The sequence below is a fragment of the Notamacropus eugenii genome, chromosome 4 (genome assembly GCF_028372415.1).
Source record: "Notamacropus eugenii isolate mMacEug1 chromosome 4, mMacEug1.pri_v2, whole genome shotgun sequence".
Classification (NCBI taxonomy): domain Eukaryota; kingdom Metazoa; phylum Chordata; class Mammalia; order Diprotodontia; family Macropodidae; genus Notamacropus; species Notamacropus eugenii.
The window spans coordinates 116,802,891-116,874,979 of NC_092875.1; the positions used below are offsets into that span (position 1 = coordinate 116,802,891).

At 39.9% G+C, this 72,089-nt stretch overlaps 1 protein-coding gene across 2 annotated transcripts; it reads left to right on the forward strand.

Moving 5' to 3' along the window:
* The first annotated feature begins 19,591 nt into the window (after positions 1-19,591).
* On the forward strand, positions 19,592-26,027 carry LRATD2 (LRAT domain containing 2). 2 transcript variants are annotated; one of them, XM_072603085.1, is made up of 2 exons: positions 19,592-19,995; positions 20,646-26,027. In XM_072603085.1, exon 2 carries the CDS (start codon positions 20,650-20,652, stop codon positions 21,598-21,600), a length of 951 nt encoding a protein of 316 aa, XP_072459186.1. In that variant the 5' UTR covers positions 19,592-19,995; positions 20,646-20,649; the 3' UTR covers positions 21,601-26,027. The 2 variants fall into 2 exon arrangements, with proteins under 2 accessions (XP_072459186.1, XP_072459187.1); XM_072603086.1 differs by lacking the exon at positions 19,592-19,995 and adding an exon at positions 20,018-20,152.
* The last annotated feature ends 46,062 nt before the right edge of the window (positions 26,028-72,089 follow it).

A 72,089-nucleotide genomic window follows, 5' to 3' on the forward strand; every position in this document is an offset into this window, starting at 1 on the left:
CTACCAATGCAATATTACCTCAGTGAAGAGGTCTTATACAAGAGATGTAAAGAAGGTAGACTCTACAAGGACTTGGCTACAGATTGGATACGGGGAGTGAGAAAGAGATAATACCTAGATTGTAAACCTAGGTGATTGTGAGGATGTTGGTGCCTTCAAGAGTCATAGTTAAGTTAGGAAGAGGGAAAAGTTGGCGCGGAAGATAATAAATTCAATTTTGGATACATTGATGTCTATGGGATATCCAGCTTAAGATGTCAAATAAACAGTTAGAGATTAGAGTCTGAAGGTCAGAAAAAAGGTTAGGGCTGGATAAACAGATTTAAAACTCATGTACATAGAGAGGATCATTGAATCCATGGGAGATGATTAGCATTCTTTCCATTCTGTCTCTACAAATAAGTAAACAGGATCTTAGAAGTAAAAGATTACATTAAGTCATAGAGTCCAACTCCTTCATTACACAGACGGGAAAACAAAACAAAATAAACCAAAATAAACTGTAAGGTTGAGGCAGGTTATCTGACTTAGCCAAGGCCACATAGTTTATTATCTAGTTTACAGGATTCTTATGAAAAAATGCTCTGTATAAACTTAAAAATGCTACATAAAAAGTAAATTGTATTAGAGATTCATTGATACTGCCCAATCTGATCTACAATTGTGTAACAACATAAGTGATATTCATAATTATCAACCAAAAGTGGAGATTCTGAGAGCTATGTGGTGTAGAAGGAAAAATATAAATAAAAACTTTATCTGGAATAAGAGGATTTAAATTCAAATATCAGTTCTGCTCTCAAGTGACTGAGGAAATCACCTCATTTCTCTTAGCTATCTGTAAAATGAGGCATTTGGACTAGTCTCAGCTCTAACATCATATGATTCCATATTCCCTATACCCTGCCCACTAAGGCAGGAAAGACTTTCAATACTAACAGATGAAGGAAAAGGATATTTTACTTACCACTCAGTTAAGCAATCAAATTAGACAACTCCCTTCTGCTGGTATATCCCAGTTAATAAAATTTTGATGACACCTTTAACTCACCTTCCCACAATCTAATTTTCTTCTTTAAAACAAGAGGATCAGATTATATGATACTTAAGGTCCCTTCCAGTTCTAAATTTTATGGTTTATAATCTATGACTGAAAAAGTGTGAAGATGCATATGAATATATGAATAACAGGACAGAAGGGTAGGAATGGTATTGGCCGAACAGCTAATATATTTTGAATTTTAATACACATACACACATTCTCTACCAATGCAAATCAGCATGAGGTCTACAATATGTAGTACTAGAGAGTTCCCTATGTAGGGGTATCAAGCTCCAATAGAAATGGATCCTTGGGGATAGTTTATTGACTTAAAAAACCACAGATTAACTTTACCTATGTTTTGCATTTTTATTCATTTTGTTAAACAGTTCCCAGTTGCATTTTAATCTGGTTCTGATCACACTTGCACTATTAAGTTTTACTTGCACAACTTTGGCACCTCTTCCCTACAGCTCTAAGAGGGTAAATAATTTGCACAGGTTACATGGCCAAGTTCTGTCAAGGGCAGAACTTGAATTCTAGTGTTGGAGTCTGGTGACTCCAAGGCCACCTGTCTGTCTGTAACACCAAACTGCTTCTCACTGTTCCACACAAGTTTCTAAGGCTGTAAACTGCACAGTAGGTATCCTATAATATATAGTTTAAAATTAACACATATGCATAGGTACACACAGGCATATGTAAATGTGATATTTGGTTGCATAGGCATACACACAGATATGTATATATATATACACATACATACATGCAATACATGTATATTGATGATATGCATGGGTAAAATATATGTGAATATATACATGTATGTGTATGCAGGCATATGCATTACTGAGTGTGTATACAGTGCACATATGAATAAGCAAATGTATGTTTGTATATATACACATACATATGTAATCATATGCCTGTACACATATGTATCTTGTATGTGTACATATTTGTATATTTGGAGACAGAGACAGAGACAGATAGATAGATAGATAGATAGATAGATAGATAGATAGATAGATAGGGAGATAAAGCTTGGCATAGTGAATAGAGAACTGGCCTTGAAACTAAGAAGGAATAAGTTCAAAGGTCTTATTTTTGAGAAGAGGCTGTCCTGCACTCGTAGAGAATTTCCATACATGGGAATTGCCTATAATCAATGAAAGCACAAGTCCAGTCTTTGTTCCTTTATATGATATGATATATTATATATACACACACATATATATGTATATATACATACATACACACACACAAACATATATGTATATGCTGTAGAGGGAGCTGGTATAGTCAGATGAATGCTGGGTTTGGAATGGGGAAGAGGTGGGTTCAAATCCTGCCTCTGACACCATTTAGCCATGTGACCCTGGTCACATCAATCAAACAGCAATGATTTATTAATGACCCCTATGTACCAGGCATTAAGCCAGACATTAGGGATACAAATAGGAAACCCTTTCTATTCAAAAGGGGCTTACATTCTAAGTCACTTAACTTCTATGTGCCTCAGGCTGTTCCCTAGGATTTTTCTACTAAATCCCATAAAAGCTGCAAATGTTCATCTGTCTGGTGGGGGAAATTCTTTCAATTGATAAAATCACAGAGTCTTTAAATATTCTCACATTGAAACATTGGTTCTGAAGCTCCATTTGCAGAGTAAAATAAAGTATGCCACAGGATTTCAAATGTGTTCTTACTAAGGCCACACTACTACATTTAATACCTGATGGAAAAATCATGGTTCCATACATCAGTGTACTAAAATCTGCTTTCCTCTTCTCTTGGTATGTCCCCAAATACCCTACAGGCTGTAGAAATTTGCACAGTAATAAATTAATTTGTTAAATTAGTCTCCTCTATTTTTTTTCTCTCTTGTAGAATAGACTCATTTAAGATATATTTAGTACCTCCTTCTTCCCCAGCATCTTTATTTATTTAATGTCTCATTATTGTAGAATTTGTAACTAGGGGGGATCTTCAGGATCACCTAGTCCAAGGACTTTTTCCTCTACATCATTTAATTATAGCAACACTTTTTGTAGTAGCAAAGATCAGGAAAACAAAGCGAATGTTCCTCCATTGGAGAACGGCTAAACAAGCAGTGGTTCTTGAATATACAATACCATATCACTGGGCTGTAAAACAACAACAACAATAGACAATGGCTGAGATGAATAAAGAGAAGCTGGAGAATGTTTCATGTGAATGTCATGTGAAGTAAGCAGAAGCAGACAAAACAGAATACTCTATGAACTCAACAAATATGGAAAAAACAAATAACAAAAGTGAGACTGAATGATATGAGGGAAAGAGAAAGAAAAAGGAAAGAAGAGAGGAGAGGAAAGAGAAGAGAAGGAAAGGAAACGGGAAGGGACTGAAAGCTGCAAAATTATAATGACCAAGCCTGGTCCCAAAAAGGTGATATAAGAAGGCACCTACCTACTTCTCTCTCTTTTTTTTCAGAAAAGGGCAGTCCAGTAATTTTGAACCTGGAGTTCATGTACGCCTTGGGGTCTATGAACTTGGATGGGAAAAAAAAAAATCATCCTTATTTTCACTTACCTTTAGCTGAAGTGTAGCGTTTCCTCCCATTATGAATGAAGACAATAAACCATGGTAGAATGTATAGGCTTCATCAGACTGATAAAGAAGTTGGTCCATAACACATATAAAGAAGGTTAAGATCCCTCAATCTATTCTGACACCTCACTCCATAAACACCATCAACCAGTCGAGATTGGCACCTGCTCTATAACATAAAACCTTAGAGAGTTGCCTGGGGCATCCACCAAGCCAGTATGTGTCAGAGTCATGTAATGGTAATTTAAATGGGAAGCTCTTTCCCAATTATTAATAGGCCCATGTGACTTGCCTGAGTCACATGGAACCTGCAGTGGGAGGAGTTTGCTGGATAGGAATGGGTGAAGCAGGAAGGGTGAAATAGGAAGAGGCTGAGTTAGAGCAGAGCTGAGGGGAAATTTGGTCAGAGCAGTCATAACTGAGGGAGAGAGAGGAGGCAGACAGTTAGACTTATGAGTGTTTGTTTGTTTGTTTGTGGGAAGGCCCTAGCATGAGGAGGGTTTGGGAAGGGTCTTGTCTTCTGCATTGTTATTGTGTATAGATTTTTGTTACTATGATGGATTTGACTTTCTGAGGTCTGAATAAATATTTTGGTTCTGTCTTTCATGTGGAGAGTCTGTGGTATTTCATTGTTCAGAATTGCGCTGGCATATTCATGGCCATTGTGAATATTGTGTTGGCGCTACTAGTCAGAACTAGAATCCAAATCTTCTTGTTTAGATGCCAGCTCTATTCACTACAAACTGCTGCCTGCCCAAGTTTCACACTCTGATTCCAGTGTTCTTCCCACTAAGGATTTTCCCCTTGCTCATTCTGGCCACCATGTTTTAGATGGAGTCTAAGATTGCCTTTGTTTGTTTTGGCTACCCTATTGTTACTGACTTGTGCTTGGTTTCCCTGTGGCCTACAGATTTACAAATGAATTCTGAATTGGAACAGATTTTGGAAATCATTTGGTAGACCCACTGAAGAAGAGAAGTATTTTCCAAATATTGAGTGGGTTCCCATCTAGCCTTTAGTGTTCAATAACCTCAGACCCTGGCCCAGTAAGGACCATGCTCCTTCCTCCTACAACTGAGGTTACCCTATTTCTTCATTAGAATACACCAAGGAATTGGGGGAAAATATTCCCAGCTTACCTAAGCTCCTATCTTCATTGAAAACCTTTTTCTTCCATAATTGATGTTTCCTTCCTTATGTAAGGTACTGATTTAAAAAAAATGCTTCTAAAGATGTAGATTTTTATAAAGCATCAAATTTATATAAAACTCCCAAACTTGGATTTTTTTTTTATAAGACTCAATACATAGAAGTATTTTAAATCTGATGTTCCCCTGGAATAGTCTGCTGAAATGCATCTTTCATGACTACTGCAGGAGACCAATAATATGCTCACACTCTTGTACACAAATCAAACTCTGGTTCGACATGAACAATACAATGTTGGGTGCCATCTGAAACAGCAGGCCGCAAGGAGAGGGAGAGGCTACAGTTCTTTTAACACTGATGAGTGCTCGTCCAGAAAAGGATTAAAAGCCTCCTAAAACCCAGACAATGCAGCTGTAGGATTTAATGGACATAGAGCTGATTTTCAATTCACTGGACTATAACCCCCAAAGTCTGCCTCCTGGGGTGACAGTCAGTTGGATTCTAACAGGCAGGCTTACATATTGGCCAGCTGTCTCATCAGTTCCAGGAGAAAGTAAATGTAACAAGAAAGCAAACAAGGCAGTGGTTATTTGGTAGCTTTCTGCTACTGCCCCCTTTCAGTGAAGTGCCTGAATCCTTTCACCAAAGGCTACTCTCCTTTTCCTTATTCAGTAAACTAAATTTTTTCCAGTGATACAGAGAGGATACAATGAGCATACTAACATAGGATGATACAATGCTAGAAAGCAGCTCAGATATCATCTAGACCAAAAGTATCAAATTCTCTTCAGCCAAGTAATTAGATTAAAATGTAATTGGGAAATGTTTAACAAAATAAATAAAAGTGTAAAAACGTACATGGTGTTAATTTGTGGTTTTCTAAGTCAGTGCGTTGCTTGCAGGGATCTGTTTCTAACTGAGTTTGACACTGCTGAATTTCAGTCCATTAGTTCTCAAAAGGTATACCCATTTTGCCTAAGTGTGCTGAGACTTGTATGGAACTTATATCTGCAATGAGCAAGCCTCCATACTATCCCATGGAGTGCAGGAGTTCCTTGGGGCAAAGACTAATAGTATGATCTGAGCAAAAGAATTCTAACCCGCTAGGATAAGGGAGCTAAATTTCAGATTACAGAAGGGGCTTACTCAGGGGTCAGGTCGTAGATGAGCGGCTGAGCTGGAACTCAAACCTATTTTTTATGCTTGTAATGTGGCACAATGGCAGGAGCTTTGACTACGGAGTTAGTGGATCTGGGTTCACATTCACTCCCTAAGTGACCTTAGGGAAATCATTTAAAATCCTTATTTGCAAAATGAAGGGATTGGACCAAATGACCTGTAAGGTCTTTTTTTTTCTTTCTTTTTTTTTTTTTAGCTCTGACTCAATGATCCTAAAAGCTTTATCTAAATGCTAACAGAAATACTGTTGGTGTTGCTGTGTTCCTGTACCGCATCCCCCCAAATTTTTAAATCATAATAATTTTATGCTTTGTCATTCAACTAAATCACCAAAAGCTTTACTCCCAGTACCTAGCTCCCCAGGGTAACAGCCAATCCTTTCCTAGAGTACCTTAAGTGCACTTAGGGATGGGCACATTTTGCATGCTTCAGGAAAGGCAGGGGAGGCACTTCATAACTGGTTTTCTAACAAATTCATTTAGATTTCTGACGCTCTATGCCTGAGGCCACACAATGAGAACAAGCAGTTATCTAGGATAGGTGAACTGGTAATTCTGTCCTGTGTCCCTGTTCAGTACATTCTCAGAGCCAGAAATTCTAAACTCAGATCATTATCGTAGGCCCACAGTAAGTTCCATTGCTATGTCAGTTAAATACAACCAATACTCAATCATTCCCAACTGGTGTGTGAAAGTTTGAAGGGAGCGTGGATAATTGAAATGAAATTCAATTCAGGAGTTTGTTTTTACTGGTTGTCTATTATAGGGTGATATAAAGAAATATATGAAAGCCATATCATCTCAGAGTTTGAAGGGACCTTAGAGGTCACCGGTTGCAACTCATACCTGAACCATGAATGCATTTGTTGAATAAATGTTTATTTAAGGTCTACTATGTATCAGGCACTGTGCTCAGCAATGAAGAATCCTTTGTACAATAGCTTCAACAAGTAGTTATCCACACTTCCCATTTTATCTTCAGTCTTTCTATGTCTAATGTCTCCTTCTCTATTACCTACCAACATATCTAGGTCTCTCCATCTTAAAACAAACAAACAAACAAAAAACCTTTCACTTCCATTCCATCCCCACTAGCTACAGTCTATATCTTTTCTCCCTTTCTGAATTAAGCTCTCTGAGAATGCCATCTCCATTCATTGTCTCCACTTCCTCTCCTTTCATTGGATTCTAAACCAATTTTTAATTTTTTCTATGTCATCAACCAACTGAAATTGCCTTTTCCAAAGTTTACAATGATCAAGAAATCATTGCCAAAATTGCCAAATCTCATGTCCTTTTCTCAATCCTCATTCTTATTGGTGTCTTTGCATAATTTGATCCTGTTAATCAATTTTTCTACCTGAATACTCTTTCTTCTTTAGCTTTTTTTCTCTTATTTTTTTTAACACTACATTTTCTACATTCTCCTCCCAACTATCTGACCAGTTTCCTTTGGTGGGTCTTTTTCTATGTCATGATCACTTAATTCTTTATGCTCTAGCCTAAGCTCTCTTCACATTTCCCTCTACAGTATTTCACTTAGTGATTTCATCAGGTCCCATGGGTTCAGTTATCACCTTTAAGCAGATTCCCAGATCTTCATATGAAGGTCTAGCCTCTATTCTGAGCTCTAATCATGTATCATCAATTGCTTGTTGGACATTTCAAACTCAGTGTTTCCCTAGGCATCTTTAACTCAATATGTACAAAACAGCATTGCATTTTAAAAAAAAAATGTTATTTATTTTTCAGTTCTCAGCATTCACTTGCACAAGAATTTGAATTCAAAATTTTCTCCCCATCTCTCCCCATCCCCACTCCAGGGCAGCATGCATCCCATCCACCCCTTCTTCCAGTCTATCCTCCCTTCTATTAACCATCCTTCTTCCATCCCCTTCCCCTCTATTTTCCAGTAGGGCAAAATAGATTCTATGCTCCATTTCCTGTATAGCTTAATTTCCAGTTGCATATTAAAATAATTTTTAACATTCATTATTATAGCTTTGAGTTCCATATTCTCTCCCTCCCTCCCCACCCACCCTCATTGAGAAAACAGGAAATTCAATATAGGTCATACATGTGTAACAACACAAAGCCCTTCCATAATAGCTATGTTGTAAGAGACTAACCACATTTCCCTCTGTCCTATCCTGCCCTTCATTCATTCCATTCTCTCCCTTGACCTGTCCTCCCACAATAGTGTTTGCTTCTGATTATTCCGTTCCCCAATTTGCTATCCCTTCTATTACCTTCCCTCTCCTATCCCCTTCCTCTTTGCCTTCCTGCAGGGTAAAATAGATTTCCATATCCAACTGAGTATGTGTTATTCTTCCTTAAGCCAAATCCCATGAAAGTAAGGCTCATTTATTTCCTTTCATCTCCCCTCTCTTCCCTTCCATTGTAAAACCTCTTTCTTCTCTCTTTTATGTGAGATGATTTGTTACATTCTATCTCTTCCTTTCTCTTACTCCTAGTACATTCTATTCAACAGTAAATTTTATTTTTTTAGGTATTTTCCCTTCATATTAAGCTCACCCTGTGTCCTCTATGTGTATACATAAACACATACATACACACACATATATACATACACACTTACACCCATATACATATCTATCTACACATATATAATATGCACATACATACATATCCATACATACCTACATTTTATACATATATATGTGTATGTGTGTATATATATATATATATATATATATATATATATATATATATATATATATATATATATATTCCCTTTAACTACCCTAATACTGAAAAAGGTCTCATGAGTTACAAATAACATCCTTCCATGTAGAAATATAAATAGTTCAAGTTTAATGAGTTCCTTAAGGCTTCTCTTTCCTGTTTACCTTTTCATGTTTCTCTTGATTCTTGTATTTGAAAGTCAAATTTTCTATTTAGCTCTGGTCTTTTCAATAAGAATGCTTGGGAGTCCTCTATTTCATTTAAATTCCATTTTTTTCCCCTGAAGTATTATACTCAGTTTTGCTGGGCAGGTGATTCTTGGTTTTAATCCTAGCTCCTTTGACCTCTGGAATATCATATTCCAAGCCCTTCAATCCCTTAGTGTAGAAGCTGCTAAATCCTGTGCTGTGCTGATTGACTTTTTTAACCTCTTTTGCTATTTGGGTTAGTCTATTTTTAAAGGTATTATTTTCTTCAGCATTTCTTTGGGTCTTCTTTAGCAAGCTGGTGACTTTCTTTTCATGATTTTCTTGCATCACTCTCATTTCTCTTTCCAATTTTTTCTCCACCTCTCTTACTTGATTTTCAAAATCCTTTTTGAGCTCTTCAACAGCCTGAGACCACTGCATATATTTTTTGGAGGTTTTGGATGTAGAAGCCTTGACTTTTATGCCTTCCTCTGATGGTATGCTTTGTTCTTTCTTATCTGAAAGAAAGGAAGAAAATACCTTTTCACCAAGAAAGTAACATTCTATAGTCTTATTTTCTCCCCTTTTTTGGCCATTTTCCCAGTCAGTTACTTGACTTTTAAGTCCTTTGTCAAGTGAAGGGTGTACTACCCTAGGCTTCAGAGGTTTTGTGCAGCTGTTCTCTGAGATATCTCTAGGGACCTGTAAGTTCTCAGTTCCTCCAAGATGGCACAATCAAGGAAGAAGAGTTTATTCCTCTCATGGCCTGCACTCTGGTCTGTGAGCAACTACAAGCACTCTTTTCTGCCCTGGAACTATTACTAGGATTCTCTCTCCACAGTCACCACCAGCTCCACCATGCCAGTTCCAGTGCTCCTCCTTACCCCAAGACTGCCACTCAGGGCTGAGATCCAGATCACCTGCTTGATTCCCCCAGGGTCTTTAGATGGAAGGCTCCAAAACTGGCCACTGCTATTGCAGTGGCTGCTGCCACCCTGGGGCCAGGGCCTTACCACACTCCCCTCTCACCCAGGTGAAAGAGCTTTCTTACTAATCTTTGAAGGGGTCTTTGGCATTTGTGGGTTGAGAAATGTGGGAATCATGGCTGCTATCCATGACTCCCAGCCCTGAAGCCTGCTCCAGTCCTGTCCACGCTGTGTGGCCCAGGCTGGCATGGGCTGTGCTCTGAGTCCGGTGTGATAGACCTTTCCTGTTGGCCTTCCAGCTGTCTTGGGCTGGAAATCTGTTTCACTCTATCATTTTGTGACTTCTGCTGCTCTAGAATTTGTTTAGAGTCATTTTTTACAGGTATTTTTTGGGTTATGGGGGGAGAGCTAGAGTAGGTCTGTTGTTCTACTCCACCATCTTGGCTCTGCCTTCCTATTAGTTTTACTTTTAAACCTTCCCCTTTTCCCAACTTTCCCATTTCAGTTGAGGGTACCATCATCCTCCATGGCAGCTGGGTGGTACAGTGGACAGAGAACCAGGCCCGGAGTCAGGAAGACCTGAGTTCAAAACTGGGCCCCAGAAATTTACTAGTTGTGTGACCATGGGCAAGCCACTTAAATCTGTTTACCTCAGAAGGAAATGGCAAATTGCTTTAGTATCTTTACCCAGAAAACCACAAATGGGGTCATAAAATCAGATACAACTGAAATGACTGAACAACAACCATCATCCTACCAGTCTTCAAGTCTCTCAGATTCACTGTCATTAATTCCTTATGCTTGCTCACCCCATATACTCAATCCACTGCCATATCTTATTATTTTTATCTTTATAACATATCTCATGTATGACATCTTCTCTCCACTCACATAGCTACCACATAGTTCAGGCTCTCATCACCTCTCAACTGGATTACTGCAATAGCCTTCTACTTAGCCTCCTCAAGTCTCTCCCTAGTCCAGTCCATCCTCCATTGATCAGCTAATGTGATTTTTCTAAAATATTGGTTTGATTATGCTACACTTCTGCTCAATAAGTTTCAGTGGCTCCCTATTACCTCCAGGATCAAATATCAAGTCCCCTGGTTGGCATTTAGAGGTCTTCAGAAACCATAACCTTCCTACCTTCAGTCTTCTATTTTACTTTCCTTCACTATGCATTGTCCCACCTCTGATCCCTGGTTCTAGAGAAGTTGAGGTTGCTGGATCATCTAAGCTCAGGACTTCTGAGTTGTAATACGCCAAAAGCTATCAGATATTTTCTCCATTAAGTCTGACACCAATATGGCAAGCTCCAGGAGTGGTAAAGGAAGGGGAGAAGACCAAGAGGACCCTGTCTAAGAAGGTGCAAACTAGCTCAGATCAAAAATGGAATAGGTCAGACCTTCACTAATGATCAACAGTGGGGTTGGTGACTGGCTTCTGCACTTCCAGGCTTGGTAAGATAAAGAGACTTAGTATCAAAAATAACCCAAAAAACCCAACACTTTACTTTACCCTACTTACTCCATGATCCTTCATCTCCTACCTCTACGTTTTTGCAATGACCATTTACCAAACATGGAATACTCTTCCTCCTTACTGCTGTTTCTTAGTTTCCCTAGCTTCCTTCAAAAATCAGTTCAAATCTCACCTGCACAAGGTATTTCTTTCACCACCCCCAGTCCTCAACAGCAATGTTTTTGCCTCTCTGATTACCTTCCATCTCCTCTTATATATCATGGTATACATATTTTATGTAACTAGATGTTTATATATTATTGTTTCTCCCTTTAAAAAAAGTTTGCTCCCAGATTGTCAATGATATTTTTGCTTTTCTTTGTATCTCCATTACTACTAAGTCCCATGACCTGGCAAACAGTAAGTACTTAATAAATGCTTGTTGATTAACTGGGTTATTATGTTTGAATACTTTTTAGTGACAGGGAGTTCATGACCATCAAAGGTAAAATTGTTTGTTTCTTGTTGTTGCTTTTAAATATACATTTTGAGTTGAAATCTGCATCGCTATAACTTCCACCCACTGGTTTTAGGTCTGCCTTCTGTGTATACTTATCTGTTTACATGAATTCTCTAGCAGAATGTAAGTCTTTAAGAGTATAAGCTACTTTTTTTTTTTATTTAACTTTTAACATTCATTTTCACAAAATTTTGGGTTACAAATTTTTCTCCCCTTTTATCCCCTCCCCCCCCCCAAACACCAAGCATTCTAATTGCCCCTATGACCAATCTGCTCTCTCTTCTATCATCCCTCTCTGCCCTTGTCTCCGTCTTCTCTTTTGTCCTGTAGGGCCAGATAGCTTTTTATACCCCTTTACCTGTATTTCTTATTTCCTAGTGGCAAGAACATTACTCAACAGTTGATCCTAACACTTTGAGTTCCAACTTCTTTACCTCCCTTCCTCTCCACCCCTTCCCTTTGGAAGGCAAGCAATTCAATATAGGCCAAATCTGTGTAGTTTTGCAAATGACTTCCATAATAGTTGTGTTGTATAGGACTAACTATATTTCCCTCCATCCTATCCTGTCCCCCATTACTTCTATTCTCTTTTGATCTTATCCCTCCCCATGAGTGTCGACCTCAAATTGCACTCTCCTCTCCATGTCCTCCCCTTCTATCATCCCCCCACCCTGCTTATCCCCTTATCCCCCACTTTCCTGTATTGTAAGATAGGTTTTCATACCAAAATGAGTGTGCATTTTATTCTTTCCTTTAGTGGGATGTGATGAGAGTAAACTTCATGTTTTTCTCTCACCTCCCCTCTTTATCCCTCCACTAATAAGTCTTTTGCTTGTCTCTTTTATGAGAGATAATTTGCCCCATTCCATTTCTCCCTTTCTCCTCCCAATATATTTCTCTCTCACTGCTTGATTTCATTTTTTTAAGATATGATCCCATCCTCTTCAATTCACTCTGTGCACTCTGTCTCTATGTGTGTGTGCATGTGTGGTTGTGTAATCCCACCCAGTACCCAGATACTGAAAAGTTTCAAGAGTTACAAATATTTTCTTTCCATGTAGGAATGTAAACAGTTCAACTTTAGTAAGTCCCTTATGACTTCTCCTTGCTGTTCACCTTTTCATGGTTCTCTTCATTCTTGTGTTTGGAAGTCAAATTTTCTTATCAGCTCTGGTCTTTTCATCAAGAATGCTTGAAAATCCTCTATTTCATTGAAAGACCAATTTTTCCCCTGAAGTATTATACTCAGTTTTGCTGGGTAGGTGATTCTTGGTTTTAGTCCTAGTTCCTTTGACTTCTGGAATATCCTATTCCATGCCCTTCGATCCCTTAATGTAGAAGCTGCTAGATCTTGTGTTATCCTGATTGTATTTCCACAATACTTGAATTGTTTCTTTCTAGCTGCTTTCAATATTTTCTCTTTGACCTGGGAACTCTGGAATTTGGCCACAATGTTCCTAGGAGTTTCTCTTTTTGGATCTCTTTCAGGTGGTGTTCTGTGGATTCATTGAATATTTATTTTGCCCTCTGGTTCTAGAATCTCAGGGCAGTTTTCCTTGATAATTGCATGAAAGATGATGTCTAGGCTCTTCTTTTGATCATGGCTTTCAGGTAGTCCCATAATTTTTAAATTGTCTCTCCTGGATCTATTTTCCAGGTCAGTTGTTTTTCCAATGAGATATTTCACATTATCTTCCATTTTTCCATTCTTCTGGCTTTGTTCTGTGATTTCTTGCTTTCTCATAAAGTCCTTAGCCTCCATCTGTGCCATACTAATTTTGAAAGAACTATTTTCTTTAGTCAGCTTTTGAATCTCCTTTTCCATCTGGCTAATTCTGCTTTTGAAAGCATTCTTCTCCTCATTGGCTTTTTGAACCTCTTTTGCCAATTGAGTTAGGCTAGTTTTCAAGGTGTTACTTTCTTCAACATTTTTTTGGGTCTCCTTTAGCAGGGAGCTGATTTGCTGTTCATGCTTTGACTTCATGTCTCTCATTTCTCTTCCCAGCTTTTCCTCCACTTCTCTAACTTGATTTTCAAAATTCTTTTTGAGCTCTTCCATGGCCTGAGCCCATTGGGTGGGCTGGGACACAGAAGCCTTGATTTCTGTGTCTTTGCCTGATGGTAAGCATTGTTCTTCCTCATCAGAAAGGAAGGGAGGAAACGCCTGTTCTCCAAGAAAGTAACCTTCTATAGTCTTATTTCTTTTCCCTTTTCTGGGCATTTTCCCAGCCAGTGACTTGACCTCTGAATATTTTCCTCACACCCACCTCGCCTCTTGATCCTCCCAGCCAGCATTTGGGGTCTGAGATTCAAATGCTGCTTCCAGCCTCAGGGCTTTGGGCAGGGACAGGGCTGCTATTCAGTGTGAGATTAAGTTCAGGTGGTCAGGTCGGGGCAGGGCCGCCTCACGGGTTCAGTTCCCTCAGGGAGTTTATGCACAGACCTTCAATAATGGATCCAGGCTCCTGCCTGCTTGGGGAGCCCCAGTCTGCCGCCGCCCCTCAGCTCCTGTCTCCCAAGGGGGCCCGAGCCATGGGGGCACCCCACTCCCCCCTCGACCCGCCAAAGAGACTCTCTCACCGACCCCCATCACCTGTGGGTGGAGGGACCTGTGCGGCCGCTGGAGATCCCATCCCTGAAGCCCACTCGGATCTCCTCCTCTCGGTGCCGCGGCCGCGGCAGGGCTGCTCTCAGCTCCCAGTCCTGGCGCCCAGTCCGCAGCGCGAAGGACCTTTTGCGAGAGGTCTGCTGGTCTCTCCGGAACAGAAATCTCCCTCGCTCCAATGTTCTGTGGCCTCTGGGTGCAGAATTCGCCGTGAGTTACCTCCTTGTAGTTGTTCCATGGGTTGTGGGTTCGGAGCTATGTGTATGTGCGTCTTTCTACTCTGCTATCTTGGCTCCGCCCCCCTATATGCTACTTTTAATGTTGTTTTTATATCTCCAGCACCTATCTTAATGTCTGGAAAATAGTAAGTGCTTAATTAATGTTTTAGATTGGACTGGATTGCATTCCATAGCAAAGTGGAACAAATTTTGTCTTCCCTGTGAATGCCCCTTAGAATATTTGAAAACAAGTAGCATGTCTCTTAAAGCTGACCTTCAACAGGCCACATCTCCAGTTCCTTCAATCCTTACACATAAGGTATGGTTTCAAATTCCCTCTGTCAGGTCACTCTTCTCTGAATGTTCTCAATGTCCCTTTTAAAATGTTCCACCCAGAACTGAACACAATACTCCAGATAATGTCTGACCAGCCCAGAACACAGCTGGACAGTCACCTTCCACCATCTGGATACCAGGCTTCTGTCAAGGCAGCCAAGAATCACATTAGTTAGTGGTTTGGGGCTATTCTCTTTTTTTACCAATTAGTATTTCCTTTGTAGTTCACTAAAATCTCCAGTTCATATGAACTATCACTATTCAGTTATGTCTTCCTTATCCTATATGAGTTCAATTGATTTTCAAAATCTATTCATTTGTATATTCATTGATCTGTCTTCACACAACTGCAATATGCTAAAGGATATCAGAAGTTTGGCACCTGTGGCTAAGCCTACCAAATCCTTCCAGGAAAACTTGGGTATTCCCTGCCCCCATTATAAATCACATTCTATGTTATATTATTCGTATTATTTTATACTATTTTTATTTTATATTATATACAGTATGTTTATACTGTATATAATATATATTATATTTGTATCTGACCTACTTCTCTCCACCTATCATGACCCCATTTTTCTCCACTAATTCAATTCAATTTTAATCATTTATTATTTTTTCCAGGGTACTGAGTATAGTGTCTTACATATAGTAGGCACATAATATTGAATTAAGTAATTTTTTCTTTCTCTTCAAAAAACATTTATTAAGTGCTTACTATGAGCAGAGCACTGTAGAATATCCTGGGAGAAATGTATAGTTAAGCTACTGAAGCCTAGAAGGGGAAGAAGGCACAAATACACACATACACATACACACACACACACACATACCCTATATGATACAATATTAAATAATAAATGTATTCGTGAGGTGAAAGACTACATGTTAGGAGAAGTATTGGGGGAGATTGTTACTAACAAATGGAATCAAGAAATTCTGGTCATTAAGGAGGTGCCATTTAAGTCGGCCTATAAAAGGTAGGTAGGAGTCCAAGGGGCTGAGGTATGAAAATCAGAAAGGCATTTCAAGTATGGGAAACAGCCTGAACACAATGATGGAGGAAGATGGCAAACAACATTTGTACAACATAATAGTCTAGATGGGCTTAAATGTTTTGTGCTTGGAGAGCAGTAATAAAGATAAAGCTGGAAAGCCAAGAAGCATTTATTAAATGCAAATAGGTGCTGGGCTGAAAACTGGGGATATAAAAAAAGGCAAAAAAGAAAAATGATCCTTACTCTCAAGGAGCTCATGGTGAAATGGAGAAGACAACATGAAAAGAGATATGAACAAGTTACATATGGGAAAAAACTGGAGATATATCAGAAAGGAAGTACTAAAATTATAAGGAGGACTGGATTAAGAAAGATTGGAGCCAGACTGTGGAGTTCCTTGCTTAAGTCCAAGTGTAAAATTGGTTTGTCTGTGTTTTATTGCTAGTAAATTGCATCTCTTCGTCATTTCAAGAGTTGTCATACTGGGCGGATGTCCAATTGCAGACCAACACTGTATCCAGTAAATTCAATGGACAGGTTGAATACACAAAGTATTGTATGGTGAAAAGAGTCCTGAATTTGAAATATGAAGATCTAAGTTCAAATTCCAGATTAACTACTGTGTGACTTTGGATAAGTCATGCTACCTTTGTGAGTCTAATCAAAATTAATGACTTTTTTCATTCAATGTAAAACTAAGTACTTTTCAATCCTAAATTCATTATTCTATCAATGATTCAAAAAAACTATGCTATTTCAGGAATTTGCTGGCCATGCTTTACCTCCCTACTTTTCTTCTGCTACCTCCTGTATTCTCTCTCTCTCTCTCTCTCTCTCTCTCTCTCTCTCTCTCTCTCTCTCTCTCTCTCTCTCTCTCTCTCTCTCTCTCTCTGTCTCTCTCTCTCTCTCTCTCTCTCTCTCTCTCTCTCTCTCTCTCTCTCTCTCTCTCTCTCTCTCTCTCCCCCCTCCCTCCCTCTCTCTCATCAGTTCAAAAACAATGATCAACTCAGCTCGGCAATTGTTCCTAGATATGTCGATCTACATCCCAGAAAAGTAGGAAGAAGCTAAGGTTATATGAAGGGCTTTTCATTTAATTAATCTATTCCAACAAACAAAAAGAGCAAAAAATCTTCAAGCACTTTGAGTAGATTCACTGAGGAAAATTTATGATACAACATAGACAGGAAGATGAGGATAGAGTAAAAGTACACAGACAGATGAAATCATAGATATAAGTACCAAGTTGTGCCTCACTCATTTGTCCTTTTTCCATCTTGATTCTGCTGCAATGGTCCCTTTCCTGAGAAACTTAAAACTTTGTTAAAGACAAAAGGTTTGTAGGATAATTTGTAAACTCTTTCACATTTTCCATCATACAGTCCTCTCCTGAGAGCCTGGCACATAGTAGGTACTTAACAAACATTTAGATTGATTGTCACAAATAAACTAATTAGAGAGTAATACCAGGTGTATGTAAACACGAACTTGATTAAATATAATCATGTGGGAGAAATCTAAGTGCACAGGAACCATAGGAAAATGGAGTGATCAGTGTTTGAATCATAAGAAGGCTTCCGAGACAAAGAGATAAGACAACCCCCCCAAAATAGATACATTATCCGAGGCTTAAATCTCTTTCCCCATCAAACTTTTACACACCAAGGCTAAAAACTTACATGCAATGCCAGATGCCTAAAGATTTCACTTTTTAATCCCCTGGTCTATTAAAGATGCTAACAAATAGCAAAAGGCAAGATAATAATAACAGTAATAATAAATCATACTTCTATGGGCTTTAAGGTTTACAAAATTAGATCCTCACAAAACCTTATGATCTAGTCTCCTGAATGGGTGAGGGAATTGAAGTTCAGATAGGGGAAATCACTAATGGAGTCACACAGCTAGCAAGTGTCAAAGTGATTCCAAGTCTACACTTACACCCAGATGTCTACTTAGGCAGCCTAAAAGCATATGACCTGGATAATCAAAAGCTACTCTAGAAATCTGGTATCCTATGGCCTACATTTGTGGTCCAAAGAAAAGAAATTTAATCTCAAAGTACACAGAAGCCTTTGTCCTTTTCTTGTTTGAATTAATTTAAAACGCTGATGTCCTTTTGAGAGTTTAGGAAAAAAACTCAGTGCACACACACACACACACACACACACACACACACACACACACACACACGGTTCTACCTCAACTCACCAAGTATTGATTCTAAAGATCACAGACTACATACATGGATTGATTTGGGTCCGTTTTTTATGGGGGTGGGAGGGTGGCTGGAGAGAACTCGGTAGTGTTATGGTCTGCTCCTCTCTCCAGGTATGATAATTAGCACACAATATGTAATAATCTATTCACAAAAATGTTGAAAATGGGGTATAGTCTTTCGTAGTATTCCCGGTTATACACCTAACTCACTAGGAACACACCCTTTGGGATCTCATTTTCACCGTCTGGAAATTGGAAATAGTAACAGTTTCTTCCGCCTTCCTTTCTCCTCCGACCCATTCTAGATAGCCTTTGGGATTTCTTCAGTTTGGTCATCTGAATTACAAAGAAGTACCATCAGGGGAAGAAAAACTGGTCTAGACTACTGGTGGGAGGTTAATAGGCAATAAATACCTTATTTTCTTTCGGTAAGTTAACAGAAAGAAAATAGCCCCATCAGGGAGTCTGCTAATTTGTTTCTCATTGAAAAACAATTAGGCATTTTTTCTAGCCTCCGTCTAACTTAGACAAAAAAAAAAAAAAGCCTAAGATCTCAGTGCTGTTTTGGCATCTTCACCTATAGAGAACCCTCAGAAAATAGAAAGCTTTATAACAAAGTCACCTGCTGAAATTAACTTTGTACCAACCACAAGAGGGACACACAACAATGTTCAGAGGTGCTGGGGGCGGGGGTGAGGGGGCAGACCAGAACGAATTGTTCCTCAGGCACGGCATTTACTCTCTTTGCCTACTTATACAGGGTCACTCCCTCCTCATGTTCTTCCCCATGTTCCTCCCCTGCTCCCAGCCAGGTCTTAGATCCGCTCCGGCTGGTACACAAACGCAAAGCTGCAGACTACAGGACCTCTCCCTCAGGATCTGCAATAATCCCATTAAATACTTATAGCAGTTTATTTGGAGTGACCTAAAGCACACCTAAGTGAATCCACGGAAATTAACTTGCTAGGGGAAAACAACGAAACAAAGAAAAAAAAAACCTTCCTGCTCTGGCCTCTGTAGTCCAGGAAAGGATGGGGGCAGGGAGCCCGATGCCAAACTCCAGTGTCTACTCGGGCAGGTGGCAGCTGCCTGCCAACTTCGTCTTAAAGCTACAGACAGAAAAAGACAGAACCGGACGACAGACCTCCTAGAAGCCCTTTCGCCTCGGTGCCCGAACCTCGACGAGAATAAGAGGGATGCATTCCACCACTGGGACTGCCCACGTGTTCCCGGGCAGAGAGAGGCAGCCAGCTGGTTTATTATTTACCAAGTTGAAGTTAACCTGGGGCTAGGCGGGGGCGGGCAGGCGGGGGAAGAGCCCAGTCGCCCCAGGGTGTCTGGTACGGGGGAGGGGATCCGGGCTCTGCGCAGCGTGGAAGAGGCTGAGGCTTGGGATACCGAGCGAGGCGCTGTCTCTTTAAATGCTAGCGGCAGCGCTCTCACCGGGGGGAGGCTCGAGCCGGATCTACAATCTCTTCTCTCCCTAGCTCGGGTGCTTGTTGCTCGCCGAGCCCGCTTGGAGCTGCCGCGGCTGCTGTCTCTCGCCTGCAGCTTGAGCCGGTCTTTTCGCATCCCCTCACCTTCCACAGCTGGGAGTGGAGAGTGGAAAGGAGGAAGAGGAGAGAAGAGGGAAAGGGAGGTTGTGGGCAGAGACACCACCTTTGCCCAAGTCGGTGGGTGATCTACGCCAGCCGCGGGGTGAAGACATGCTGTGCTCTCCCTTGCCCATCCCCGCGATCGGCGCCGGGAGAGAGACTACGGCTCTGACTCCGGGAAACTTGCTTTAGAAGTCTCGGATTGTGGCGGGGGCTGCTTCTCTAGGGCCCCTTACCTCTCTCGCCCTCCCCCCAAGCCAGGTAAGTTTTCGCAGGTAACTCGAGTGGGAGGAGGAGGGGCTGGCGGAGGGAAGAAGGAAGTTCAGCAGGTGAGCCTTCTCGCTCACCTGGGCGGGCTCTCCTCTCCATTTCCTTGCTCTCGGGATTGAAGGGGATGGTGCTTTACCAGCTTTTGGAGGTGGGCTCAGCTGGCAGAGTCGCTGGGTATTGGGAGGTGGGCAAAAACTTTCTTTTTTCTTTTCGAGATCACCCCCTCCCCCTTACAGAGCCCTGTGCTTTTTTCGGTGGCAGGTAGAGAGGGCGCCCGCGGCCCGGGCCTGAGCTGATGCAACGTGCTGTTGCCCCAGGGGTGCTAGTGGGGAGGGAGGCTGCTGCCACCTTAGAGGTGGAGTTGCGGTTTCTCATAACCACCCTACAGGTGGGGAGAAGAGCTGTGCTCTAGACTTGTAACTCCCCTTTTCTTCTCTCTTAAAATAACTGCAAATACCATCCCCGTGGGGGGGGGGGGGGAATCATGTTTTTGGAAGCCTTGTCTGTCCCTGCTCTTCTACACCCCCCCCCCAGGACCTTTGCCTGCACTGTGCCCTCTTCAAAGGGACGTCAATCTCCGAAATAATGGTTTCATTTTCTTCCTCTCCCCTTCCCCCACTTCCCTGCGTGTCTATTTGCAGCGTGATGGGCAACCAGGTGGAGAAACTGACCCACCTAAGTTACAAAGAAGTTCCCACAGCTGATCCCACGGGCTTGGACCGGGACGATGGTCCCCGAATTGGAGTTTCTTACATATTTTCCAATGACGACGAAGAGATGGAACAACAGCAGGGACCCGGGCAGGACGCAGGGGATTTACAGGACCTTCCCGAGGAGCAGCTGCAGACACCGCTGCCAGCTCCACAGCAGCCTTATGATCCCCGCCTCTACGAGGTGGAATGTTCTGTATATTACCGGGACGAGTGCATCTATCAGAAGAGCTTTTCCTCGGGGCCGGCCGCCCTTAGCACCTACACCCCCGAGAATCTACTGAACAGGTGCAAGCCAGGGGACCTGGTGGAGTTTGTTTCCCAGGCCCAGTACCCACACTGGGCAGTGTACGTGGGTGACTTCCAGGTGGTGCATTTGCACAGACTGGAGGTGAGTAACAGCTTTTTGACGGACGCCAGCCAGGGCCGTCGGGGCAGGGTGGTGAACGAGCTGTACCGCTACAAGCCCCTCAGCCCCAGCACGGTGGTGCGCAACGCGTTGGCGCAGGTGGGCGCTAAGGAGCGGGAGCTGAGCTGGCGCAACTCGGAGAGCTTCGCCGCCTGGTGCCGCTATGGCAAGCGGGAGTTCAAGATTGGCGGGGAGCTGCGGATCGGCAAGCAGCCGTACCGGCTGCAGATTCAGCTCTCGGCCCAGCGCAGCCACACGCTGGAGTTTCAGAGCCTGGAGGACCTAATCATGGAGAAGCGACGGAACGATCAGATTGGGCGCGCCGCCGTGCTGCAGGAACTAGCCACGCATCTGCACCCAGTGGACCCCGAGGAAGGGGATGGGGAGCCCGCCCGGACTACCATCGAGCCTTTGGAGCTCCCCACTTTGGCACCGACTCGTTCTCCCTCACTGCACCACTCGAAGGCTGCACACTGATGTGGATTGCAACTGGGAAATCGAGCTATTCCCAGCTGCCTGCCGCTCTTCTCGTTCCTTTCTCCCCCTCTCCTCCCCATCGAGGTTTCCAGCCTTTTTGGAAAGGGGAGCATGCTCATAGGAGGCTAGGGCACAGTGAGCCCTTGCTAAGCTCAGAAACTTAGAAAGTAGAGAGTAGAAGTCTGAGGACTAGCCAAGGAAGTCTTTCCTTTGTGCATTTTGGAGGGAGAGGTGGGAGAAAGATGTTAATCGAGATTTCCTTTCTTCACTTTTCCTCTCCCCTTCCCATCTACTTCAGGAATTAGTTCTTTAAAGGTTGAGGAAGTAGGTGGGTTATATGGTGGTGTTCTGGAGTAGACCCATTCTTGCACTCATGGAGTAGGAAGAAAGTTAAGGCTTGTGTCTACTGAGACATTCTTCTCTCCCTCACCTTTGTGGCTCTGAGCACATTCCTGCCGGTTACTAGGACAAAGGCTAAGTGCGAGTTTGCTGGGGCTCCTAGGGGAGGAAGGCACGAAGGGCAGCAGATTTCCCTCCCCACCCCCCACCTCCACTCCCCCCAAAGCTCCGTATGTGGATTGGGAGAAGATGATTCATTTCGTGGGATTCTTGGGAGCCAGTCCGGGTGGGTAAGCAGTGGGTAGATCTGGGAGATGCAGACCCACACCTATAATAAGTGTAACAAATGATCCTGTAAACTGCAAGAAAAGAAACAAAGACTATCCCCGCCCCTCTCTCTTCCTTTCCTCCCTCCCCCTTTCAGTGGGCAGTTACCACAAGTAGTTGGATGCTGGGAGCGGGGCTCTTAGAAGATGTCCCTCTTCCTGTTCTCTCTCAGCTCCTCCTTCCTCCCAGGTTACAAGTAAATCATTGTCAGGGGCAGGCTTGGGGAAGGATTCAATTAAGGTTGGGCTTTGTTTCTCCGATTGCTGCTGTATGCTCTAGAACTGGGCTATTTGTTACTAAAAGAAACCAGGAGGCAGAGGGGAATGGTCCTTTGTGTCACTGATCTAATTAAACTTGCTCAGCTCTCTTCCTCTGCCAAACAGGGGATGGGAGGGAGACCTGGGTGCTACTTTTCTCAGTATCGACTACCAAAGCAGCATTGCTAATTAATCAGTCAGGATTGTTTTTTTTTCCCTCCTTCATGTCTAGTGAGGTTTAGTCTGCACCACTACCCCTTTATTTTTTCGTGATTAATTTTTATTAATTGTTGGCTCTGTGAAAAACTTCTCTGCCCTTTTATTTACCATGCACTAAGCTAGTGAAAAATCTACTTGGCTTGAGCTTTATTTCCATAATAAAATGCTTTTGTTTTGAAATCAACACTTAAACCAGTGTTGAATATCCTTCTCCTTAGCTCACAGTGGTCTCCTCATCTCCTTCTTGGTTAAGAAAACAAGTTCTTCCAGAATTTCTCTCTCTCTCTCTCTCTCTCTCTCTCTCTCTCTCTCTCTCTCTCTCTCTCTCTCTCTCTCTCTCTCTCTCCCTCTCTCTCCCTCCCTCTCCCTCTCCCTCCCTCTCCCTCCCTCCCTCTCTCTACCTCTCTCCCTCTCTCTCCTCTCTCATAAATAGAAGCCACCCTGTGAGTAGTTAAATGGAGAAATAGAGAAATACTGTTACTGATCTCAAAAGGAGCAAATGGGGTTGTTTATGGGTTTAGCCCAGCATCTGTGGCAAACAGACAATAGACTGAACAGTTATTTCTCATATTTGCTAATGAGCTACTGCTCGGTTCATGATGAAGCTTTTTTTTTTCCATTTCACAAACTGCCAATTGAAAAGCTTGTTCTGTCCCAAAATGATTTGTACACTTAATTTTAGGATGCAGCTAGCTTGGCTCAGAAGTATTGGCATTGCTAATGCTGCTCTGGAGAATATTGCCACAAAGGATTGGGTTCAGTTTGTTTTTATTGAAAGGGTCTATAGTGAATCTATAGTGCTCGAGCACTCATAGTGATCATCTTACTTACTATAAAATTATTTAAGGGTACAGTAAGCTGTATTCTCTTGAATTTGGAGTAAAATCAAATTCGATAGTTTGGGCAAGGAAAAGATAGTCACTCTTTAGCATCCATATTTATCTTAGTCACATCCTGAATTATAATTTTGCACAGAATTTAAATCTTTTTTTTTAATTGCTTATATGTACTTATAAACTGAATATTCTGTTGTTAAAATTGTAGTTTAAATGTCCAGGCCTCTTAACAGATGCTTAAGAAAAATAAGTGTTCTTCTTAAGCCATTGCATTCAGTGTGACCTTAAAACAATCACTTTACCTCTTTACTCCTCAGTTTCCTCTTTAGTTGAAAGGTACAGATTATTTGATTTCTGAGGGCCCTGAAGCTCAGAATGTAGTGATTTTAAGCATTTATTCTCTGATTTACCTAAAGTCTGCACATATCCACCTTTGTTGCTTTGTAACTGACCACCCTAGCCTTTGCCTGTCAAGATCAAATGTGTAACTTCAAGAAAGAAAAGACATAAAGTTCAGCATTGTTACAGTGAGAACTTGAGTTGAGAAGGCAGAGTCTAATCCTGAGTCAATTACTTTCCTCTCTGTCCCCCTTCCTGTTCCCTTCCTATAACAGCTTCCTCTACCCAGAATTAGTCTTGCACAGGGTGAGGTAGGACAAGCTAAGCATGGATAAACAAAATTACAAAAAGAGCCAGAGACCTAATTTTAGCCAATAGTCTCATTTGCCTCTCCAGGCCTGCGAACAAGCAGTAGAACTGACAAATTTGGGTTTCATCTCCTCTTTCTTCTATCTACACTCTTGAGGGAAGTGACTAATGAACAGTGACCAATGGGCAAGAAGCAAGAGGAGATATTTTCTGCCAACTTTTGCTGATAGCCTTTCCCCTGCCCTTCACTGGGAAAGCTCAGTAAGGCCTACAGTGACATGCAGAGCTGTTGGGAATTACAATGAAGAAACACTGAAAGAAACTCATTGTGAAAGGAAAATTGAGCTCCAACAGAACATATATTATGAGCGGCTTTCTGGAAAATCAAGAGGTTGATTAGGAGGGAAATTGAGCTCAGTGGTTATTCCGACAGAGACGAAAAAGACATAACGTAGAAGTCTTTCCTGGCTTAACATAAGCATTTATAAAAAAAAAATACTAGGTATTGCATTAGCTACAATACGTAGAGGCAAATTTCCAATGGGATTTTTTTTTCTTTCCATTTTAAGAATCTTCAATATGGTTATGCAGTTGCATACCTCCCCTCTCTCTTTTTCCTGCTTGGTTCAAGAGAAAAGCAAATCAGCTGACAGATTAACTTTCCTCCAGGTGGCAGTGTTGTGGATACAAATAAATTTTTATTTAAGCCTCATAGCAGTAGCCTCACCTGGCACTTTAAATTTCTAAATATATATATTTAAGCATATTTTTTGTTCCTTCATAAGGGATTAAAAAAAACCCTTTAGAAATATTTTGTACTGTGAATTGTGGATGCTCTTTGAAGGAAAAATGGATTTGATTATAGGGGTTCTTTGGAAGCTTGCATTGGGAGAGGGGGAGGATGCCCTACTGGAACATGAAGTCAAAGTCAGATTTATATTTTCTTACCTGAGGAAGTATTTTATTGAGATCACTTATGTAAGAATGAGCTTTGCAGGAGCCCCAGACATCAGCTTTACAACTCTTTTATAGTCAAGACAGAACTTTTTTTTTTCCCTGGTAGTATCGCTCACATTTAACTGAAATTACTTTTTCGTACTCAGGTAGCAAAGATACAACCTGAGGAGCATACTTTATTCTGAACCTAAAAGTGCAAGTTTTTTAGTCTTTTAAGAAAGACATGTGGTTGAATTTTTGCCCATTGGGTGCTTTTGGCTATTTTCAGCACCAGCTCTTATAGCAGCCCTGGGGGAACAGATATTTTTGAAAGCAGAACTTTACTTTTATACAACAAATGAGATATGGAGAACTAAGTACATGTTAACTGCTTGTTTTCTAACTTTTTTTTAAAGGAATTCACTGTGTTCAGGACTGTCACTGTTGTGTGTCTAACCAGCCACTTTTTACAAATTGGGAGTGTGATTATAGTTACTGATGAATGGGTTTGAGTTTTGAAAGCCACACCTTTTTTGTTTGTTTAAATAAAAAAAAATCAGGGTAATTTCAAACTTGAGTGGTTTATATGACTTTCCATGACAGTGAACAAATGTTTCACTAAATCTACTTGAAGTTTTTTATTTAATACTGTAACCCTTCAGAGAATTTCATACACTAATAGGATAAGCGCCACATTTTGTTTTCCATGAATTACGTGAATTTTGTTTTCACTGAAGGCTGTGTTTTCTGTCATTGTTCTTATACCACTTCTTGAGAAGGAAGTTCAGATTTCAGATTGTATCATCTCCTTCAAAATGAAGGGCAGGGCATAGTCAAAATAAAGATTTGAGATTTTTTTCAACTATTTCTTTGCTATAATTTGTTTTTTAAATTTCAGGTCCTTTTTGGAGGATCTGTATGGGTCAGTAATAAACTTGTCAATGAGGCAACTTCAAGTTTACATTCTTCTAATGTGTCTTGGCTTGGTTTGCCCAGTCAGGATGACAAAGTTGAATTTCTCTCTCACTCTTCCTTCTTTTCAGTGATGCAAATTTTGCATGGCACATTCTATGAGGAATTGCTTAAATCCTTGTTCATTTACGCCTTTAGTTTTCACAGAAAACTTTCCAGTATCATAAATTGCCAAGCCACATTGGCTTTTGGAATCAATACATCTTTTTGAAATTTGATGGGATAGGCTAGCTTATTTTGAAAAAACCTTGTCTCAGGATGATAAAGGGTTTTCATGTAGAGCTCAGTAACCAGATAGAGCCTCACTCTCATTGTGGTTGTAGGGGTGGGGTGGTTGGATTTGGTTGGGGAGAGGGGGTCTAATAGTTTCAGGCAGAGAACAAGGGAGAGCTACAGATAATTTAATTACAGACAGAAAATTAGTGAACAAGATCACATGACATTTGTTGGCACCACTCAGGGTTTATGTGCCAGCAATTGATAAAGGAGCAGATGTGCAGTGTGTGTGAAGAAGTGGTGAGCGCCCACTAACAAACACCAGGAGTATTCCTGAAGCCTTTGCAATTGTTCAGTGAGCCTGCTGCTTGCACGTTAGTTTAAAAAGCCTGGTTCTCCTTACTGAGTCTGCGTTGGGGTTCTCTGGTGAGAATTTTAACCAGGAGAGGAGTTGAATGTTGAAGATGGAAGGGGCATCACCAAGAACAAGTTATTCAGTTTAATTTTGCACATCATTGAAGAAGACAGTTCAGGACAAGGAGGAAAGCACATATAATTCTTTGTGTTTAGCTGACTGATGAGTTGGGACTAACTACTTCTACGTTGGGTTGATCTTGCCTGGTCAATCAGCAGCATTTTTTTAAAGCATCTATTATGAGCCAAGGCATTGTGCTAAGCACCTGGGATACGAAGAGAGGCAAACGCATGAGAAAATAAAACATCTGCCCTTTCAAGGAGCTTATATAATGGGGGAGATAACATGCAGACATCTGTGTGCAAACGAGATATATCCAGCATAAATTTGAGGTAATCAACTGAGGGAAGGTACTAGAATTGAGGGGAATCTGGAACAGCTTTTTGTAGAAGATGGAATTTTAGTTGTACTTGAAGAAGGCTGTGGAAGTCAGGAGGTACTGCAAAAAGAGTTCTAGATATTTGGGACAGCCAGCGAAAATACATGGAATGGAGAGATCGAGTATCTTGTGTGAGGAATTACAGGGAGGTAAAAAAAAAAAAATCAGAGTAATTGGGGAGGAGTTTAAACAATTAGAAATATGAAGAAAATATATTCAAAGAGCTCCCCTGCTGCCCTTCCCAACTGAATGTGAAAGTGCCACTGATGAAAAAGGGCATGTTGGAAAGGACTGGTGAAAATTCTTTACAGATTCTGCTCTTCCTTTTCCACTTTCCCTGCCTCCCTCTTCCCCTCCTTCCCCTTCTTTCTTCCCCCTCTTGTTTGTCCTCCCCTCCCCTTTCCCCCTGCTCTTCCTCTTTCTTCCCCTCCCACTCCTCTTCTGGCTAGGAGTTAGCCCTGGATTTGATTTCGGAATCATCTAGTAGCTTTCTATGCAACTGTGGGTAAGTCACTTTTCTTCACTGGACTTCAATTTCCTTATCTGTAAATTCAGGACTTAGATTACGTTCGAGGTCAGAAGACCAGTTTGAGCAAAACCAAGAAGGGATGTTGACCTGACACTGTAACAAGGAGTGAGAATATGTTCTTGAGGAAGGAAGTAATGTGATTAATATTGACTTTTGAAAGAATTTAGTAGCTATCTGTAGGAAGTATTAAGAGAGTGCCTAGGAAAAAGACAAGGGACCAATAAGGTTTCTAAGAGGATGCATGCTTGTATACACATACAAACATATCTTTATATCTCTATATCCAAATATGAATCTATATTAAAGAGGACCTGTGGTTTCAGTGGTATAGCAGATTCCCTAATTAGCAATAGCTCTCCAACTTGTGGCCCCATAGGGTTTCTTAGGATACTGAGAAGTTAAATGAAGTGTCAGTAGACATAAAGCCAGTAAGTCCTGGGCAGTACTTGAATCCAGGTCACCTTGTGCCAAGGACTCAGCATTATGCCTTGCTGCTTCATTTATACGACGGCTCATTTATGTACATCCTCTCCACCATATACACCTTCAGTTTTTAAACATTTTGCTGACAACTATTCTGTGAGGAGACCACAAGGCATACTGTAGAATTGTGTTGGATTGCACAGTGGGGACTCCAGTTCTAATGCCAGTTCTGGGACACTCCCTTCCTTATTATTTCTTTTTACTCTTGAAGAGAACCATGACATTAGGGAGATGATGCCCATCATATAAAAGTGAATTGGATTTGAGAGAGGGAGGGCTGTGCAAAATCATCAGCCTCACTTTCTCCTCTGGAGCCATCTCGATCCAGTGGCCATATATGGATCAAGACAACTGGAGATGACCCAGGATGCAGTGGGGAACCTTTGAATTAGACCAACTCATTTTACCACCTGGACCTCAGTTTCCTCATGCAAATTGAAGGAGTTTCTCTAATGGTTCCTCTCAGCTATTTTATTCCCATGAATTGAAGTCAAGTCAAGTATTATTAACATCTTGTAGATGAAAGAACTGAGAATCAGAAGAGTTAAATGCGTTGGTCCACAGTCATTGAGCCAACAGCTACATGGAAATGTACATTAGCCCACTGAAAATGAAGTCATCTTGCTCCCAGTTCAGTGTTTTAGCCCTCCTACCTGGGGTGGCCACACACTTAGGTTAAAAGAGTTTAAGGTTGCTTACATAGAAAAATCACAGGCCACATCACTTTAACAGTCATTTATTAAACTGCCTACTATGTGCAAGGGGAGCCTGGGAGTAGTGGTCATTGATTTGAGAAAGTGTAAATGAGATGTCAGAGTGAGCTCCTTCAGGCTCAAAATGTTCAATAGAAACATGAATCATTCAGGTTCTGTTGCAGAGAGAAAAGGTGATGATCTAGTCCAATTTGCAGGGAGGAAAGATTGTACCTTAGTATGGTCTCTACTGTCTTGTCCATTCTGATTGTAAACATATCCCAAGATAAGGTTTCTTCCACTTTCTTTAGGAAAACCCATTTAATGCCCAGACTCCTTCCAAAAGCAGTCAGGTCCTGTAGTTTGCTTATGTGGGTACACTTTCTTCTTATCTGAAAACCTCTGTTTTTTCCCCTAATGATGGAGGAGCTCAGCCTGGCTTAGAGCAAAGTCTGAGTTATGCTATGTGTTTTGAAGAAATTCAGTTTTTTGTTACTTTGGAACCTATACAACAGAGAGAAGGAGGAATTTAGTCCTGTCTTTAGAGATTATTTGAAGGGCCCTAACAAGTGGATAGGAACTCTGGGCAATTGTTTTGTTTTGTTTTGTTTTGTTTTAACTCCTACTGCTGCTCTTGAATTAAGGGTGGAAAAGTTTAATGAACTTCACTCCTTGGTGGATCAAACAATTCCCTTGTTTCTTTACCCAATTACTGGATTTGTTCTTGTACATTCATAGAATTTCAGAAATGCTGGATGTTAAAGATCACTAGGTCCTAGATCAATCTATACCAGGGAAATGATCTCCACAGAAACACAGGTGGTAAGTGATTTTATTGTTATTGTTTAGTTGTGTCCAACTCTTCTCGACCCCATGGACCATCCCATCCATGGGGTTTTCTTGGTGAAGATACTGGAGTGGGTTGTCTGTCATTCCCTCCTCCAGTGAATTAAGCAAACAGAGGTCAGGTAACTTGCCTGGGATTGCTGAATTTGACCTCAGGTCTTCCTGATTCCAACCCCAACATTCTATCCACTGAACCACCTAACTGCCTCCTAGGTAATTACTCATCCTCTACTTGAAGATCTCCAATGAGCTGTAGCTTCAGTGCTCTTGGAGACCTATTCCATTTTTGGAGAGAGAGGCAATATGGCCTAATAAGTAGAGAACCCGATTTGATGTTAGGTGGACCTCGGTTCAAGTCCTTCCTCTAACACATACTAGCTGTGTGATCTCTTAGTAAGTCATGTGACATTTAAAAAGTGCTGAGAGACAGAATTTCTGGGTAAATTGAAATCAGTTTTATCTACTACATCTAGAAAACAATAAAAGCAGACTTATTGCCCCTTCAACAGCTAAGAGATTGAAACTGTGGAACCTTCAATATTTATAAAGTCTTTTGAAAAAGGAGTGCGCCTGAGGGTGAAAATAACTCTGATTAGTCAACAAGTATTAAGAGAGAATGAGTATTATAATGAGAGGTGGACTATATTAAAATGAGGGTCTTTGGACTTGGATCACCCACATCTTTGTTAGTTTCCATATCACCTGTCTGACAAATATTAGGTATTCTTTCTCCCTCACCTTCCTCCTCCTCCTCCTCTGGCTAGGAATTAGCCCTGGATTTGAGTCCTGGAACATCTAGTGACTTTTCATGTAACTGGGTATATCCATATTTTTCCTGATCTGTCTGAGTAAACACAATAAGCAGGAATCCATCCATTAGCCTAAACTTAGAATTTCTTTTACCGTTTTTGATTAGATCTTTAGTCTGGGTAAGTCTTTGAGAGAAACTTCCCACAATGGTTAATTTCTGTAATAGGAAGTAGAAAAGGGGAAAAACTTTGATTCTGATTCAATAATTAGTTATTAATGCAAGAGAGGAATAATTATTTCTCTCAGTCAATTCATCCCCAGTCCCTATAAGTAACTTTCTCAGACTGTAACAAGTGTAGAACAGTTGGTAATCTGTAATAGTTAAGGGACTTTTTTCACTGGAAACACTCACAGAAAGAAAATAAATTTGTTAGGAAGGTAGGTTTTATTTTTGGTTTTGGTTTTTTTTCTCCAACTGCAAATCTAAATTTGTCTTCATGTAACTCCTATCTAATTTAGCTCTCTGGGGTCAAAAAGAGTAGTTAATCATTCTTTTACTGACATTCTCTGCAAATGGCTGATCCCTGTCATATGTTCCTTTCCTTAGTGTTACCTACTCCTCCCCCTTCACCCTCAGCTGTTTTCTGTTCTACAAGTTAAACATCCCTAGATCCTTCAACCATTCTCATGTGGTGTAGATCACAGTCCTTTGGTCCATCATCAGCCTTTCTAAACTGTGAGGTTTCCAGTGAGATGAAGTACTTCAGATAAGATGTGACTACCAACACTCACTTAGGGGCAGGCAGCTCTTGGGGGACGTTAAGAGGGAGGAAAATGGAAATTGTAATGGCTTTGGAATTCCTGGCATTTCATACCTCATTCCAAGGTGCTTAATTACTACTAATACTTAAATTTGATCCCTTCTACAGCAAGACCAAAGTTGGGCAGTGATTCTAGGAGACCAAGAAGGAAGGAGAGAGTCTGCCTAGTCAGGCCACAGCTGGAGTGCTCAGTTCTGCCTGCCACACTTTAGGAAGGGCATGGAAAGACTGAGCCCATCCAGGGCAGATAGATATAATGATGAGAGGACTCCAAACCATGTCATACTTGTTTTAAAGCACCTTTGTATTTCTATACTGGAGAAGGTTTGAGGGAGGGAGGGCGTAAGAGTCAGGGATTAGATCTATTCTACTTGGACCCAGAGAGAAGAACTAGGTAAATCAGTTGGATGTCACTTGGAATATTACAGGAACCTCCCCCTCAAAAAAAACAAAACAAAACATTGCTAATAATTATAGCTGTGCAAGAGTGACATGGGCTGCCTTGGGAGATAGGGATTCTTATTTCTGGACATTTTCAAAGTTGGGGCTAGATGATTGTTGGTCCAGTATTTTACAGACTAGATGACATCCCTTCTATCTCTGAGAGGCTCTGAGTCTAGAAGTTGGCCAAAAAGCTGATAAGAAAGCCCCAAAGCTATTTTACAATCTGCCTGTGAACATGTCTCACTTTCACAAAGAAGTCCAAGGGAATATTACTGCCTTTAGGATTTCTTTCTCTTGATGTAGGGGAGTGAAGGAATGGGAACACTGGAAGGGATGCCCCCTCTTTCCCAAAGAAAAGATAATTGAGAGGACTACGTTCCAGAGATTCCTGTCCTTAAAGTACAAATAAATTTCTCAATGATGGCTTTGGATTTTAAGATGTTGCAGTGCTATTTTTAAAAGGGGAAAAAAATCAGTGGGATGATTTTGGATGCCATCACTTACTATAAAAAGACTGAGAAAGAAGTAGACATTAGTTGAGTTTCCCTGTACAAATTTCTGTAAAGAGATCTGGATAATTCAGCCTTCAGTACACTTCTAAATTCTAAGAATATAAATAAAAACAGATTAAAATAAAAGTTTAATCATTATTAGAGCATCATACTAGAACTGGGTCAAATTTATTATATGACTCGTGTGAGCATATATGGTTTTATCTGTGTGACACACATTGTGTGCATATATATTTCCATATAGATGTATGTTTATGTGTGTATGTATACATACATATTGCCTGATCTGAGTCTCATACATATGTATAAATATACTGAACAAAATAATGTACCAGAGTATTCATAGACATACCAAAAAGCACATTTCCATTCTATCATAAATTGAACATAATATATACATCTCTCTCCATATCTATATCCATATATGTATACATACATACATCCTTCCATAAATATGTATACGTGTGTGAAATCTTGGTGTATTAATCATATATTTTATATATGTATATAACATGTGTGATATGTGTAGGTGTGTGTATATATGTACGTTATATCTATACATCACTCAGTCATTTCAATCTTGTCCAATTCTTCACCACCCCATTTGGGGTTTTCTTGGCAAAGATACTGGAGTGGTTTTCCATTTCCTTTTTCAGTTCGTTTGACAGATGGGGAAACTGAGGTATAGTTAAGTGACTTGCCCAGGTTCACAGAGCTAGTAAGTGTCTAAAGCTGGATTTGAACTGAGGTTCTACTGACTCCAGGCCCTGTGCTCTATCATGAGATACCTAGTTACTTGCTGAGTTCAAATCCAGTGTGAGACATTTACTAGCTCTGACCCTGGGCAAGTCACTTAATCTCTATTTACCCTAATCCACTGTAGAAGGGAATGCAAACTTCTCAAGTATCTTTGTCAAGAAAACCCCATGGATGTAGATATGTGTATACACATGTATGTGCACACACATGAATTATACATTCACATCTATGTGTAGAGCATAACCTGAAAAGGCTGAAATCAAAATTATAGATTTAGAACTGTAAGAGACCTTAGGGGCCATTGAGTCCAGTATCCCCAAACTGAAAGACAGAGAGGTTAACTGACCCATCATTACACAGCCAGTTTCTGAAGCAAATTTGAACTAATGACTTTCCGACTCTAAACTTAGTGCTCCATGCCATTCTTGTCTTGAATCTACCACTAATTCCTTGTGACCTTAATCAAGTCACTTTCTTTCTCCGAGTCTTATTTTACTCCCTATAAAATAGGTTGGCCTAAACGATCTCTACAATTTACTCTAAAGCTAACATTCTGTGTGTCTTGGAGAGCAATTTTACAGTTTTTGATTGTTGCAGAAATGCAGTTGATTGCAAAAAAGAGCCAGGTATTACTGTTAGTCTGGGGAAAGGGAGTGGAATTGGGAATTCATGTCCTTGCAACCCTTTTCGGTGGGTTTTACTGCCTTGTGATTTAATCTTTCCAACTTTCCCCACCCTTCCCTTTGATTAAAAAAAAAAAAGCCTGAATTCTTATTGTTGTTTTTTCTAGAGAGATTAGGGGTGTGTGTTCAAGCAAAAACTGCCCTTTGTTTTAACTTTCTTGCCTACAGGATCAATGTCAGCTCTCTTCTACTATTCTGAAATATTCAAGTTCTCAGTGAGATAATCCAAATGCACTTATTATGTCCAGTGGTAGTTGGACACAACTAAGCAATTCTGACTTAGGGGGAATTGGTGCAAGTCTTTCTTCTTAAATAGAATGTGCTTAGAGTGTTCCACTCCAGAAATTCATAAATCAGGCATGGTTTCTGAAAATGTCAACATACACCTGACGAGTTAGAGTGACCATAGATGGTCTCAAAGTTGGGGATTTCTTTTTTTTTTTTTTTCCAAGAACCAGGAATAGATTTAAGGAAACTCTCAGTAAGGAAGCTCCCTCAATGCAGATCTGTATCTATGACTCGGCAATTCTACTCTTGTAGAGTTGCCTAGGGCCTTGCAAGACTGAGTGGCTTCCAGAGGTTACAGAACAAGCATGTGACTGAGGTGGGACTCAGACTCCTTTCCTCCTGGCTCTGAGACTGGTTCCCTACTTCGTGTGGTTTTGGAATCAAACCTAACCTTGGAATGGAGGATTCTTAATCATTAACTCACACTTATATGGCATTTAACAGTTTACAAAGTCTTTTTTTATTAGCACCCAGGTAAATAGACAGTGTATTATTCCCCCTATTTTGTATATAAGGAAGTTGAACATCAGAGAGGTGAAGAGATTTGTCCATGTTGCCATAGCTAGTAAGTATTTGAGTGAAGATATTAACCTATGTCTTCTGACTCTAACTCTACCACCCCTTTCCACTACATCATATTAACCCATTCCAGTGACTCAATAACCTGAATTGCTTTCAAATATCATCAGACTGAGGCAAAGTCAGTCAATCAGCAAACAGCTATATACACAGAGATATGGAGAGTAAATGGAGGAGTAGTCTCAGAGCAAACAGACTAAGAGTCAAAAGGCCTAGGAAAGGCTTCTTGCAGAAGGTAGGATTTCAGTTGGGTCTTGAAGGATGGGAAGCCAGATGGCAGAGGGGATAATGTCACCCCAGATATGGGGGACAGCTAGCAAGAACAAATGTAGTTTCTGCTTTGGAGCAAAGAACTTGGTCTCTGGATCAGTACAATGAACCTTTTCCATTTTCTCAGCTTCTTCTAAGTCAGTCCCAGGAACCTTGATGATGCCCTTCTGGGTATGATTTTGTCACTTGGGGAAATGTTTCCTCCTTCTTTAAATGTGTCTGGTCCCAAACTCTCTAAAATGTAATGGCAATTTTAAATTTAATTGATCCTTATCTGTATCTCCATGGGTATATTCCCATTGGTTAATCTAATAATTATGTAATTTCTATCTTTCATGAAAAGACTTGGTCTTTGGATCACCTCAGTGGGTCCTTTGTCCTTCGAGGCTAGCAGTTCCAATGCCTGAGTATCTAGTTCATGAAACCAGTTGTCCATCTGTTGTCTAGACTGGGTTACACAACTTGCCCATCTGCCTATGGCATATTAGATTCTCCACAATATATTTTATTCTCCCCCTCACCTCCCACCCTTTGCCAGTCATCACCATCAGTGCTGGGTTCAATTTTCTTTGTTATGTAAGCACTTTATTAAGTGATTTCCCAGGTACAAAAGAGCCCAGCACTTCTCACCCTATACCAGGAATGTGTGAGGAAGGGGGAATGTGACTGGAGAGGAACTACTGTACTCTAGAAGAAAGGCTAAGACTTGTGGCAATACTGTAAATAGAGACCACAATTGCTCCCTCACATTGGTATTTAGTCATTTCAGTCTTGTCGAACTCTAGGTTATTTTGTCAAAGTTACTGTAGTGATTTGCCATTTTTTTCTCTAGCTCATTTTTACAGATGAGGAAACTGAGGCAAACAGGATTAAGTGACTGGCCCAGGGTCACATAGCAAGTGTCTGAGGCCAGATTTGAACTGAGGTATTTCTGACTCTAGATCTGGCTCACTATCTACTTGGTCACCTAGCTGGTTCTAACTCAGATTAGCCACCATGTAAAACATAACCTCCAGCTGCACTGGTGCTGGGGTTTACCTGGGAAGGTTCCCTGGAGCAATTCTTTAAGTGATTTTCTAGAAAAACGCTGCATTTTCTCTGTTCTGTTCCTAACTATTGTGATGAAAATTATTTACTCACAAAATTCTGATCCATTTAGTGATTATTTGCAAAAAGTGTAGCATCCATAATTACTACTTTCATTTTTCAGCTTGGAAAATGTACCTCATTTTCTTAAAGAAGTAGGAAGGGGTGAAAAGTGAGAAATGGAGAGAAATTGAATAAGCAGCTTTTTTAAAGATAAAATACATTTATTATTGACTCAGAGGCTTATTGAATACCTACCATATACCTTAATGTTATAGAAAGCCTAATAAAAGAATATCTTTGTCTGGTTGTTTCAGCCATGTCCAATTCTCTGTGACCCCCTTTGGGGTTTTTGTGGCAAAGATACTGGAATAGTTGGACCCTTGGTCCTCTAGCTCATTTTACAGATGAGGAAACTGAAACAGACAGAGTTAAGTGACTTGCCCAGGCTCATGCAGCTGAACTTGAAGTCAGGTCGTCCTGACTCCAGGCTTGGCTTGTGGGTAAAAGAGAAGAATAACAGTCAAGGCCTCATTTATCTGGGACCATTGAAGTCAAAGATATTCCAGATCTTTCCCACTTCTATGCCTTTGTTCATACTGCCTTTTGTCTCTGTACAGCTCAATTTGCCTAGTCCTGATTGTGAAAAGTAATCTAATCCTCAAAGACCTTGGTAAGATAGCCTTTCCTTCATGAACCCTTCCATCTTAACTAGAAGTGATCTCATATGCAACAAACAAACATTTGTGATGTGTATTATAGTTTTTTGTGAGAGGTCTCATGGCATAGTACAGAACTGGCTGGTCACACACTCACTGTGTGACTCTAGGCAAATTACTTCTCCAGGAAACTCTGTAGGCCTTCAAAATATCACTCTTCATTGACTGAGAAAGTTCCTCCCAGGGGCTCCTCACAGCAATTAAATCATAGGTCTGGCATATGTTATATGCATGCGGAGTGCATGTGCACACATGTGAACATGCATGTATTTATATGTAGTGGCACGTGCATGTCCACATGTGCACATGCAAATATATGTATGTGTATATACATATGTATGCATATACACATGCATACAAACATATATACATATTGTTCGGGCATTTAGTTATGTTCAACTCTGTGACAACAATTGGCAAAGATACTAGAGTAGTTTGTCATTTCCTTCTCTAGTGTGTCTCCATTTAACAGATAAGAAACTGAGGCAAGTAGGGGCTAAATGACTTGCTTGTGGTCACACAGCTAGCAAGTGCCTGAGTTCAGATTTGAACTCAGATAATCCTGTTTTTAAACCTGGTGCTGTATCCATTGCACAACCTAGTTGCCCCATATGTACATATACATACACACAAATACACATGCATATGTGTATGTATATGTGTTTCATAATAGGCATATATGCATACACAAAAATGATTATATGTATTTTTGTCTTTCTTTCATTTTCGAAGAGGACCAGTGACGTCATGATGCGATAGGTGATATCTTGATTTGCACATGAATTGGATTTAATGGAGCCAGAGTCGCACAAAGTTGTCAACCTCACTCTCTTCCAGAGTCATCAAAATCCAGTGGCAGGGCAAAAGCCAAGATGACTGGCACTGGCCCAGGATGCAGTAGATGCAGCATTTTTGATGTCTGACCAAGCTCTAAGCACTCCACAGTGCCTGCTTTAGTCGCCTTCATGGATGTTGGCCCATTCCTCCAGGGGAAGTCTTCATATGGTGGACATCTCCCTGTGATTGCAGCCTGTTGGCTCCCCTCAACTTGGTTTAGCTCATCTGTTGAAATAGCTTTACTGGAGTGTGGTTGCTAAATATGTTACAGTTTCTTGAAGCCGCAGAGGAGAGTCAGGTGAGAGGTGGGCACCAAAGGTGGATGAGCAACCCTGAAAAAGGCTTGACAAGTCCTTATACTAGAGGTGCTAATTCTCCTTGAGCACTACACACACTCTACATGTTCATATATTATATATATGCTATATGTATGTGTGTATATATATATAAATGTTTATGTATTACATGTAATTATTACATTGTATATAATTTTGATGGCAATCAAATTAGGATCTTTTTGCTGTTTTTGTTTATTTCAAGAAGTATAATGCCTCTGAATAATGTGATTAAGGAGGATCTTTCCCACCCATTGATGGGCCTGTCCATTGTGGGAAGCTTGATTAGGGAAGTTGTTTTGTAAGAGGGTCCTGAGTATCTTTTGTTTTTTCTGCTGAGGCACTGGGTCAGAGGGTTATGCCCTCTGACTCTGAAAAAGGTATAAATACCCTGAGGATAGGTTTTACTCTGGGGCTTAGTTTTTTGTAAGAAGGTTTGAGTGCTAGAGGAGGACTCTGGGAAGCCATTTTAAGGAGCCCCCAGGCTTTGAAAACCCAGATGTCAGTGCTTCCCTCCCTCGTAACTACGGTCAGAGAGTTGGACCTGTCTGTTAAATTATGATCAGGCAGAGGAAGCCATGTCTGTTGACTTTTTGATTTCTCCGTATTTTCTTTGAAGTTCAGGGTGCTGACTCCCCTGAACTAGGTGAAAGATATATGTGCTTTGATTAAAGGAATGATACATGGGCTTGATTAAAGTGATTGTTAACCCTTGAAAGTTGCTTTCCTTTTAGAGAAACAGATCAAAGAACTTGTGGTATCAGGCCTCCCTGTGTATGTTGGGGTGCTTATTGTTACAATGATATAGAATTATGTTACAGGTAAGTGTGTTGTATAAAATTACATATAATTATAAAGGTTATATATAATTGTTACCCATATTATGTTGCATGTATATCATGTGATTTAAATATATGTACATTATAAAATACACACATAATATATTTTATATACATATATTTAAACTGTTTCTGTCTTTCAGAAGTCCTCACTAGACTCTACAAGGGGAGAGGCCCCATCAATTCCAATCAGCCAGCATTTCTTAAGTATCTACTATGTGCAAAACATTTATTTATCCTGGAATCCCCAGTGCTTAGCCCAGGGTCTTACACGCATAATGCTTAATAAACATTTTTTTTTTAAACTGAATTGAATTGAATCCAAGATGAATTTTCCAGATGCTCCACCCTAATTAAATTGTCCATGATCTATTTTATTCACTCCCCCTGCCTTGATGTTTTGATGTATTTGAAGGAAATGTTTCTGAAATGGATTATAAACTTTCCTGCCTTTTAAAAACTGCAACACAGACATAATTGAGCTGCTTTGCTATCTCAGAGTTACCATGACAAGTCTTATGATTTACTTGATGGTGATACCCAGCATAGTTATGGATCTAGTTTTTTAGCTTTGCTGAAATAGGGTTAAGTTAGACTGAGAATGAGATTCCAAGAACCTGTCTTTTAGAGCAGGGGCTTTATGACAACTGTTCCAGATGCTCAAGGGTACTTTGTAGCTGGGAAGCCTTATAAAAATGTCAGCTGTTGTTATAAGATAGCATATAATGCACTAAAATTATGTGTTCAGACTCGTGTCTCGGCTCAAACCCCGCCTTCTGCAGGATGCTGTTTTCAGTCCTTCCAGCTGCTAGTGCCTTTTCCTTTCTGATATTATCTTCCCTCTACCTTGTATGTTTGTGTATGTGTATGAAATATATCTTACATACATGTGTGTATCTAGTCACATACACATCGTCATCAATATCTATAGATGCATCTAAATCTGTATCTAAATCTACAGGTATATTATATATTTATACACACATATATGTACAGATACAGATATATTCACATATATACCCACATAATAGTTTTCTCTAACCATTACCAGATGAGCCTTTTGAAGACAGGAACTGTTCTTTCCTTTCTTTATAATTCTATCACTTAGCAAAGTGCCTGGCACATAATCAATGCCTAGTAAATGCTTGTTGATTGACTGATTGTTGATTAAGGGCTAAGAAAGAATACGGAATCAACGTGGGCTATCCTCTAAGGCTTTATGTAGACGTGAGATTTGAGCTGGGCCTTAGGATATGGAGAATTTGATGAAGCAGAGAGGGGAACAGTCACCTCAGGCCTAACTCAATCAGTCATGGCAATTAAGCATTTTAAACCTTAGGGAATCAATACAAAACTAGGGCACCTGAAATCCCCAACTGAATGAATGGTTTTAGCTTTTCCCCCCAAGTCCTGGTGCAATGGATAGAGCGCTGAGCCTGGAGTCAGGAAGACTCATCTTCTTGAGTTCAAATCCAAACTCCAACACTTACTGGGAATGTGATGTTTTTTGCCTCAGTTTCCTTATCTCTAAAGTGAGTTGGAGAAGGAAATGGCAAACCACTCTAGGATCTCTGCAAAGAAAACCTTAAATGGGGCCATGAAGAGTTAGACACAGCTAAGAAATGACTGAATAACAAACCACACTAATACGAGAAATATGAGAAAGGAAATAGACAATTTGGTTAGTATTTCTTTCCATTTCCCTCCCTGACCCTGTGAAGACAGTAATAATAAGGAGTAAAACAAATATTCTAAAAGGCCTAGTCCTAGAAGACAGAACTAGGGGCAACGGGTAGGTTACAGATACAGACTTAAACTTGATGTCCAGTGAATCTTTGTCTCCATCAGACCTGTTCCAAGAGTAGAATGGACTAGATGAAAGTCACATATTTGGAGCAGGAAAGGAATGTAGAGTCCATCCAGTCTAACTCTTCCATTATATAGAGAGCAAATTGAAGCCCAATGAGATCAAGTGTCTTGTCCAAGATCACAAAGACAATAAAGAAGAGCTAGAATTTGAACCCGGGTCCTCTGATTCCAGATCCAGGAACTTTGGAGGTGATGAATTCCAAAGTGTTGAAGGACTTTAAGAATCAAAGGCTAGGTGACCACTTAAAAGGGATAAAAATAATAATTGCTAACATTTATATAGCATTTTAAGGTTTGCAAAATGTTTTTCATGTCTTATGGCATTTAATACTCATAACAACCCTAGGAGGTAGGGGCTGTTATTATCCTAAGTAATTTCTGATAAGGGAAAGAGTTGGACTAGTTGACCTTTGAGGTCCCTTTCAACTCAGACCACTACTCCAAAATTATCAGAGAATGAGCCAACTCTGGCGGATGGAAAGTAGATGGAAGACATCTGCATGCCTTTCCAAGGGCTGTATTTTTGTTTGAAAAAAACTATCTCTTTCTAACTGAGTAAATTTCATGAGGATTTTCTTTATTCCTTAATGGATCTTTCTCATAGCTGGACTCTTCTGTTCATTTCCTGCCCAGGTGCTCAAACTCCTTTCTGTGCCTTTAGGTTCTTTTGCCAAGAATTTATTTAGAATCTGCTAAGGGATTCATTAACATACTGTTCACCCTGTCTTTGAGATCATTAATAAAGATGCTCAGAAAAAGAGAAATGCACACAAGTCCTTGATACCCTTCCTTGACCTCAATAGAATGTCATTTATCATTACCACTTGTTTGTAATCGTTCCTTTACCACCTTCCCCTTTCTAATCCTCTTTGCAGGGATTGTAGTTTGGCCAATGGAAATTACCCTTTTCACATAACCTATAAAAGATGCCATGTTTTCTCAAGTCTACATGCATCTTGTTCAAAAGAGAGGCTTTGAAATAATAATAGCTTCCATTTTAACAATGCCTTACAGCTACAAAGCATTTTCTATATATTATTATGGCTCTACATCTTACCACTTCTGTGACTTCCAGCAAACTGCTTTCCTTCTCTAATTTTCAGTTTCCTTATTTATAAGATGAAGGCATTAAACTCCAACGTCAGACAGTCAGTCAATGAACGTTTACCACAAGTTAGTAACTGTGCAAAGCTCTAGGGATACAAAGGAAGACAAAAGACACTCTCTATTCTAAAGGAGCTCAGTTTTAAGGTTCCTTTCTTCTCTGGGCAGCTAGAGTCAGGGAGAACTAAGTTCAAATCCAGTCTCAGACAATTACCACTTAGGTGACACTAGACAAGTCACTTAACTCTGTTTGCCTCAGTTTCCTCATCTGTAAAATGAGTTGAGGAAGGAAATGGCAAACCACTCCAGTATCTTTGCCAAAAAACCCCCAAATGGAGTCATGAAGAGTTGCTCACAACTAGGCAGCAACAACACAAACCACAAAAAATGTGTGTATATTCATTAGAGTTTGTAAAGTGCTTGTATATAAGTTACCTTATGTAAAATAGGTTCTGTTATTATCTCTCCTCTAGAGAAAAAGAAACTGAGGTTGAGAAAGTTACTTGGCCAGCATGAGATAGCTAGTAAGTGTCTGAAGCATCGTTGGAACACAGATCTTCCTGACTCCAAATATCATGCTCTATGCACTGTGCCACCTAGCCCAGATGTGGCTGAAATTAAATTCATTCCTTAGTGAACAACCTTCATAAGATCATATATTTAGAACTGGAAATATCCTTAATGATCATTCAACCCAACCACTTCTTTTACAGATAAGCAAACTGAGGCCCAGAGTTTAAGTGATGCTCAAGGTCACAGAGATATTAGGTAGTGCAGCTCATATTCAAGTCCATTGACTTCGGGTTTGGTTATATTTCCACTACAACTATGTTGCTTCATGCAGCAGTGTTGTTTTTCATTGTTGTTCAGTTGTTTTTCAGTCATGTCCAACTTTTTGTGACCCCATTTGGGGTTTTCTTGACAAAGATGGGAGTGGTTTGACATTTCCTTGTACGCTCATTTGACAGATGAGGAAACTGAGGCAAACAGTTTCAAACAAACTTGCTCAGTCATACAGTTAATAAATGTCTGAGGCCAGACTTGATGAGTCTTCCTGACTCCAGGCCTGCCACTCTATCCACTGCAATATTTAGCTGCCCCTGTGGCAATAAACCTCTCCAAATATGCCTAGGTTATATCCTTGGATAACAGTCCATCTTTATGCCCACACTTGAAACCTTTTCAGCTAGGTTAAACTTCTCAGAATTTGTGTTCTGCTGGAATAGCCTTCAAGGACACAGAGTTCTCTCAACACCACTCTGAAATGTTAAGAGCTGATCAGTACTGTGCCCATGATAGATTTCATTTTTCTGTCTTGCAAAGATATCTTGAAGGTGACCAAAAGGGCTTTTCAGATCCTGTCATTACTCATATGGACTTTTGTGGCCAGGGTTGACTTCAGGGGAAAAAAAAATGGCTCATTTTATTTTATTTTACAATATGATTTTTTATAATATTTTTACAATATAAATATAATTACAATATAATTATACAATAAAATTTTATTTTACAATATAAGAAATTATTTCCATTACAATGTAAGAAATAATTTCCTAACAATTAGAGGTGCTGCAAATTGACTTGTTAATTTCATCAAGCATTTTCTAAATGCCTGTTTATGAGGCATTTTATAAGGTCTTGGAGATTCACAAAAATTAAAAAAAATATTCTCTACCTTCCTTCAAGGAACTTACATTCTCTTGATGCAAAATATTGTTTTGAGGTAAATATTCTATCACTGTAAATATTCTATCAAGCTGGATGATCCCTTGTCAGAAATATGATAGAGGGGGTGTGTTCATTAAGCATTTAGACCCTAATGCCTCTAAAATCCCTTCCTACTTTGAAATCCTAAAACTGCATGATTTAGGAGTCTTCTAGAGGCTGTTGAGAATTGTCTTCAGGAGTCATAGTTAGTTTAACAAGCCAATGTATTGACCCAATGAATCCCCCTAACTATATTACCGTTAATATCAGTACTGCCTAAAGGCAGCTACCTCCCAGACTCTATACATGGAACTACCATTATGAAAGGACACCTGGGTGGTGCACTGGTTAGAATGCCAGGCTGGGAGTTAGAAAGACTCATCTTCTGGAGTTCGAATCTGGCCTCAGACGTTGAGTAGCTATGTGACCCTGGGTAAATCACTTAGCCCCATTTGCCTTAGTTTCCTTATCTGTCAAATGAGATGGAGAAGGAAAATGCAACCACTCTAGTATCTTTGCCAAGAAACCTCAAATGGGAATCATGAAGAGTTGGACACAACTAAATAATGACAATCATTCTGAAAGATTTATGCGTTAATCACTCTCCTTCAAATATCTATTTAGTAACTAACTCAGGTCACATTCAACTTAATATTTTGTGAGAGTTCAAAAGTACAAGGTTAATGCCCTCCAGGAAAAAAAAAGACTCCATCCCCCAGCCCCCATAATCCTTGAGAGGGAACATCAACTATTGCTCTTAATTGAGGAAATGCTGGGAAATTCATTCCTATTGATATTGCAAGTTCAGTCTGGACCCACTGCAGAAAAGACTGCTCTGTTATGAGTCATTCCCAGCAGTATTTCCCTGGCTTATCATATAAGTATGCCTTCAGATGAAAAGTCTGTTTTCCATAGCACAGTGTCCCATAAAATCCAGTGCTTTGTAACAAGGTGCTCTCTGACCACATGCTCAGTGCCCTCTCTTGTCGGCTCTTTTCAGGCATCCAAATGTTATCAAAGACTCAATTATTATTTAACAAAACTTGTTTGCAGTTGGATTTTAAGTTGATAAGTGACCTCTGCCTTTAGTTTAGTGTAGGAGAAAGAACACTGGAGTTGGGGCTGAAAAACTTGGGTTTTATTTCAAGCTCCATCACTTACTAGATAACCCACAAACAATGAAGTGCCTAATGTGTCCCAGATATTGTGCTAAATACTAGAGATACAAGACCAGAAATGAAATATTCTCTGTCCTCAAGGAGTTTGTATTCTAGCAGAGGAGATAACATGTACATATATAAATTTCTACAAAATCAATGTAACATAATTTTGAGGAGAGGCAGCAGCAGCAGTGGGGAAATGGGGAAAGGTCTTATGTAGAACATAATGCATGAGTTAAACTTTGAAGAAATAGAGCTTCTAAGAGGTAGATGTAGGGAGGGAGTGCATTCCAAGCATGAGAGACAGCTTATGCAAAAGCATAGGAAATGAAGTGTTATTTATGAGGAGAACATATGTTTTCATAATTTTATACACATGCATGTTATTGTGGGTCATTTCAGTCATGTCCAACTCTTTCTGACTCCATTTGAGGTTTTTTTGGCAAACATATTGGAGTGGTTTGCCATTTCCTTCTCCAGCTCATTTGTCAGATGAGGAAACTGAGTCAGCCACACACATATAGCATATATGTATATCTGTGTATATATATGTGTGTGTATGTGTGTTTACGAAGATGTGTACATGTTTGTATTGAGTCAGGAATTTCTCTTTAGTTTATGTGTTTGATAGATATCAACTCATATTAGATTTGCATGTTCATCATTGATCTAAGGATTTCTCTACTGTCCATGTGTCTAATAGATACCATTGAATTTCTCTTTATCTCTCTCTTTCTTTTGAAGCGGGGAAGGCAAGGCCATTGGGGGTAAGGGTCTTGCCCAAGGTCACACAGCTAGTCTCTTTATCTCTTTAGCTAAGATACTGTTGTTTGCTGGGAAGGGGAAGGTATTCAGGTGTTCAACTTCCAAATACCCTGTTGGCCATTATCTAAAAGACCCATAAAATAGCTGCCCACAACGGATTTGCAGTATAAACAGGCTTGGTCAGTTCTAAGTAACTCCCTTTGTATCTCTCCACCCCTTCCTTACTTAAGCGCTATTCTGGCTGGCATCCTTTGTCATCTCCCTTCAGGTTAATTCAACTCTTCTCCATTCTTCTTTCTTCCCTAAGATTCCAAATGTATAATTTATACTTTATGGCACATTTGGTTCTGTTTTTTCTTTCATTTAAGTCTTCTTCTGATGCCCCATCATGACGTCAAGATGATGCTGGGTGCTTTAAAGCTACGTCAAAGCAGTAGAAGCTGGATAGATTTTGATGGCAGTCCTGATAAATGGTCTGTATGTCTGTCTTCCCTTGAGGAGACTCTCTGTTTGCTAAGGCTCCACACCAATCAGCTGATAATTGTCATTATTACTTTTTATTTTCAATCTAAAAAAGGCAGAATGGAATTGTGATCTACATTGGTGAAGCAAATGCCTCCAGACTGAAAGTACAGATCTTTACAAAACTGAAGCACCAGTATTAGGTCATATTTAATGATATTTTCCTAGTGTAAATTCCTCTTATCTAGTATTTTGGGAAGTATTTATATGAATTCTATTTTGTTTTTACCTCTCTGAAATTTCTGCGGCCCCCTTTTCCATTCCCCTCCTGCAGATGGTTTTGGCATATTAATAGAAACATTGCTATATTCATTCAACACCTCTTCTTCTATCAGAGCTATCCATGTGCAGGAGTTTGGGTGTGTGCATGAACTATCTTGGGGTGGGAACTTGAAGGGGATTGAATGGGGAACCAAGGACAACAGAACCCTTTGGAAGGGGCTTTTTCTGATTTACTTCCTTATCCACCTATTCCACGGAGAAGGAAATCACTCTTGTCTTTTTAGTTCATGGCAAGGAGTAAATACTTAGTTCAGCTGTCAGCTTTAGGCCAGGGATCAAACTCAGCCTGTTAATTATTCACTAAGGTGATGACTTTGCCCTTTTCTTAGAAGAGAGTTTGGCTCCAGTTCGAAGTATATATAGCTCAGTACTTTGTAAGTATACAAATGGATTCAGAAGGGGACACAAAGCAAATATATTAATTTTATTCTTTGTTTTGAAGTCATATTATTTTACTATTTTCAATCAAAATGCTAGTAGTTTGAGTTTGGGGGTTTGTTTTGGTTGGCTATTCACATCATATTTGCTTTGATCATCTATAAAAATGAAAATAAGTTATTTTTTGAGTGGCAATATGGTATAGTGAATAGAGGTCCTACCTTGGAATCAGGAAGACCTGGCTCACTTTGGTTGACTCTTCAGTTCCCACTTGGCTGTACCCTTCTGGACTCTTCCATCATGCCATTATGGGGGCAACTAGTTGAAAGAGTGGATAGAGTGCCAGGTCTGGAGTTAGGAAGTCCTGAGTTCAAATTCAGCTTTAGATACTTTCTAGTTGTGTGATTTAAACAAGTCACTTAATTTCTGTTTGCCTCAGTTTGTTGTTACTGTTGTTCAGGTGTTTCAGTTGTGTCCAACTCTTCATGACTCCATTTGGGGTTTTCTTGGCAAAGATACTTGCCATTTCCTTCTACAGTTCTTTGACAGATGAGGAAACTGAGGCAAACAGGGTTAAGTGACTTGCCCAGTGTCACACAGATAGTAAGTGTCTGAAGTCGGATTTGAACTCAGGTCTTCCTGTCTCTGCACTCTATCCACTGCATCTCATTTGTAAAGTGGGGCTAATAATAGCACCTACCTCCTAGGCTGTCGTGAGGCTCAAATGAGGCAATAATTATAAAGAGTTGAACACAGTGCCTGGTACTTAGTAAGTATTATATAAATGCTAGCTGTTATAATGCCCTAGGAGCCTCTTGATCCTACAAAATCATATCAGCCTTGGAGTTCCTTAATCCCCTGTGCCCTTGGGACTCCTTCATTCCTCTGAGTGGAGAGTAGAGACTTCTCCTCCCAGAACCTCCATTTAAGTAGAGAGCTCAGGTCAGTCGTCTTTTCTTTTCCTATCCAGCTGCTCTCTTCTGGACTTCTCCATCAAGGCATTATGGTGGGTACCTTCTTTTTCCTTACCTTTCTGCCCCCTTTTGTATCTTGTCTTTAACCATTAGATTGTAGATTCCTTGATGATAGAAATTATTTTTTGCCTTTCTTTGTATTCTCAGCTTAGCAGTGTCTGGTACTTAGCAGGTACTTAGTAAATGTTTTTTGACTATCACCAAGTTACTTAATTCATCATTTGCCCAGCTAATTTTCAAAGGCTATAATTCTAAATTATAGAGGAGTTGTTCATATATATTGATGGAAGCAGTTTCCACACCAGGAATTCCCTACTTTTATGAACTCATATCTAGACTGGAATTTTTCCATTCTTGAACAGAAATGGTGAGGAGTTTTTAAAAAATTGTTTTAAAGGTAAAACAAGTTTTTAGGGAGAGTAAGATTCTAGTCAGTTTTCTTGGTTTTTGTTCCTGCCTCAGATTCCAACTCTATGACCTAAGAAAGAAAGAAGGGCTTTACCAGTGCTTTTGGCATATTAAGTTACTCCTTTAGGGGGGATAAAAAGGAAAAGTTCATTTATCTTGGGGGCTATTTGTGGGTAATGGTCTTTCTTTCATCATTTATCTATTTCAAATCTCACCTCAGACACTTGACACTCACTAACTGTGTGACCTTGGACAAGTCACTTAACCCCAATTGTCTCATCCTGGATCTTCTCCAGTCATCCTGATGAATATCAGGTCACTGGATTCAGATGGTTCTGGAGGAGAAATGAGGCTGGTGACCTGCACAGCTCTCCCTCACTCAAAACAAAGTCAAGTGCAAGTCATGTCATCATTTCTCCAATGGCATGGTCTTTTTTGGCAATGAAGGACTAACACACACACACACACACAGAGAATATATCATATTTTTATAGATATTCTTTGGTCAACAACATATATGTATATGCATATTTGTATATGTGTATTTACATACATATACCATGAGTAGACATATTGTAGTACATGAATGCAATGGACTACTACTATGCCATAAGAAACATTAAGTATGAAGAAATCAGAGAAACATGGGAAAACTTATATTAACAGATACAGATGAAGATAATCAGATCCAGGAAAGCAATTAACATAATTACTAGAATAATGTAAAAATAAGAGAACACCAATGCTGTAGAAATATATTGAGCTATTGACTTCAGAGAAGAGATAAGGAAATGATCCTCTTTCATTTGGAGAGATGAGGGACTATGGGTACAGACAGTTGTATATGCTGTCAAATATGGTCACTGCATAGTTTGGTTTTGCCTGTTTTTTTTTCCTTTGCTATAAGGAAAGATTCACTGGGGAGAGTGCAAGGACACAGTAAATAGATGGAAATTAATATTAAAAAAAAGAAGGAACCAATAAACTCTTTTTCCCCCTCAAGAGGCTTTCAAAAAACAAGTGCAGCAGCTCTATGTCCAAGATAATTTGCCAGCCTCTCACTCTCAATTCTCTTTGTCTTCCTTCTGTTCCAAACCCAGGGAGAAAAACAAAACAAAACAAGCAAACAAAAAACCTTAGGACATTGGAAGAGCCTCTTTATAACTTGAAATTCGGATAATTATAGTGTCTGAAAAGAATCAGGAAAGATCTGAGTTTGACTCTTGTTTCTTGAATTTACTAACAGTACAACCATGTCATTTAACCTAGAAAAATCTGTTTTCCTTACCTGTAAAATGGAGAGTAATTATACCCGTAAGAAGCAGAGGAGCTTAGTTGATAATCAAGCTTTGAGTCAGGAAGACCTGGATTCCCCTGTGATACATATTGGCTATGTGACCCTGGACAAACTGATTCAATCTCTCAGTGCCTCCCCCAAATCCTGGGAAGGTAATTCCCTTTGTTTTCCGTAGTTTCCTCATCTGTAAAATGGGAATAATAGTAGCACCTACGTCCCAGAGCTGTTGTGAAGATATAGCAAAACAACATTTTAAAAACTCCTCTACAAACAAGTGTTAGATAAATGTTAGCTATTATTATTATTCCATATGATATATGGGCCCACACACATGTTTTAAAATACATACTAACCACCTAGAAGAACCAGATTTGAGGTCCCTTTGTCCAGCCACATACAGGATTGGTCACAATGGGATCTCAGAACATTATTGATCAAAAACTCCTGCATCTGCCTAGGATTATCTCTAAAGGGTGGATACATCTCTAATTTTTAATGAATCCTCTGAAAACATTTTGGTGGCAAATGTCCTAAACTGGGAGTTGTCAGAAAACGCAGGTTTTAGAGGGAGTGAATTGCAATTTAAATTGCTGAAAAATCCCATTTCCATACAGCAGTGTGTTCTGGATGCTACCTCCAGCTTTGCTCCCAGGGAGCAGCCATCTCCTATTACAGAAATGAAATAAGACTTTTATTTTCTCTTTGCAGTTCACCAATACATTGAAATCAGCCTTCCAGAGGCCACTGTAGACCTCATTCCTGAGAACATCAGAGAATTTTGAAGACATTCAGTGATTTTCTAAATAGCAGTTAACCATTGAACCACTATGTGTAGCCTGACGTACTGCTCTCAGGTGCCTGAGTACACAGTCTGACCCCATGAACAACTAATTGTTCACTAGAGATGGCATAAAGTCATGAGCTATAGTCTGACTATAGAAGTCAGGATAATTTTCTTCTTAATCACCTACACTTATCACCACATGTTGTTTGCAAAGGGGCCAGTATGCCTCCCTACTACAGAAATCAAATAACGCTAACTCACATTTATATTTTGTTTTAAGATAATATATTGAGGCAGCAGTGTCTTATACTGCTGGCCTTGAAATCAGCAAGAGTAGGATTCATATCCTACCTTCTGACATATACTGGGCAAATCAATGATCTTTCATTGCTCTAGATCACTCTTCTTTTCTTTTAATTTTTTTTAACATTCATTTAAAAAAATTTAGAGTTCCAAATCCTCTCCCAATGTATTCCCCTACCCATTGAGAAGGCAAGCAATATTACATCAATTATATGTGTGAAGCCATGCAAAACATATTTCCACATTAGCCATATTTTTTTAAAATGAAAAAAACAAAAAAAATAAAGTAAAAAAAAAAAGAGTATTCTTCAATTTGTATTCAGAATTCATACATTCTTTCTCTGGAGGGGGATAGCATTTTTCATCATGGATCCTTTGGAATTGTCCAGATACCTCTTTAAGACTGTAGTTTGTGGAGGTGCTGACCTACATTGTTAGAGAAAGTTCCTCTCTAGGAATTCCCTATGACAATGGAATCAGAGGTCCACGTCCTGTCCCTATCCTTTAAGATGTCTAGGTACTTTCCTTACAGCAGTCTTATGTATTGAACCTAGGTAGTGTCATTTTACAGATGATGAAACTGAAGTTCATAGGAGAAAGACACTTGCCCACTGAACTAATAAGTATCAGAGCTGGAGTTTAAATGTCTATTCTCCAGATTCTAGGCAAGATCTCTTTCATCTACACTAGGATCCTCTTCTATTTATCATTGTTGGGGAAGGACCTGTTTCATGTAAGTGAATTCTCTATGTAACAGAAGAGTAATTCTTGAAACACTCATGCTTTAAATTAAAAAAAAAATTTTTTTCAAAATATGCTTACCTGCCTTCTTAAACAGAGTATGCATGAACTAACTTTCTTTCTACTGCCTGCCACTGTCTAGGTTATACTTTATTACATTCATTTGGTATGGCTCTTCATCTTCAGAATGCATCCCTTGCTCCAGTTGAGTTCCCATTGACTCCCAAGGGAGACAGGAAGGCAGGAGAGGACCAGAGGAGAGTATTCAACTGGCCATCAGTATGGAAGAAAGAGCAAGGTACTTAAGAGAGTTGAGTTCAAATCCTAGAGTGAATCTTACTATTGGCAAACCACCTACCCTCTCCAAAGCTTATTTTCTTCATCTGTAAAATGAAGGCAATACTTGAACTAATACTTGAGCTCACAGAGCTGTTGGGAGAAAAGTGGTTTTTAAACTTTTCAGTGCTATAGAGAATGTGAGCTATGATTACTGAGCCTGTCTTTTGTGCTGTACTGGTTTGTCCTCAGTATCTGGTTCTTTATCTTCCCAGGTGATGTTCAGAATCTTCTAAGACAATTCAAAGGGAAGTGGTCTTTTTTTCAAGCTGAACTGCCAAGCCTTCAACTCTACTGCAGAGAGTACAACTCTGATGGGCTGGCCATGTTGTTCAAATGTCATATGTATGCTTACCTAAAAGATTATTTTTTATAGAGAACTCATACAAGGCAAGTACTTACATGGAGGTCAGAAGAAGCTGACACTCTCAAAGTCTCTCTGAAAACTTTGGAATCAATTGTAAAATACGAGAGAAACTGGCACAGGACTGCCTAGCATGGCATGTGCACATCAAAGAAGGCACTGTGCTCTTTGAGCAAAGTAGAATTGCAGCAGCTCAAAAGAAATATGAGATGTGCAAACTTAGAGATATCTCCACTCCAAATGTTTATATGGATTACTTGTGCTTGATCTGTGGTAGAGCCTACTGAGCTCATGTCAGAATGATCACCCACAGTCAGTCACACTGTACCTTGACCCCAACATAGTGTTATCATTTTGGTCCTCTTTGAGAATGAAGGACAACCACCCAACTGGTTTGTTCAGGAGGTGAGAGTTCCCAGCCCAACCAATGTCAATGGGCTGTTTTGGAAGCAGGATAATTGGCTGCTTCCTCTTTCTCCCCGCCACAACCCCCCCCATTTAACTGCAATTGCACTAAATTCCTTAAAGAGGAAATCTATATGGAGTCAGGATGTAATTGTTCCTCTTGAATGGTCTGTGAGGTCCAAAATTGTCCAATCTACAAGAAAAACCACTGAAGCAGAACTCCAATCCAATAGGGTCCATGGTCCCCTTTGATGAAGCGGACCACAGATTTTCCTCATGACCTGAGATGTCCCCTGGTCCCTAGGACCTTGTTTTTATAGAGTTTGATACTCAAACACTCGGGAGAGACAAAGTAAAATGCAAAATCCCATTGGTTGATAAATCTTGTTTTTGAGGGCATCAGTTGAAATATGGTGTATTAGCAGGAGGGTCATCAGTTGGGTGAAGCAAGGAATTTTTCCACTGGCTAATTGATTATTAGATGGATGGGTTCCTCTTCATGTTGAGCAAGAGGAGATGGTGTGGATAGTACAAAAACAAATCAAGGGAACTTTCCATATCGTGCCATCCATGCTAGGCTTGGACATGGAATCTGAGCAAAACAGGATGGAGATATCTTTCTCAGCAGTCTTATTGCACAAGTGAGCTTTACAAATAGTAAACAAGTGGTGAACATTGAATTAAAGTTTGAGGCCTACTCTAAAGGTCTACTATAAGAACTTATCTAATTATCCCTATATGATTTATGTAAAATGCATATTAATACATGTTTATTCTTGTACTGCTGTTAGATAACTGACTAAATGAATATTACTAGAAGAATATATCACTAGTAATTGCTAATAATCATTACCCATTTTGGAATCACACTGAACTACTGATTAATTAATTAATTCTTAATAACCTAATTAATAGGATTGGAGAAGGGGTCCAAATTAATCATTTCCCACAGATCTGAGTCTCCACTAAAGTCCTCCTCTGAAGCCTTGTGGTATGGAGGTGACTTTGAGTTCTTGAAAGATATGTAGTTATTATTATTATTTATTATGTGAACTTGAACAAGTCCCTTCAGCTCTTTGTGTATCAATTTTCTCATCTATAAAATGGGGAGAATAATCCCTTGACGTCACAGAGTTACTGTGAAGAAAACACTTGGTGCACTCTAAAGTGCTGTAGAAATGTGAGCTATGGCTATCACCTCTGTGGTTTCCATTGCTGTTTCTAGACATTACCTTGAAAGCTGCAAATAGGGTTTATAACTCCCAGGTGAGAAAAGACAAGTGGAGAAGGGTTGAAAGACTATTCAAGTAGCAGGTAACTTTAGTTCTTAAATAAACACAATGGTTCAGACTTCCTCTCCTTTCCTCCTTCCCAAAACCTTTATAAAATGGATTTAAAAACTACCCCAAAAATATTCTGTGGAAGACAAAACCTCAGGCTGCAAAGGTTTGTTTAGCCTTCCTAAGCCAGGGTGCCTTTGGGAAGAAAGCCCCTAAGCTAGGGGGCTTAAATAGTTTATCTCAGGGTCAATATTGACTTCTCTGCCAGCCAAGTTTTCTCAGTCAGAGGAACTGAGACTCTTTACTTTCTCTTCCACATCACTGTTGGTCAGACGTTCAACTGGAATATGGAGGTGCTCTCTACATTTCCAAATTCTCCATGGGCTGCCTTCATCCAGGCACTGTCTGGACGTCCTAGAGAAAGAACACTGACTGTAGGGGAGCAGGACCCCTCTCATCTTACTTCAGTCCCTTATCACCTCTTTTCTGGACAATGTCTCCCATTGTCTCCCTTCTTCAAATCTCTTTCCACTCCCTTCCATCCTCCACGTAGCTTCCAAAATGATTCTTCCACTATTCAATAAATTCCAATGGCTTCCCATTTCCTCCAGGATCAATACACACACACACACACACACATATGTATACATACATACATACATGTAATCAAATATAAACTCTTCAATTTGTTATTTAAAACTCTTTAACCATTCACTTCATATTACTTTTTCACGTCATTCTCTTCCTTGAACCATACAGTTCAGCTAAACCTGGCCTTCCTGATGTTCCCTGCACATGACTTTCCATTTTCCATCTTCTTCCTTTTGCACTGGTTTTCCCCCATGCCTGAAATGTATTCCATCTTCACCTCCACTTTTCCAAATTCTTGGTTTCCTTCAAGGCTCAGTTTAAGCAGTACCTTTGGCATGTGACTTCTCCTGCTTCCCTCAGTTAAGGTTATTTTGTACTGGTTCTGTATGGATTTGGATACTTATAATTTTGCATAAGAACTTCTCCTTTACAATGTAAGTTCCTTGAGGGCAGGTCCTGTTTCCTTTTATATTTGTATCCCAAGGACCTATGCATTGTTTTGTGCCTGTCGAATGAGATACTTCATAATTGCTTATTGATTGGTTGATCAATTGGGTTATGACTTTAGTCATGACCTTGGGTAAATTTGACTTCTGTTTCTTCTGTGTGGACTAGAGACAAATGGACAGATATTTACAAAGCTAGGCATTGCTTAAGATGAGACCATGAGCAGAGCATGGTCTCCGTTCTCACGGAACTAGACAAGTACATAATTCATAACTGTAATGCAGAGCAAATTATAAGTGTCATGAGAGGGATAAACATTAAATAAGGGGTTTATTAAGATTCTTCTACATGTCAGGTGCTATGTTAAGTGCTGGGAATACAAATGTAAACAGAAAGCTAGGCAGTTCCTACCCCCAGGTAATTTATAATCTAATGAGGGAAAACAGCACATTAAGAGAATTAAAAATGAAGGTGCTGAGAAGGGAGGTACTTAAGTAAGGGAAAGGTGGAAAAATTCAGAGGGTCAGGAACAGAATAAGGTTCAAAGTGAACCTTCTCAGAGCTCAGAAGAGAGATACTCTAGCTGACCCGGGAATGGTGTATGGAGATGGAAGGAGATGAAAGGTTTCGAGAAAAAGGTTGTTTTAAACTGGATCATGAAAGCTGTGCAGGATTTCAACAAGTGGGGAGATAAGAGCAGGTCTCAGAGATAGAACAATATGAACAAATTTATGGAGGGAGGAAAGTTGTACATTTAGAAATCAGTGAGTAATGTCATTTGCCTTGAATATATATAAGATCATAAGTTTAGAGTTGAATGGGACCTTAGAGGTCAATAAATCCAGACCCCTTCATTTTGCAGAAGAGGAAAGCGAGGCTCAGAGACTTTAAAGTGACTTTTCAGGGTCATACAGCTAAGTCCTGGACCATCTCCAGTAGTCCTGATCATATCTGGCCACTGGATCCAGTTGACTATGGAGGAGAAGTGAGGCTGGTGACTTTGCACAGCCCTCCCTCCCTCAAATCAAAGTCAATTGCAAGTCATGTCATCATCTCCCTGATGTCATGATCCTCTTCAAGAAGGAAGGACAAACTGTAACCCCAACAGTTAAATAGGTGTCTGAGGGGGAGAGCTAGGTATCTAGAGCTGGGGCTTGGAGTCAGAAATACTCATCTTCTTGAGTTCAAATCTGACCTTAAATACTTACTAGCTGCATGACCCTGAGCAAGTCACTTAACTTTATTTGCCTCAGTTGTCTCTCTTTCTACATGAACTGAAGAAGAAAATGGCAGACTACTTCAGTATCTTTACCAAGAAAGCCCCAAAGAGTCATGAAGAGTCAGAAATAAGTAAAAAACAACAAAAAAGTATGTAAGGCAGGATTTGAACTCAGTTTTCCCTGATTTCAAGTTCAGTGCTCTATTCACTATACCATGGTATATAATATGGTGGAGTAGCATAGGCTAGGACATTTAGAGTTGGAAGGGACCTGAGAGGTCACCGAGTACAATTTCTCATTATATAGATGAAGAACCGAGCTGTAATGGAGTTTTCCAGCTTGCCAAGGGTCACAAAGCTAGTAATTATCATTGGGGGAATTTGAACCTGAGTCTTCCTGTCTCCAAGTCTGGCTATCCATTCTGACTATCCATTGCAGTAGGCTGCCTTTTAGATCAGTCTGGAAAGATGGGTTGGGTTCTTTATATAGATGACCTAGATGATGTTTAAGGTTGCATCTAAAGTCTTTTCTCTGAACCCTTCAGAAACCTCATCTCCCAGTTAATCAACATCTTCAATGTCTATAACATCCTTCTGAACTCTACCTCTGTCATCCACCCCCACCCTATTCCCTGCCCCCTGCCCTGTATTGACACCAGATCTCATCATCCCTTGGAATTGCTCCATCTTCCCTCTGTTCTGAAATTCTGAAATCCTCCTCTCTGATTACAATCTCCCATTCCTCCACCTGTCTGACCACTTCACTCCTTCTGAGTCTGTTCTTTACCCTCCCCATGAAATGAGTCCCTTCTCTCCCCATTTTCTCAGTCTGTCCTCTCTGCCCTTTCCATTACAACACTCAGGATCAATGTATTGTCTCCCTCTTTTCTGTTCTCTTTCCCTGACTTCTTTCTCTTCCTCCTACCTTATTTCTGTTGACACAATCACTATTCTTCTAGGTATCTGGACTCAAAATGTGAGTCATCCTAGATTCTTCCCTCGCTCTCATAGACATCCCCCTTTCCCACATTTAATAAGTTAAGTTCTGGCACATTGACCCACAAACCATCTCTGATGTCTTTTCTCTTTTCTCTACCCACACTGCCATCATTCTAGTATAGATCCTTATCTCTTACTTGTTTCCCTAATTGAACTTCCTTTCTCAAGTCTTTCCCTTCTCTAGGCCACCCTCTATATAGAACAGCCAAAATAATCTTACATGGATCTCACGGTACCCCTACCATACCGCCTCTGCCTTGAAAATTTACACTACAAATGCGACCTGAGGCTCTCCAGAACATGACTTCAGCCTAACTTCTGTTTATGCTCTCTGTTACAGTTAAACTGGGCTCCACTTGTTGGCCTCCATGAATTTCTTTAGGCTGTTTCCTATATATATGGAATTTATTTCCCTTTATCTCTTGCTTGCTGAAATCCTGTTTCTTTCAAGGCTCAAGTTGAGTGTTACCTCCTCCATATAGCTTACCTTCCCTGGTCACCCCTCCTCTAATCCCCATTCCCTTATTGCAGGCTGAAAGTGTTCTTTCCTTCCTAAAATTGTCTAGTTGTTTCCTTTACTCTAATCACATTTTTTAAAAAATGTATGTATATATATATATGTATTATATATATATGTATATTTGTGTACCTGCTGCAACCCCTGTAATTAGACTGTAAGTTTCTTGAAGCCAAGGTCATGCCCTTTGACCATTTTATGTCTTCAGGCTCTAGCCTGGTGCCTTCTTGGTAGTCAGTGCTTCATATATGTTTAATGAATTGAATTCAATTTCTCATCCCAAGATTCTATTGTAATTTGGTGAGGGTGGCTGCTGTAATGAATGCTATGCTCAAATTGGATCACACTTATTTGACTGTAAACCTTTTGATAGGAATTATGTCTTGGTTACCCCCTCCCAGCCCCACCATGCTTAACATGAGATATTCTGGAGAGTTGTCACTTCATATATATTTTTGGGCGGGGTTTGTTAAATTCATATTGACCACCAACTAGATGCATAGCATGGTACTAGAAAAAAGAGTAAGGGTGGGCTCAGTAAACATAAAGCAAGGAGATACAGCACCTGACCTTGAGGAACTTCTGTTAGGCAGGTGCCAGAAGGTTTACAAAAGCATATCAAGTTTTTATAAAGCATTTTATGTGAAACAAAAGTTCAATAAAATGATTATTTTTATCATTTGTATTAACATAAATCATGATGATAATGAACTCATGGTGGGCTTAAAACAGAATGTTCTGAAACATTCAGCAACAGAGAACACAGCTTTACACCCTGAGAAAATGTACAGGGAGAATTCTCTTGTGTGTTTTACATACAGCTCTTTTCAATAATACATTCCCACCAAGCATTCTGTGCTTTTTCTGAGAAACTGCATCGGCTGGCACTCCTGGGAAGCCAACACAGCTTTGGATTCACTATTTTCCTGTACTCAAGTCAGTTGGAAAAATGTCTGCCTACTGGAGTCAGACAGAACATTTTTAGTGTCACTTGATTCAGCCTTCACTAATAATTTACCTTCATATTAGTATTAATTTTAGTACTAGTATTCACATTAGAGATCCTACTTAGGTGTTTGATCCTGGTGGAGACTGTGGTACTCCAAGGCAATATCAGTAGATTTTGAGCTGTACTAGGTCCTTGCAAGTTGGAAAGGCTTCAAGCATCAGTCTGGAAACAGACTACTTGTCTCTCCATGAGGGATCAGGGTAACCGAATCCAGAAAGACTGTCACCAGATGTGCTGGCTCCCAGGAGATGAATAGTTCAATCATTTTGTGTCATCTCATGAAATCATCTTGTGATATACAAGCAGACAAATCAATCTACATTGCTTGAAAGAATGTTCATGTCAGTGAAACTAGGTATTTTCCAGGTACTGAGGTATTTACAGTCACAGCAATCTAGTCAGGTAGAAATGAGGAAACTGAGGCTTATTGGGTCATAGAATTTAGAACTGGGAAATGCTTCAGAGATTATTTAGTTTAGGGGTTCTTAATCATTTTTGTGTCACAATTTTTTTTTGCAGGCTGATAAGCCTATGGAGCCTTTCTCAGAACAATGAATTTTAATGTATAAAATAAGATATATAAAATTACAAAAGAAACCAATTATACTAATGTTTGCTTATCTAAATTAAAATAAATAGTTTTATAGATCTCAGGTTAAGAATCCCTAATTCTATTTTCTCTGGCTTTACAGATGAAATAATTGAGAACAATTAAGGTGAAATGTTTTGCCCACATTCCTGTAGCTAGTAATTATCAGTGATGGGAGATAAACCCTAATTTTCCAGGTCTAAAGTCGATGTTCTTCTTTACTCTAAAATATAGGATAAAACTAGATCAAATTCAATTTAACCAACATTGTGAAAAGCATTTATGATACATCAAGGACTGTGCTATACTCTGTGAATAAAAAGACAAGAATAAAACTCCCTACCGTCAAGGAGCTTACATTCCGTGGGTGGTACAAGGACATAGAACAACATGTGCAGGGAAGGAGAGTGAGGAATGGGCTCTGTATGAGTAGTGAGACCTGCCTGGGGTGAAAACTCTGTCTCTACATGCAGCAATAGATAGAACCCACATGTAGGGAGAGCCGTGTGTGTGTGTGTGTGTGTGTGTGTGTGTGTGTGTGTGTGGCTTAGAGGGAAGAAGAATAGATATCTCTAAATCTCTTTTTCCCTTACCCATCTCCAAGGGAGACTTGCATTCCTGCCAGGAGGAAAGCAGGAAATTGAGGCCAGAAGCTACCACTATGCTCTCCCGATAGAGGGGGTACTGGGCTAGAAGTCTATCTGTCTGCTCCCTTAAATATTGTTCACCTGGCAATAGGATCAGGTTCCACCTAATTTTGGATTGTTTTTTCATTTTGGGGCAAGGGGACTCCAAGGTCTGTATCTTCACCTTATACCAGTTCCACAATGAACATACCTAGAGAATAGCCAAGAAGCCTATTTATCCAAATCATAGCAATCAGAGATGATATACTGAAGGGTTAAGGGAACATAAGATCTTCCCTGTCCATTTATAGGCCTATGTGACCACATGTGTTCCCTTTTTCTATTTGAACAGGGGCCGTGTTCCCAGGTCTAAAGACAGACAGTTTTCCAATCACCGATGTCTTGCTTCTTTGAACTCTGGCCCAGTTCACAGGTGTAATACATTCTGTGCTGAGTCACATAGAGCCCATCAGGTGTTGAGCCATAGACTTTCAAACTTTTCAGTGCTAAGCTGATCAGGTGTCAAATATTTCTTTGAAAACTATATATATTCTGAGAGGTTGGTATTTTGCTTTGGGGCTCACTCGTGGGAAGAATGTTCACCTGAGATCTTTGTGATTTCCCAGATGTGACTGGGGTAGTCATTGTTAAGGAGTTCCAAGGTTTTGTGAACCCAGATATTGATCCTCCTTGGGCTTGTAATGTAAATCATTCTATTATTCTGTTTAGACAGTTGAAGCCCTATCTATTGGATTCTTTCTTGGATACTCACTTCTTTCCACTTTTATATCTTTCTGCATTATTTAGTTAAAATAAGATTATTTTTTGCAGCTGTCTTTCCTTTAGAAAAGCAGATGAAGAATCTGTGCTAGCAGCGCTTCTGTGTGATTGGTCTTACCCCTCTGCAGCAGTTGCTAGTATCATTACCATTACATACACATAGGATAACATATACCAGACAATACAGAGTAAAGAAGCTCTATCATTGGGAGTGAGGTAAATCAGTTGCCCCAAGAGAGATGGTCTTGGATCTCAACCAAAGGGAAACTCCCTGACATCTCTAGAATAACAAGCTGGAAATAGGGACATGTTGGAGATTGCCAGCACCTCTCATGTCTTCCCACAATCTTTTTCTTTGGTAATCTGAAGTGAGATTGGCCTTTTCCATCTTCTCCCTCAGAACTGAAAGCTGACTTGATGATACACTTGAAGAAGACTCTTGTTTGAAGAGTTCCAAAGGGAGATTTCTGCTTGAAAGTTCCTCAAAGTGGGGACTTGTTGAGAACTGATGCTCTTGCCTCTTGCCAATTCCACTCTATCCTTCATGTGGGGCAGGGCCTTCGTGTCCATCAATTGGGAGATTACTATAACTATGGGCTTTAGGACAGGGGTTACTGTAGTAAAGAGCAAGAAAGAGGAGATAGAGATAGGGGAAAATTGAGCATGGAGAGAAAACTATTGCCTTCCAGACCCTTTATTTGTTGCTGTCCCTAAGTTGTATTTTCTTCTTTGAAGTTCATTTTATTACATTTTTCCATCCTATGTGAATAATTGTGGCCTTTGTGTAATGGCTCCCAAGACATTGTATTTCTTTTTTAATAGGAAGCTTTTGCACCTGGCTCACTGTTTTCTTCTGCTCCCACATTTCTGCACTTGTTCTAGGGGACTTTAACATTAATGATGATATGGATTTAAATTTCCTAATGGCCCATTCCTCCCTCTCCTCAGATCCCACGATTGACTCCTGCACTATACCTCTGCCACAGAGGACTGATCACAACTGGATTTCAGCACATTATTGACCCAACTCTGACATTCCTCTGTTACTATAATCTCTTATTATTCCATCTCTCCCTATGCTTCTCCCTGTCTAACCTATTCTTTCTATTCAGTGAGAAGTCTAATGCCTCCCCTACCTCCCAGTACTCTCTCAGGCACTTATCTCAGCTAACTGGTGCTTCCTCTCTTACCGGTCTCAACCCTGGAGTTAATCAATTAAACACCACACTAACCTCTTCTTTTGAATGCCTGGTCCCCTTGGGTCATCTCTCTATTCATGCTCTTGGGTCATCTCTCTGTTCATGCTCGGCCAGATAGCAGCACAGAATTAGTACTTACCATCCTTCTCCTCATATACTGATTAATAGAACTCGAAGAAGTTATATAACCATGCTTATTGATTATACTACAAATTCATATTATCCAACTTCAACTGCACCCACACTACAGCAACAATCTTTTTATTCTTCCATAGTGGATTCCTGCTTCAACTTACCGCAGAAGCTAGCACAAACCTTCCTTTCTCAAGGACTCCCACACTTCCTCCTCCATCTCAGTGGAGGACTTTACCTCTTATAGAGAAAAATGAGGTTGTTCACTGTGTTCCATCTTTTCCTCTTTCCTTCAGCTCAAAATCCCTTGACATTACCCCCATTCTTTCCTCCTCTATTCAGTCCTCTCCTGTCTTCTCCAGGAGATTATCCCTCATCAGTGATCTTTCTCCTATGCCAGGTTGCCTTCCAAACTTTGGCTCTGCTATTTATTAGCTTTGTGAACTGGGGCAAATCACTTGACTTCCTCTATCTCTTTCTTCTACAGAAAAAGAAGGAGATTGTGTTTATGAACTCTTAAGATCCTTTTCAGTTATAACACTTTATTTCATAAGATGACATAGATTTGATGAATGAAAAGCCTGAGACATAATTTTTGTGTAATTAATAATATTATTAATTGAAGCAAGCAATTAATAAAAGGATGGTCATTTGCCTTTCTCTCATAAACCAAAGACAAATCTTGGGGGTCTCTGAAAGCTTAAAAAACCTTGGAGAAGGGGGTATGCCTGAGGTGGAAATCAACTCTGATTGGTTAACAATCAATGAGGGGCTGGATATATTAATGAGAAGGTAGGCAAAAAGTCTTCAGCTTCTCCTGCAGAGAGCTGACCTAGCTTCCTTCAGCAATCTGAGCAAAAGAATTAATTTCTACCATGATGATCTTCCCCCCCATGATTTCCCCCTTCACTAGCTAGGTCACCCTGAATTCTAATGGAAAGCCTCAGGGACAAACAGGGACTTATTTCCTAAGGGCAAGATCTTGTTTAAACTGGATTCTGTTGGGAAGGTATCTTAGTTGAATGGACTCCTACCTAAAGTTGAAAAAGCATATACCCCAAGGATATGGGCAATCTCATCTATTAGCAGTGTTCTCCAGATGCTGACTGAATAACCTATGAGAGACTGATTTCTGAATGAAGAAATAGAAAAGGGAAAATCTTAATCTCAATTAATAATTGGTTTACATGAGAAATAATTTTTCTCATAGACATATACAATATAACATGTGCATATGTATATACATGATACATATGTATGTACATGTGTAAGTATGCATCTCAGATGCATGGCTATGTAACTTTTGAGTCCCTGATGCAGCTCTTCCCATTCATGAATTAGTAGTTCTTTGTTATGACAGTATTTGTGGATTTTTAACCCACCCTACAGAGGGACCCAGACACACACAATGAATGATTTGATCAATGTGGTCAGTGTCCGTATCCTTTAGTCACCAGTTGCTCATGCCAATTTCATGTCATGATCACACCCTAATTTCCTTTAAACAGGAGGTGCACAGGGTCACTTAGGAAAATAACAACAATCCCTGAGATTCCAGCCTGGTTCTTAGCTGTGGAAATTATGGAAGCACAGAATTTTACAGTCAGAAGGGACCAGTGAGATTTTATCCAGCGTTCCCCATCCATTAGTAGAGGTGGCTGCACCAGTTAATCTCAACGTGCTTGGTAGATCCCCAGCCAATTACTAATGCCATGACCTGCTTTCCATCATGATCCTCTTGTCTATGATTGGCTAGAATTCCTGGCAGAAGCGGGGAAAAAAGACTACATAGGTTCCTTGCCTGTCTCTATGCTTAGAGCCAGAACCTTGCAATGCACTTTTACCTCTCACCCTTGTAATCTCAAAGTTTTGCTGAAATAAAATTACCTCCTTCTCCCAAAAGATGAAATCATGCTCCTCATCATGCTCCTTCTTCACCCCCAACAACAACTCCATAGGGTAAAAGACTGAGAGACAGTAGCAAACATTTACATAGTTCTGTTAAGCTCTTATCATCCCCATTTTACAGAAGAACAAACTGTATCCTGGAGGGTTTAAGTAATTTTCCCAGTCACGCTGGTTGTAACTGTATGAGGCAGTATTTGAACTCAGGTATTCCTCATGCCAAGACCAGTGCTCTATGCACTGCTCTACCTAGCAGCCTGGAGAAGACATTCATATTATAATACAGATCTTAGTCCTTCCCCCAAATTCTAGGTTACATTTGTGGGCGATAATAGAATCACAAAATGATACCTTAAAAATTGTTTTCAGAGAAAGAAATTGAGACCCACAGAGGTTTCAGGACTTTTCTAAATTCACACAGCTAGAATAGAAATAAGTTGTTCTAACTCTAATTCGAAATACCATACTGTTCCCTTCATCATCTATACAAAAGGGAAGGGGAGAGAGAAGACACTGAAAACAGTGCCCTGTAAATTGCCATTTTGGTTGCTAAGGGTGATAGTGGATGGTATTATTAAAAAGAGTGATAGAATACATAGGAGACTGATGCAGAATATCTAAGGAATGGTCCCTGGTTCTTGGAAATGCAGGATAAAGGAAGAAAGCTGCAAAGGTTTCAGAGCAAATAGATGGCTCACCCGGGCTCCCCGAGCTCCTCAATTTCAGGTTTGTGCTAAGCTGCTTAACTTGCCTTGGAATGTGATCGGGCTGTCCCCATAGAGTTCCTAAGCCTAGGACTTGTCTGACCACTTATCCCTCTATCGGCAGATTATTACAAAGTGAGAGAATGCTCTGTGGGGGTGGTTAACCACCCAGCAACCCATGCAAGCTTGGGAGGTGGCACCAGAGGCCCTGTTTGGGGGAAAAATCATAAAATCTCTGAATTCCTCATTACAAAAGTTCATGTGTGTAAAGCAGTTTAGGATTTCTGAAGAGCCTCACTTATTCTTCAAGGTTAACAGTACTGGTATTCACTGCATTTTGTGCATAAGGAAACAGAGACTGAGTAGTTAACAGATTTTCTTTCCTACGGTCATAACAATTCACAAGTGTCTAAGTTGGCATTTGAATTTGTCTCTTGATTCTAAGTTTATATTAATAGCTCACTGGCCAGAATTAATTATCTTCCTCCCCTCCCCCCCACAACAGCTCCAAAACACCCCTCTTTCAAACTTTTCTATTTCTGTCAAGGTCACCACCATCCTTCCAGTTTCCTGATTGATATTCTTAGTGTTTGGGGCAGTTAGGTGGTGCAGTGGATACAGTGCTAGTCTTGGAGTCAGGAAGATTCATCTTTCTGAGTTCAAATCTGAATTTAGGCACTTCTTAGCTGTGTGATTCTAGGCAAGTCACTTTAACCCTGTTTGCCTTAGTTTCCTCATCTGTAATATGAGCTGGAGAAGAAAATGGCAAGCCACTTTAATCTCTCTGCTAAGAAAACCCCAAATGGGGTCACAGAGAGTCAGGCATGACTGAAAAAATTACTGAACTGGATCCTTAGTGTTATCCTGAACTCTTCATTCTCCTTCATCTCACACATCTACTTAGTAACCAAATTTTATTGTTTCCACCCATACAGCATCTCTGGAATTGGTTTCCTTCTCACTAGTCATATAGCCACCACCTTAGGTTTTCTCTCTTCCTCATTAAGCCTGCATCACCCCCTTCACTTGTACTATTTATGATGGCTTCCTATTTGATCTCTCTGTCCCCTCCCTCATTCTCAGGTTCAGTCAACTGGAATTTCTTGGTATTCTTCCACATAGTCTTTCATCTCCTATCTTTCCCCATGTCTAGAATGTAGTCCCTCACCACTTCTGCCTTGCAGAACCCCTTACATCTTTTTAGATTAAACTCAAGTAATTCATTCTACATGAAGCCTTTCTTGATCCATGGATATACTAGTACCCTCTCCCCACTCCCAGATTACCTCGTATTGATTTTGGATGTACCTAGATAGCAATGTGTTGTCTCCACTGATAGAATAATAAGCACCTTGAGGGCAAGGGGTTTCTTTTTCTTTCATTTTCATGTTTGTATCCCCAGCTCTTAGATTCTAGATGAATGATTGATTAACGAAATCATCAAAATCAGTCCTACCTCTGTAGGAGTTCCCTCTGTAAAGTTTCTGACAAGTTAGCATTTATTCTGTGCCTGAACACCATTGCTTCCTGTGGCAGCCCATTCTGCCATTAGACAGCTGCCATTTCTAGGGAGATAGTCTTTACTTATTGTGGAAATCTGCCTCTTTGCAACTCCCAACTACTGATCTCATATATGCTCTCAGGGGTAAAGCAAAATAAGAGCAAACTTCCTTGCTTTTCTTCTTCCTTTCTTCGTTGGTCAAAGACTTGAAGACAGCTGTCATGTCCTCAGTAAGTCATCTCTTCTGTAGGCTAAACATTCTCAGTTCCTTCAATTACCTCATATGCCCAGTCTTCAGTGCCCTATTCAATTTCATAGCTGAAAAAAAATATTTACATTACTTCTCTTGAGGCAAGACCTAGTAATATACATTAACCACTTGAGAGGCAGTAGTGGGTAAAGCTCCAGATTCACAGCCTGGAAGACCTGGGTTTGAATCCTGCCTCAAATATTTACTAGCTCTATGATTCTAGGCAAGTCCCAATTTCTCTGTGCTAGTTTGATTTTCTATAACATAGGGATTACAATAGCACTTAGTTCTTCTGGTTAATAGAAGAATCAAATAATATATTGTAGGCAAAGTGCTTGTGTTATGGAATTGTCATCTGTCATTATACAGGGGCAGGTAGGTAGCTCAATGGATAGAGTGCTGGACCTGAAGTTAGGAGCTTTACCTGAGTTCCAAGCCTATGTCAGACACTTACTAGCTGTGTGACCCTGAGCAAGTCGCTTAGCCTCTATCTGCCTCAGTTTCCTCCTCTGTAAAATTAGAATAACAATTGCACCTATCTCTCAGGCTTGTTCTATGGACAAAATGACATAGTATATGTAGAGGTATTTTTTTTAAAAAAATATTTATTCTTAGTTTTCAACATTCACTTTTATAAGATTTTGAGTTCTAATTTTTTCCCTCACTAAGAAGGTGTGCAAACTGATATACGCTATACATGTACACTCATATTAAACATAGTTCCACATTAAGTATTTGTAAAGTTCTTAGCAAGTCTTTAACTATATAATGCTCTTATATATTAATAATAAGAAAAATAATAATAACCCACATCACATGGGTCCCTGGGTGGTCACTGAGGGAGTTAGGGTTATGAGAATATAGAAGGCAGGATCAGCAGGTGAAGCAGAAAGATGACGTTGACGCTAATGTTTTGTCGGATAAGGCCCAACATTGTAATGTTATGGAAACTACAAGATGATATAACTTGAGGGACTCTTAAGAATCTTCTCCTGGCTTGTACCTAATTCTCTTTCTTCTCCCCCTCCCCAACTCCTCCACTGTTTTCTGAACAACAACCCCTTTTAAAGAAACATCATTCCTTTGGGTCAGTCAATCATTCCATCCTTCCTCAGGTTTAGTTTTAAAGAAAATAAATGCAATTGGGACCAATAACATGGGAGTTTAATAGCAAGGGTAATGACTGGGCAGGAGCCTGGAGATTTGAGTTCTAATTCCTATTTCTGTTAGCCACACAGCAGGTGAGTTGATGGAATCCTGGAGAGATAGTCCCACCAAGTAGAACACAGTAGATGTGATTTCCTTCTGTCTGCTACAGCTCTTTTAATTAGTGTTGCAAAATAACTGGGCAAATGCAAAGTTATATTCATTATGTAATTCCCAGCATCTGAGCTATAGAGCTCCAGACTTGGAGTCAGGAAGACCTAAGTGCAAATGTTCCCTCAGACATTTACTAGTGTGTGACCATGAACAACAAATCACTTGTCCCTTCTTAGCCTCAGTTTACTCATCTATAAAATAAGGCATTTGTACCCAATGGTCTTTAAAATCACCTCTGGCTCTAACACTATGATCTTGTAGGAGACAAGAACTGCCTCATGTTTCTCATTTCATAACCGGAATCGGGTTAATTCCAGTCAGTCCCTGTATCTCAGTTTCTTCACCTATAAATGAAGCATAACGTATGCGCTTCCTCATATGATTGTTGTGAGGAAGGCATTTTGTAATCTTGAAGCTCTTTAAAAATGTATTATTAATAATGAAATCTGTAGAATGTAGGGATCAGGCTAGATATCTCCAAAGCTGTTAGAATGTCTCTCCTCAATCCTCCTTTCAAACTGGTGAAAGGAAATTACTTTGTCATATTTTGTGTATGGCTCTATGTGTATATGTTTGTCCAATGATAGAATATGAGCTCCTTGAAGGCACAAACTGTTTTATTTTTGTGTTTTTGTGTCCCTCTCCTAGCACAGTGTTTGGAACAAAGTAGGCATTTAATGATTTTTTTAATTGATTGATTAAAAGTTCCAGCTCTAATACTTGATTAATCTAAGTCCATAACACTTCAACGTGAGCTACAATATCAGACTTTTTTGTTCTGTGATTTTCCATTTCAACAGAACTGGGTGATATGATAACACTTGTGGATGGGTAGGTGGCAAATTGTGCTGAAAAAATATAAGGATGGGGAGTGCAGAAAAGACAGCTCCATCCACTTTACAATTTCTTAATCTCTTCCTCAGACTCTTGTCAGGGATCAGAACTGAGCAAGGAAGACTGACAACCATTTGAGAAGGAGAGACCTTTGATGTAGGGGGGATAAACACTTTCCTCTTCTGTAATAAGGGGTTTAGATGGGACATTGTGTAGGGTCCCTTCTACTTTTCACTTTTGTGTTCTGAGATCTTTGTATAACTTTTTCAGTTTATACGCTGAAAACCTTTCCATTTCTAACATTCTATGTTTTAAAGTTCCTTCCACCTTAGATGTCCTGTGTTTTAAGGTTCCTTTACAGTTTTGACAATCTATGTTCTGAGGACTCTCTAACATTCTATGGTCTCAGATTTCTTCCAGCTTGCACATTCTGTGTTCTAAGGTTCCGCCCAACATGGAAATTCTATGACCATAAAATTGGAATTGAAGAACCCGTCACAAAGGAAGTGAGTAATTATGTTAAAAAAAAAAAAGTCCTTTATTGACCTCTTTATGTGAACTGATAACCAAAACAGAAATAGAACCCAATCCAGCAAATATTTATTAAGCTCATACATTGTTCTAAGGACTGGAGATACCAAGACAAAGAACTTCAATTCTGCTGGAGTGATACAGTAAGTATCCAGGTAATTACATGTTATCATTTGAGTAGCGTGAAAGGAACATGAAGAACTGGAGGGATTGACAAAGACTTCCTTGGTCATCTAGGAGATGGTTCATCAGAAGAACCTTGAAAGAAATTAGGAATTCTAAGATGTAGAGGAGGGAGTCCATTGCAGGCATGAGGGACATAGCTTGTACAATGAATGCCTGTGGGCCCTGGGAAGGCTGATGAAAAACCAACAGAAGGGCCTCTCTTTGTAGGGAGAACATACATATGAAAGCACAATTGTTTTATCTCCCTCAGTATGAGATCCACATCTAGCACCCAGACCTTGACATGGTGGTGGGCTGGTGTTACTAGTAGAATCAGCAAAGCCCAGGGCCACAGTTATCTATTTGGAAGCAGCTCTGGGCAATACACTGCCCTGATATTTAACTGCACTGGGATCAAAGCATCATAGTCAAGTGAACCAAGTTTGAAACCTGGTTCTGCCAGTTTTGTGACATTGGAAAGTTGCTTCCACTCTCTGCACCTCCGTTTTCTCATGTGTAAAACAAAGTAATGACATATTCACACTTGTATTACTGAGTCTTGAAGGGTTGTCTTGAGCAAAGCTTTCTGAGCACCGTAAAATGCAATGTAAAATTTCAATTGCTATTATCATCTTTCTACAACTATTCCTGACCTGCTGTCCCCTGATAAGAGAGAATGGGTAGGAGGGGTTGGAAAGCTGGCAGCTTATCCAAACCTTATAATGTCTGCTATAGAAACAGTGTTGGCTAGTGGAAAGAATGCTTGACTTGCAATCTTATAATCCAGTTTTGGGTTATGATTCTGACATTGGTAATGAGATTTTGGACAATTTACTTCAATCTTCTGATCCTTAGTTTCTCCATCTGTAAAATGGGGATAGTGGTACTTGAACTATTTAATTCATAGCTTTGTGTTTTAAAAAAGTTAGGGTTATGAACCTTGAGCAATAGGGACTGGACCTAGGGTTTTACTAATAAGGGTCTCCTGGGTAACTTCTCCTTTCTTATTCAAGCCAGTTTCTTCTCTGTAATTTATATTCTAAGAGAGTTTCCTTTTCTCTGGGACCTGTAGGATGGAGAGGTTAAGGGACTCACCCAAAATCACGCAGCCCATGCTTGTCAAAAGCAGGACTTGAGCCCAGGTGTTGCTGGAGCTGAGACCAATTCCCTATTTCCGACACTTAAACCTTAGAGTGCTATGTAAATGCTAGTCATTATTTCTGGGCATTATAGCACACAGTGAGCAGGCCAACCTCTCTGGGTCCAGTAAAAGGGAAGAGTTAGTATTCAGGAACAATCCTCACCATTTTAAAATATCTCTTCCTCTTTTGCATTGCCCTCAAGCACTAATCCCACCTTACGGTTTTCCCTGATCTACCTTAGGACCCAACCACAAAGGTCTAAGATATCTCTCTTAAGAGAGAGCCTTATCAGCTGAAAGCTTTAAAGTCAGCACTGCCGCTTCTCGTGATCTCCTTCCAGGGGTTATGAATGCATTAATTAGTGTTGGAAAAGTACTAGGCAAAAATGCTAAGTATTATTAATGACATAATTAGCAGATCCTTCCTATAGGAGATGGGGGCTGTCCAATGTTCCTTGTCTCAGAACAGAAATAGAGATGGATTTCTCTTGTAGTTTCCATTTCAGCAAGATGTATGTGGTCAGGGCGCTTGGAGCTGGGCTACAGGTCCCTGCTCGTTCCTAGGCTGAATGTGCCAAGACTCTTAGTCACTGGTACAATGCTTGATTTCCACTCCAACTTAATTTTTCTTTCCTCTACTGCCTAGTAAGTGAACGGGCCCCAGTCACGCATGGCTGAGTTTTTTGTTTTGTTTTTTAAAGAATATTGCAGAAGAGATACCTATAAAGGGGTTAGAGTAGATTATCTTCAAAGTCCCTTTCACTCTGAGATTTAGGAATTTTTGACTTTCTCAGACTGGGGAAAAATACAACCCAGAAGCAGGAAGGAATATTCTGAAAAAAGATACTAGAATATAATAAATGTAATATAATATAAAAATATAATAGTTATGGAGTCTCAGTGGGGGGCAGATAATCTCAGCATCATTTAGTCTCAAAACTAGAAACTTCTCTAAAATATCTCTAAAAAAGTGGTTACCGAACCTCCACTTGAATATCTCCAAAGATGGGAACTTCACTACCTCACAAGAAGTCACTTTTATCTTTTGATAGCTTTCATTATTATAATATCATTCCTCATGTGAATATATGAGATATGATATTGGCTTTTGACATGTACCTGCTGATACACATCACTTATGCTCCAAGAGATTTAATACCATATAACACCTCTATCTGTCTGCATCCTGGCAAGTTTCCTCAAGCCTCTCCTCCCTAATTTCTAGCTCATTACATCATGACCTTCCTGTCTCTAACTCTTCCCCTCAAGTAAAGAGACCAAGAGTTGTTTTTATACTAATTTTCATGTGCTTCAATATAATTATCTTTAAGAAAATTTTAATAGAGGTATAGCTCATGCCTAAAGGCCCATTTGTATAAAACTCTCCCTATTGATGGAAACTGATTATTCAATGCTTTGTACCTGTCTGAGAGACAGAGTTGGTAAGAGCTTGAGAGACAAGAGATCCTGGTCTTTGGACTTCTAGCTTGGAAAAAGAAGATAGATGGTTTCAGACTCTCTTTAAGTCCCTGATGGGAGAGAAACACTGTGGGAAGAAACTGACATGATCTGGGTGCTGGCTCCTCAACATATTAGCTTCTTTCCAAAGTCTTTCTCTTCTGTAAGGAACCTGAAGAAAACCTGCAAGTATTATTTCTTCAGGCTGAAAGGCAGAACACAAGATCTTTCTTCTCGCAATCTCTTGCCCACTCCTTCCCTCATTCAATTGCAGAGCACTGAGTAAACAGTGTCTACTAGTAAAGAGAATCTTATGCAAATGAACTTTAAGCCATAGATCAAAGTAAATATAAAGAATTTGTTATCGTTGTTGTTCAGTTGTGTCTACCTCTCTGTGACTCCATTTGGAGTTTTCTTGGCAAAGATACTGAAGTGATTTGCCATTTCCTTTTCCAGCTCATTTTACAGATAAGAACCTGAGTAAACAGGGTTAAGTGGCTTGCCCACATTCACACAATTAGCAAGAGTCTGAAGCTAGATTTGAACTCAGGAAAATGAGTCTTCCTGACTCCAGACCCAATATTCTATTTACTGCGCCACCAAATTGCCCCAAATGTAAAGGATTACATTTGGGTTAAAAAAAGTCAAGTCCCTTAATATAGGAAGGGGAAGATGCAGCTAGATGCAATTCCTGTGAAGAAGATCTATGGTTTTAGTGAACTGAAAGCTCACTATGGATTGAAAATATGTAATGGCATATTTCTATCCCAGTAGGCTTCATGAAGAGAAGCATGATTCCCAGTACATAAGTGGTAAT

Coding starts and splice junctions, on each gene's coding strand:
- LRATD2 (XM_072603085.1), top strand. CDS start 20,650: ATGGGCAACCAGGTGGAGAAACTGACCCACCTAAGTTACAAAGAAGTT.